This window comes from Chelon labrosus (genome assembly GCF_963514085.1).
Source record: "Chelon labrosus genome assembly, chromosome: 1".
NCBI lineage: Eukaryota > Metazoa > Chordata > Actinopteri > Mugiliformes > Mugilidae > Chelon > Chelon labrosus.
Window position 1 is genome coordinate 17,674,500 of NC_140337.1, and position 72,089 is coordinate 17,746,588.

The following is a 72,089-nucleotide window of genomic DNA, read 5'->3' on the forward strand; positions in this document are numbered from 1 at the left end:
TCTCATTTTGGATCCTGGAGGAGAGAAATCTAATAAACCTCTGTAGCAGGGAGGAGTCGGAACCTGTGCTTGTGCAATCAAATGGAAACTAGACTGGATTTATTTATTTGCTTGCTTGTTACAGCTGCACTCACCAGTCATCTTCTTTGACTAAAGAGAATGTATTTGCTCTGGTTCGTACATTTCACATGCGTATAAAAGCACAGGAAAACATCTTGTTTTGACAGATTTATAACACGGCTTTCCAGCGTGCTAAGGGACAATGACTAAACAGAATGGTTTATTGGGTTTTACATCCAGTATTCAGTATTTCCGTGTAGTTATTTATATTACATGCTGTGAGACTTGTTTTAATTTCCTTTTTTTGGGGGGGGATCTGCGTTGTTCCGTCTGTCAAGATGCAGCTCTTTGCTAACTGGGTGGTGGCTCTCTTTGTCTGCAGCACGTTGTCTCTTTGCTTTGTGTGTGTGTGTGTGAGTGTGTGTGAGCACATAGCAAGCAGCATTTCCATCGCCCTGCTTTCACCCTGGAAGCAGACGAAAAAGTAGGGATCGTGCAGAAACACGTCGACAGCACGATCGTATCTGTATTTTGAGAGCCGGTCAGGGCCAGAAGTTGTCTGTGCGCTTACTCCCCGTTGCCACGGCAACCATTAGCAAAGGCATGAGATCTCGTTAGGTGCGATCGCAGCCGACGAGGCGCCAACTTTTCTTGGGTGTGGACGTGGACGTGTTTGTGTGTGAGGGAGCTTCTCGGTGACACATCTCGCGCTGGTTGAGATGTGAGAACGCACCACATCACATCAGCAGGTCATGATCATTTAGTTGACAGGCCGTTGAGTCGCAGGCTCCAGCGATCACTGATGTGGCTGATTAGCTGGAAAGATATTCAGATTTATAAATATTTTGCCGGATGTCTGGAGCATTGTGTGTTACCGAATTTAGATGTATGCACCGGTGTACCCCATCCCACCTAGACTAGTCGCGGCAGGTGTCAGCCCGCCCTGATTCTGGTTCTGTCAGAGGATTATTCCTGATCAAAGGGAAATTTTCCTCCGTGCTGCAATAAAAAAAGCAATAATAATATGAGGTTGAGCTTACCATGCACCGTGGCACTGAGATGACATATATCTTAATTTAGCTATATATAAATTCACTATAAACAGCAAATACATCCAACTGAAACTTGTTTTCTCACACTTAGGTTTTGTTTAAATACAGCTCCTGTGCCATTAAAGGTGCAATATCAAGGTACCTGGAAAGATACCTACCATCTCATTTTGCATCACCTTTGTGCTTTATTTTCACCCCTATTTTGTCTCCCATCACCCTTAACCCTCTCTCCGTCTCTCCGCAGAAGTCCTCAGGCCGTGGTGAGTTACTTCTCTCCCTGTGTTACCAGTCCACCACCAACACTCTGACCGTGGTTGTTCTCAAAGCTCGACACCTGCCCAAGACTGAAAACAATGGACCTACAGGTATTACGACTTCTAACTGGGCCTTTTTAAAATGCAATCCATGCGACAGCTGCAGACACAGATGCAAGCATGCATGCACTTCCTCCACATAACCATAAACAGATGAGACAAAAATCACTTTGCGCTTCCTGCCACGCCGCCCAAACTACTTTAGATGCCGCGATAGTTCCCATAATGACACCGCCACCGCACCAGAGTAATCTGATCAGGATGTGATAGAGAGCACTTTAGTGACAAGCACACACACACACACATACACACTGAGTGTTTACACAGCCAGCCTCTTTTGTCCTCATCACTAACATCCATCATTTCCGCTCCATCGATCGCTGTATCGATCGGGCTGAGGAATAATATGCCACTCAGCAGCCGCTGCAGGGATGGATATTCACCATGACTTTTCTGGCTTACTTTTTTTCATCTTCTCTTTCCATTTCTCTTCTCTAGATCCGTACGTCAAGGTGAACATGTATCACGGAAAGAAGCGGGTGTGCAAGAAGAAGACCCACGTGAAGAAGTGCTCCCCAAACCCGGTCTTTAATGAGCTCTTTGTCTTTGATCTGCCCTCTGAAGAGGGTCTGAGGGACACCAGCGTGGAGCTGCTGCTGATGGACTCAGACACAGGCAACTCACGCTGCCCCAACCCCATTATTGGGCGCCTGGTGTTGGGCACGTCGTCGGCGGGCACGCCCGGCGAGCACTGGAGGGAGATCTGCGACCACCCGCGTCGCCAGATCGCCAAGTGGCACGTCATGTCGGAGGATTAGAAAGCTCGGTGGATTCTGTCATCCATGTCCGATCTGGTCCTACCACGAGAGGGGTGGAATGAGGATGGGCGGGATCTGATGATGTCCTGTTTGCCCATTGGACTTTTGGCGGGCGGGCGGGCGGGGGGTAAAACGGGAGGGGAGGGGACTTTGATGTTGTGGGAAGGATCATTTCAAGTGATGTCATCATTCAACCAATCATTCACTCACTTATCTTTGAAGTTGCTGGGGTTCAGCGGGAGGGCGGGTTCGAGACAAAGGGAACCCCACAGCTTTAAACGATCCCAAAGACTTTTCACCGAAAATCACCTGGTAACATGCAACGTCATCTCCATGGCAACAACAAAATTGTCACTGTAACCGTGTGCAGTGCAGAATGTCTTAAATGTCGCTATTACTCTTCTTCTTCTTCTTCTTTTCCTCCTCTGCTCCTCCTCCTCCTTCTCTTTCTTCAGCTCTTCCTCCTATAAATAGTAACTTATAGTCCATTGTACGAAAACCAGAATGAACCACATCTGACAATGCTGTAAAAAGAAAAAAAAAAAAAGTGGATTATTAAAGTTTATTTTATAATGACAACGTTTTCTTCATAAAGATGTAGATTGTTTAGTTTTATTTATTTTTCTTTTTTATTATTATTATTATTTCCGCTACGTTGATTTGTACTCTTCTGGTTGATTTGTTGAACATGTTTTGTAAGTATAAGTGGTATTTCATATAACATCGCTTAAGTACAAGAAAGCCTAAATTAGGTGGTTTGAGAATAGACTGGAACAGACGGAGTGCATCGGGGACAGTAACAGTGTGTGTGTGTGTGTGTGTGAGTGTGTGTGTTGGTGAGTGGGAGTGTGTGTTAGCTCTGAAGAGAAGTGAGCCACATAATGTTTACTGTAGGTGTTTTGTCCCTCTTACTGTGAGCACAAAGACAGCTGAAATGTAAATGTATGTACCTTACTATAAAATATGGCAAGTTCTGAGGAAAAAAAACACATCGAGTTCGAAGTCTTATTTCACGCGACTCCATGCTATGTTTGTTGTGTCTTAGTTGTGTGTGTGGGTGAGTGTGTATTTAAAAAAAAAAACAAAGAGGATTTTAGCTCTTTGGAGGTCGGAGGTTAATGCATAAAGTTGAGGCTTAAGCTTTTTCAACATTGTCACATCCGACAGCTCCCGTCCACAGAAAACCACATGAAGGACCGTCTGAGGCTATTTTAATGTAAAAGCACAGCACATAGTCTTTGCACAGATGTGTGCGTCTCCCCTCACCCCGGGGGATGACATCACTGGGCCCGTTTCCAAATCTGATGATGTAATAACTGCTGAGTGGCTAAGTGCCGCTGGAGGATGAAGTCATCGTTTCTGAATTTAATATCAGCTAAGTGGTACAGCAAGAGGACAGCTGCATCAGCATGCTGACTCCCCTTTCTTTCTTTCTTTCTTTCTTCTTTTCTTTCTTTCTTTCAGATACAGCTGAGCATATAGCTTCTTCTCTGTACTCTGCCTCTTCTCCTCCCTCCATCGGCCTCCAATCTTACACCGACTGACTGTACATCTGGTGTTTGACGTTGGCGACGAACGTCCTGCCCTAGAGAAGCAGGATGTTCTGTCACTGTGTACTTCCTCAGTGACTCTGACCCGTGAGGTCAGACTCTGAGGCAGGTTTCTATTTTAAACCTCACCCTATGAAGCAATAAACTTGACTGATGAGGGGTGTAGCATCCCTACACCACCCGATTCTCCCCTCTTACAATTGGACTGACTCTCCTCTTAAGGCTCTGCTGCTAAATGTTGTTAGGTCTTTACCTGAACTTGTACGTAAGTTATTTGCAGAGGAGCCGTTCAGATCCATATTTAAACCTTGTAGATAAGGTTGTGTACGGGTCCTTGAGGAACATGAAGTACTTCTATGTAATGCAGCACAATCTGTCATCATTATTAAATCTAATGCGACAAATAACACAAAAAAAGAAGAAATTTCAAGTATACACATCAAGAATTGACTTACTTTCACCTTGAGTAAATTCACAGAAATATATTCTGAGATGTGAAAATATAAATGGTATCATTTTGGCTGTTAGTGCATGTAGCACATTTTTTTTGTGACAAAGTCTGTCTCTACAAGCTTAATAACACAAGCACAAAAACTAATGAAATAACAAAAAAAATTTCCATTGGCCCTGTAATTGGGAAATGGCTGATTTTTTTAGTGTTGAACACTAAAAATGACAAATTTGACTATGAAACCCTAATATTGCAGAATGAGTGATTATATTGTGTCATGGCTGAGAGATTAAAAAATGTGTTTATAATGGGAGTCAATGGGACATTTTTCTCCGCTAAGGTCACAAGAACACAAAAACTAATAATGTAATCAAGTCAATGTGTTAGATAACCTTGGTCATATCCAAGACTGATTTGAAAAAAAAGCCCCAGCCTCCCAACATTAGTTTTACGGAAAATAACAAATTTTTGATCTTTTTTTTTTTTCTTAAAAAAACAACAGCGATTTGAAGTAATGAAACTGGCATTAAAGAGTTAAAATCCTCAAAATGATTGTATTTCTGGTAGTTTTGTAAAGTGCTGAAGTGGTTTAAGAGCTTTATGCAGAAAAAAGCAAAAGAAAATATTAATCAGTTATGTTTTTATGTGGACATTTTTGTCCTTAATGACTCAAGAGGGTAGTAAACATCTGAGGGTTAAGTTAAAACTACGAGTTTTCTAAAATTTTACGAACAATCACTGAGTTGAACCTCATATTCATCCCCCTCCCTCTCTTTTCTTTTCCATCTTTCCATTACAGGAACCAGGGGGATGTTCCCGAGCTGGAAAGATTCCCGATATGGGCCCCCCACCCTGAGCCTCACTCCCTTTGCTCCTCTACCATCATCTAGCCACACATTCGTCCTCCTTCATTCCTCCCTTTGGATCCTTCTTATCCATCCCCTCCGACCCCTTTCATCCCTCCATTCATGTCCCTCACGTCCTCTCTACCAACAAACATCTTTGCATCAATTAAGGCGTGGTCTTTTGTTTGTAACAGTTGTGGTGGCTTGTGTTTACGGATGAACAGCATAAACTAGCTGGCTTAGCCTTTCCCCACAGCATGGTCGTTAGCAGTTAGTCCCTCAGGATCTAATCAAAGAGCGCCTTCAGTGATGCACAACCAGACCCCTGCCCACCTCAATACAATCCTCAGTGACGGCGTAGACACTCATACACAGGCATGCTCTGACACACATGCCCTCTTGTACATCATTATGTAAGCTGTCTAGAGCTTAACATCAGTACCAGGAAGGTCAATCTGTTTCATAGAGACGGACCAGGAACACTGAGGAAGCAGTGAAATTATGTGTGAGAGTGTGCCCATACTGTGGGACTGTGTGTGCACGAAAGAGATTTGCCCTAATTGGGGATCTACTGAGAGAGCGTATGAACCAAATTAGATATATTTGTTCTTTTAAATGCACCTCATCACCAGGTTGAGCAACATTACTCTCATTATAAATCCTACCAGATTGTGATTAATTGTATTCCGCTGTGCTAAAAAGAGACCCTGCAATGGGCTAGACTTCTGGAGGAATTAGAGGCTGCAAGGGAATTCAAGAAGAGAGGAAATAATACAGCTGCATTTGGCTGCAGCAGGTAATTTCATTATCTTGTGAAGTCTTTCCTTTATTCTTTTTGCTCAACTAGCTAGAAGCAAACCAGTGGTTTATAACTGAGTTGAACTAATAAAGTATTTAGGTAGTAAAGGCTTCAAATGTGAGACAATTAGTTGCCGAGAAATAATTCTGACACGGTTCAATAATAATCTGTATAAACGGGATGTTGCGTGAATATAGTTCAGTTTCACAATTCCCATTTCTTTAAATTTGCCTCAAAAGGCTGAGCTGAAACAAATCATTTTAATATGTTTTCATGTTTTGTGGGACCAATTTTGACCATAACCAAGCCTGACGCCTGAGGTGTTAAGTATGCAAGGTACTTCTCTGAAGAAAATATTAATCTGCAGAGGAGAGAGACGGAGTAAGAGGAAAGTTTTTAAAGTGAGTCTGCAGAAGAGGAGGAGGAGGAGGAAGCAGATAGATGGCCAGAGGAGGTGAAACAGGCTGTCGGGAGGGGGCGGAGAGTGATGACCTAGCGCCATGTTGAGATATGAGGTGGAGAAGTGAGTGAAATGAGCATGTAGCAAACGTTACTTTGGGCCAGGGTGAGATGAGTCCGTGAATGGGTGATGAGCGTGGGACTGCAGACGGCGCCGGGGTATTTTTGAGGGTCGTTTGTGGATAATGAGAGGCGGAAAGTGGGATGAAAATGCAAAAGCAATGAGCTAAAGTTGATGACTACAGGTGAATACACAAGAGAAGTATTCAATGACTTGAACCTGCCAAGGACAAAAAGTGTGTGGGAAGAAGTCATTGTGTGATCAGGTGATGAAAGGAAGGAACACATGAGAAGACTAGCAGCGATAAGTTGTATTATTAAGTAATATATGTGATGTGCTTGACAACAACCAGAAACCTTTATATTTTCTATTTATTTTATCATTTAATCTTAAGAGTATAATCGTATAATAGCTGTTGCAGAAATCTCCGACAGACAAATACTGAAGTGCCAGTCTGAAAAGGTTCTGTCATTCTTGCTTTTTAACAAAGCATCATAGTTATGCAAGGTAAAATGAGAAAAAAAGCATTGTTTGTTTGTGTATGTGCGGCGTTTCCAGACATTCATTTCCTTTCAAGGTTCCTCTATTGAGATGACAGCACAGGAGACACGTCTGACTCTGCAGAGAGGAAACTTACTTATATAACTTGTCGTCGGTGAAGTATGTTTGCCTGATGCATTCTGTAGCAAAGGGGCAGCGTGAGAGGAAAGAGAAATGGGAACAGCAGAGAATGAAATCATAACCCCACACTGCCCCAGACTCAGGATCTAAAACCAAATGGGATTTGTCATATTTGGGCCCTTGGGCGGAAAAACAGTTTGCTTCTCATTCTCAGTTTAAGCATTTGAACCAAAGATAGGTTGGTTTGTCTCAGGTTTTGGTTCCCAGGAAGAACCAAATGTCATGTCATGATTTTTACAACCTGGACTTTATTTCTGGCATAAAATACGATTGTTTACTCACCCATATAACTTTGGTGTCATTTGGAGTTGTTCAGCAATATTTAGATCCAGTGGAGCGCTGCGTACATCCATATAGTGGGAGTGAATGGGGCACCGAAACACAGCCTCTCAATAACACATTATCAGCCGCGAAACTCGTTCATTTCACCAATATTTTGTTATGATACGCTAGTGCTATTCCCCGTTGAGTCCGGAGTTACCTCTTATCATCATCCGGGGTTTGTTAATTGACCTACTAACTTCTGACCTGGACCTTGTTTACCTGTAATTTGCTACTGCTAGTTTAGATAACAGATAACAGGTAACTCTGGACTTAACAAGGAATAGCACTAGAGTATCATAAGAAAATATTGGTGAAAGGAATGAGTTTTTCGGCAGATAATGCGTTATTTAGAGGCTGCGTTTTGGTGCCCCAGTCACTCCCACTATATGGATATACGCAACACTCCACTGGATCTAAATATCATCCAAACGACTCCAAATGACAAAAATTATATGGGTGAGTAAACAATCGTATTTTATGCCAGAAATAAGGTCCAGGTTGTAAAAAATGGTATTTCCTCTTTAAGACACTTGACCTTTAATGAATTTCATAGCAGATTCGGAAAAACAAATTGTATCAGAACTAACTGATCAGTTGGTGAAGACCGGTTTTACCCGAGGTTTAGCCCTCTAATGTACTGGATTGTGGATTTGGAGCTACATGAAAATGCATCGGTTGGGTACAAGGGCGACTGATTCTGTGGTTCTTATATATAAAATATAAAATCCACACCTGTAATTTCCATTGATCCATTCATTGTCTTACATGTATTATCCTTGTGGGTATCCTGGGATTGTGATTTCTATTCCCTCTTCATGCAGTTTAGTTCCTTATGCACCCATTGAAACCCACCAAAAATTGTCACACTCGTGCCAAATATAAATCCATAGTAAATCTGATATTTGACATAAGATGGTTCAGAGAATGAGCTGGGGAAATAAAGGAAACAGGTATCAAATATTTCTTATAAATATTAACAAGTTCTTTGTATGTCTTCTTTTGCATCTGCCAGTCTTTAAAATGTGATTGCCATAACGACACGTAAACATGAAGTAGCGTGCCATGATACCAATCCTGGTGTCACATTTGGCTTTCTGCCATAAAACCCTTTGATATCACTTTTCAAAATCTGGCATGGGTGTGAATTATTTTTGAGCTCAGCTACACTATTGAACATCCCACAGCTCTTGTTCACCGCCATTACTTCCTGATTGCTCCAGAGTTATCTGACAGTTTCCACCAGGGTATTCTGGTCTAATAGTCTGCTGTCACGGATCCTTTCTCATGTCTTCATATTGTTCTGTGAATCTGGCTTTGTCTTGCTAATCTCATTAATTGCCAATTCAACGCTGTCTATAAAAATGTCTACAGACACCTTTTGGCGGTGATAATAGCATATAAAAGATCTCCTCTGTTTAAGATAGCAATAAAGATTAACTCTCGGTCTTTATTACCATGCTTGGCTTGATCCAGATTCAATACAGTCTCACAGTCATGGCCGTTATTGTCTCGTCCTGCGGAGCCACAATAATATTTCAGTGTGCTCCTCTTTAAAAGCCACCTCCCAGTGTGTCTCTGTGCAGCAATCTGTCCCCAGTGCACTGTGGGATGAGTCATCGTGCAATTGACCTTCACTCATGCAGACAATTAAGCGATGGAGAACTTATTGCGTCTTCACTGTTTTAGCACATGTTCCAAACCGTCCTGATCGTCGACTGTAAAGTGACACTAAAAATTAGCCACCTGCCTCCATCCCAGTGTTTATACCGCAACGCGCATAAACACAAAGAAGCTAATTAACTCACTTTAATGGGAACTGAAGGCTGGCTATTTGTCAGGTTGTGAGAGCACAGAGAAAATGATTAGTCTGGGGTTGATGCTATTAGATGGAAAAAGGCTGAGGCTGGTTTATGAGCAAATAACTTTTGGGGAGTTACAGTAGCAGCTTGAAAGATGAGAGGAGACCACGAGGCAAACAGGCTACTACTCATTTTTGAAAGGTTACTTTTAGATTCTTTATTTTTTTTGTACCATTTAATTAGTGATAGTCAGCCTTTGTTTTGTGGAAGCATGAAAGTCTGCAGGCTTTCATTCCAAGCAGCGGGCAGTCTCACTCATTAACAGCCCGGCAAGGAGGAATTAATCAGCTGCTTTTGTGTTCTACTTCTGCATGAACGCTAAAATGAAAATCCACTGTTCCAAAAAACAATACAAAAAGGGAATAGGTTAATCCCTAATGGAGCATTACGGCGTGTAGTGAACCAAAAACATCTGGGGGCAGAGCTAAAATCGAACCGAATACTAACTGGTTCTATGGACGGACTAAATAAATGGGCGACACCATCTCTAAAACCAGCACAATTATTCTTTTCATATTCTCTCTGTTATTACTGACATGTCTGGATGCACCACGGCCGCTCGGCTCACCTCATTTTTGTGAGCTGGCCACATTTGATGAGCTTGAGTGCGAGCACAGAAGTGAGACAGCTTACATAAATGTGAAACGTAATGTTCTTGGTGAAGGTTTGGAGTTATAAGATTTATCTTTTTGCCTGTGAAAGTGGATTTATGGACACGAGCTTTGCGACCCTCTCCAGAATAAAGGGAAAAGCCTGAATCTTGCTCGGTATCCAAATTATGCCCAAAATGATCTGAAAATGTGGAGTATCACCTGGTCTTAAACTCCCCCAGAAAAGTTTCAGATTTAAAATCTGGCTTAGAAAAACAAGTCAAGGACAAGCAACAGCTAAAAACTGTTTTCCTAACTAGCATACTGCTGTAGACAGATATTAAAACTGTTAAAATATCAACCCTATGCTACCCTGTCTCCTCTACCATCACCACACTCCTTAACCGTCTGCTTTGTTTTCAAGTGTTGCACAGCGGTCTCCGTTTCGTCCACATCAGTTTTCCCCAAGAGATGATGTGAGATGGCGCGCTCCCAGATCTGGCGCGATAATCAAAATAATGTCCCGTAGTGAGACTGTGCTATTATTTTAAAGCCATGTTGTGAGTGCATATTTGAGAATATTTCTCTTCATGTCTGTGATGCAATCTGATTTTAAAAAAGAAAGAAAAAAGTAAATTCCAAAACTAGACTTTTAGTTGCGAATGAGGTTTTCCTTTTACTTCTGGATCAGAATCACATTTTGGTGTCTGTAAAAAAAAATCAAAGCAGTGAAATGTTGTCATGTATTAGATCTTTACAATAATTGCAGTTAACAATAACCCATTTACAGACTTAATAGGCAATATGGTGCGGCACAAACCTGGCCTTACGGCTCGTCTCCCTCCGTGGAAAACTCCAGCCCAGATAGAGAGCGACGGAGGGTACAGTTAATGAACTGTAGCCTCCAACCCACTCCAGCCAATCAAGACACGACCCGGGGCATTACAACCAAAGAATGATCAAGTAAGGGCTCCATCCGGGTTGCCATAGCAACAGCATGAAGGCCACAGGTGGCTATCCTTGAGAATGGCAGCAAGAGCAAGATAGACAAGACAGGGTCCTGTTGGGTTTATGAGACAGAGCCTGTAAAGCTACAACCACCTGGGGGCTGGAGGATACATGTGTGTGTGTGTGTGATTAAGACGCACAAACAGAAGGTTAAAAACAGGTTGGCTGATCTCTCGGCTCGACATTACCTTCGCTGTCATGGCAACTGAGCACTGTAGCGCTTCCGAGGCGGGAGGCCGGCGGAGAGCAGGGACGGGATAACAAATGGAGGGAGGCACTTTTGGAGAAAAGGAGGAGGAATGTCAGGCAAGAGGCAGGAGGTGGCTGGAGCTGTGAAACAGAGGCGGGGAGGAGGACCGAGGGGGGTGGTTAGCTCGGCCAGCGTGAGCGGCCTCGCTCTGTTGGCCTGGTGAGCATGGCAGGAAATGGAAAAGGAGGCAGCGTGAGATAATGGGCATGAAAAGGAACGGTTGGCGAGACTGCATTGATAAGTTTTTGCTTTCAGCTACAGTTCGCGGAAGGCCTCTACCCCTTGTTTTCACAAGATAATTTAGTGTTTGTGTTGAGTCTTGATTAGGAGTGCAGTCAGAGAAACTAAGAGATCTGTTTGAAGGAAAAAAAATAATGAGGAGGAACAGGAATGAAGGGATTAAAGAGGTTGTGGGTCATAACAGCAGGGAGTCCCCTGGGTTTAATTCATGTCCCTGTTGGTGGTTGCCTGCAGAGAGCACAGGAGACAGACTGAGAGACAGAACAGCACTCCCTCTTTCTCTGGTCACAAAGCTCAGGTGGAAAAAATGATCTTTACAGTGTGACAATAATGGATGGCTATGCCGTGTACCATCTTCAACATGGTGCAGTTAAACATGGACTTTATTCAGTTCCTTTCTGCTCTAAAGGGCAGTGTCACTCCTCTAAAGGAATGTTTAACATTCAAAAATGATCATAGGTCAAACCCTTTGAAACGTGGCGAATTTCTTATCTGCACGTTAACATCAGTCACTTAGCCACACCAAGGGATTTCTCAAGATCCAAGGAATCATAAACGCATGCATACAAGGCATTTAAATGTGCACATAACTAGAAAACAGTGAGTCTAGGTGCAGTCTTGGATATAGTCACAACATTTAATCAACTGATTTCTGTGCTTGTGAAGGAATCTGCTTTGAGCAGTCTCTCCAAACTCAACGTCATGGCAGCCTCCCATGACATTTGCTACCTTTTCTTATCCAGGTTGGGTTCCTTGCATTTTCTGTTTTATTTTATAATCAGTTGTTTCTTTGCAGGACGGCACAGTGGTGTGGTGGTTAGCGCTGATGCCTCACAGCAAGAAGGTTCTGGGTTTGAATCCACTGGTCGACTGGGGCTTTCTGTGTGGAGTTTGCATGTTCTCCCTGTGTCTGCGTTGGTTCTCTCCAGGTACTCTAGCTTCCTCCCACCGTCCAAAGACATGCTCGTTAGGTTCATTGGTGATTCTTAATTGATCGTAGGTGTGAGTGTGAATGGTTGTCTGTCTATCTGTGTTAGCCCTGTGATAGACTGGTGACCTGTCCAGGGTTTAACCCGCCTTTCACCCAGTGACAGCTGGGACAGGCTCCAGCTTGTTTGCGTGCTCCTCCCCAAATTAGTTTCAGCTGTGTCTTATTTCCCAGTTAGTTCTGTTAGTGTATATTGTGACCACCACCTGCTACTAGGGCCTGTTCTGTGTTTTCCCCTTGTCTTGTCGCTTGTCTGTTTCTGCAGGTACCTTAGTGGGTGGGTCTCAATTAGGGTAATTGGGAGCACCTGGGCAGTCTCCCTGAGCCTTTAAGATCTGGCAGTCACGGCCTTCACTCTTGCTCTGCTCCTCGACCTGGATTCCTCCGGCATGTGCTTTTGTTCTGTTGGCTTCGGCCCATTCACTTTATATTCATACCTTTCAACAACACACATACACTATCGTGCACCTATCGACAGACACACTGATACTCACACTCAAACCTCATTACTTCTTATGGGTTGATTTTTGGTTTTGATTGAGTAAATCTCTTAACCTTTATGTTTACACCGTGTCTCTCTGTTTTTTGTCATGACTTATGTGCCAGGTCATGACAATATATAGTCCTGCAGCTCCCTTTGTCTCTTGTCAGTTTGTCTGTGTTTCCTCGCTTCTACCTGACTTTTCCTCTGGTTGTGCCTCCTGGGTTTTATGTACCTTGGCCTTCTGTTCTTTTGGTTTCTAGTTTGCCTTCCATCTGGCTCCTCCTGTTCTCCCTGCTTTGTGTTACAACAGAATCCACTTCTTTTTGTATTTTTTAGAGACTTTACCATTGTCTCTTGTGCATGCACCAAATCACTGCTTGGATATGAATCTTGTGAAGGAGCATTTTTACACTTAAATGGGGGGATTTAGTCACTGCTTGCTTAGCTATGGGCTAACCCTGAACCTAACCCTTTTTAGATAACGGTTAAGGACAAGATCTGAATCAGGGTTGAGGCTGAAACACTTTTTAAACATGTGGTGCAGGCTTACATGATAAAGTTTAGAAATATTCTTAAATTCTTATCTTCATCTCAAGGCAGACTTACTGCATATGGTGTTGTTTCTGTATGACTGTTGATCTTTCTGTCAATAGCTTTCCTGCTACACAACATAATTTGAGTTTGCTAATGCTACTGTATATTATTGACTTGTTTTCCTTTCCTCAGTTAGCCAGTTTTCACATTTTCTGTCACAACAACTTTTATTATAGGAACATTTAGATTTAGAAATAAATCTAGGATTGTTATTTTACAGCTGTCCCATATAATACATAGACTGGCGCTTCCTTTGACTGGATGTCTGTGAATCAATACCATGACTGCTGATTTAAATATATTTCTGAAACGTGCGGACGTGCTCAGCAGGATCCATTGATTTATTCCCGACCAGTCGACTTAGACATTCATCATTTTCATCTTCTAGTATTGCTGAGGTGGAGGGAAGGTGGCTGGTGGTCTGCAGCGAGGGAGGCGAAGGAAGATCAAACGAGCGGCTCGGGGGACTGCGATAGAGTGTAGGACTGGTGTGAATTTCATGTCGCTAACACGCGTTTTGCTGCCTAAAGCGACATCACAAGGTGGAGGAAAAACCTCCTTTTTGATGTCTCTTATATCACCCCCCTCCCTCCCACGCCCTGCTTTTCATTTGTCTTCATTATTCTTTCTCAGTGTTTCTTTGTTTGTATTTATTGCTGTCATTCGGCCATTTTTCTGTGACATTCTCATTAAAATCCTCTCCTCCTGCTCACTATATCATCTTCAAGATGCTGTTCTGTCAGATGCTGCTTGTCTCACTGCACTAGTCGGTGGCAGCTAGCCATCAGTCACACACACACACACACACACACTTTTGACCTCTGACCCCTCTTTCTCACCGGCATCAGCTTCCTGCCATGTTGAGAAACCACAGAGAGCATACGGTATATCCCCATATCGATTGCCACTCACTTCTCTTACTGCCTTAGCTTGTCGGATTTTTGTTTTGCTCACGTTCTTTCATCTGACTGTGTTTGATACACACACACACATAAATAAACATATTAAAATTTCTCTTTTTTACCACAGAGAGAAAATGCATGAATAAAAAATAGTACAGCATTGACGTTATATGACATAGTATGACTCACTTACCCGAGGCACTGTAAAACATGGACACACACACACACAATTTCTGACGTCAAAAACGACCTTAAGAGGGATACAGAGTGCGTAACCGTTTGCAGCGATCACGTAGAGGCTCACACACACGTTCTGTTCCTGACTTATCTGTCTGTGTTTAAAGCAGCACTCTGTGAAATCACCTGCTCAACCTTTTACTGACTATCAATCATTTTGAGTGGATGTGTGTTTGTTTGTTTTTTATCTCCGTGGAAGGTAAAAGAGCAATAACCTGCTGTGGTTCAGTTTGCTACAGTTATTACACTTTAATCTGTTTTTTCACACAAGATCATAAAAGTCCTTCAAATACTGAACTGTGCCTCTTAGGTTGTACAAAGATACTGAGTCAATAACTGTGAAATTTGTTTGTTGCATGGATTTGCGTATTTTAGTTTTGATCAGAACTTCAGAACTTTGATCAGAAAGAACCTCCTTTTTATAGTTTATGGTGTCTGTCACCAATTTCAGACACCTGGATAACCTCGCATCCTGGTTTGAGAACCATAATTACGCCAACAGGAGTAGCCAGAAAAGAAACCAGTATACTGTTGCATGTCCACGTCAGACGACTGCAGGCTACCTTCACGAGTCCGGTCTTCATGAACATAAACACGAGTCATGAAGATGAAGACTTTTGCCAACTGCAATTGAAGAACTGAAAGTTTAGACAGGGGGAAACATATCACAATCCAGAGCTTTTACAGTCGCCTGTAGCAGTCAGGATGCTGGAGGATGCTAGTTTTCCTACAGTGGAGAAGGGGTCAGGTCATGGAAGAAAAGAAACATTTAACACCTGGCTGATCTTCAAAACAAAAGAAGTGGCTCTGGGCTGCTACAAAAGGTGTTGTTGACATCGGCTTCCCTCGCGCAACTGATGCCGAGCTACAGCCTCGGGGTGACTCATCATATACTGTATATGTTATCGGTATTTTTATTCATTCTTTGCAAAAACGAAAGAGCTGATTTCTCTGTTCTCTGTGTCAAAACCAGCATAAGCCTCATAACCGGGATACAGTTGTGTTAAATAAGAATGACTTTGGATCAGGACAATAATTAATTGCATTTTTTGAAACCAACAGTTTAACATTATTGTTATTTGTGCCATTATTTATCATTTATTGCATTAAATGAACCAGTCTTTGAAGAAAAATTTTAACTTTTTTTAAACATTTCAAATATATAGACGTGAAATACCGTCACTTTTTGCATAAATACAATTGACTTATGAGTGTGTTTGACGCTGCTATATAAATTCATAATGTTGATAATGTCCTGTGAATACTCTATTTTAAGTCTTATCAGAAATACAACAATACAAATACAGCAGTGTGTAATATTTTATGAAAATCCTCACTTTTGTGAAGACGAGCCAAGATTTTCTTCTTCGATTATTCCCCAAGGACTTAACTTCCGGCGTTTAACATGCACAGTCACCTCCGTCACACTGATGGCAGGAGGGCAGTTGTACATCACGTACGTCCGTTCACAGGTGCCAGGCTGCCATTGCAGTTGGTGTTGAAGAGGCCGTTTGCTTTCACGCCGTCGCTTGGGCCACAAATTACATTGCATAAAATTCAAAGTGAACAAGAGCATGGTGCGCTCTCAGACTTTTAGCTCACGTATTACCTTGGCAACGGATTCTCTGAGAAGTCAGGCAACTTAGAGGCCTATTTAGATTTTACAGTCAAATACTACCCGGAACTAACATTCTCAGCCTGAGTGGGTGGAAACTGAGCCTGCAAACTAATGCGAGTTCACTTCTTTTAGTTCCTCTGAGGTCCTAGCAACTCACCCCTGATCCGTCCTCCTCCACTTTGTGTTCGACAGATTTAAGAGAGTCAACCTGGATTTGAGGGGTGAGTCTGGGCCAAGAGCACCAGAGATAGGCAGCTGCCCCCGGGGGGTTCTGAGCTGAACTTATCAGCAGCACCGATGACACTGACGGTGTAGACGTGACCTCCCTGGCTGGTCAGGGAAAAACAGACAGACTGTGAATGTGCTGATGCTGCAGCCCAGACATGTCGACAAGATGGAAATTTGCATTTTCTGACAATAAAACGCAATAGGATGGGGTCTTGGGATACATTAAATAGGCATATAACATCTGTTTAACTTGTTTTTCTTCACTTCACAGTCTTAAAACAGATGTCAATATAGCAAGAAACTGAACTTTAAATTAAATTCCAGCTTAAATGTGCAACTCATCTCCAGCTTCTAGTTAGAAGGAGTGCAAGATGGAAAGCATGACCCAAGGATCAGAGACGTCAAAGCCCAGTCTAATGATTTTCTGTGTCAGTGGCAGCAGGGCCTACATGTTTACTGATATCCACAAACACGGACGGCAAGCAGACAAACACACCCATGCAGACTTGATCGTTAAGGCTTAGCCTCCGTAATGATCTCTTGTCTTCGTCTGCAGCTGCTGGTTAATTGCTGGGCGGCTGGAGGGAAGGAGGAAGGCTATCGACCAGTTTGACACCACAAGACGCACATCTCAATCAAACGACGCTCCGAGGAGGCAAAAGGTTGGATTAAAACAACTTGTCATGGCGCTCTCCAAAAGCATTGTGATAGATATCTCCTGCAAAGCTTTATTAGCACGTGGTCAAGACATGGGAAGTTTGCTCAGATCCCAGGTGCAAGAAAATTCAGTAGGTTTTCAGAGCACATTGCTTCTGTAATTTAAAATATTTGCAGATGAATGTGAAAGCTGGGGTTATTCTAACGGCAGTTACGGAAGACTGATTTAAAATTGAATATTTACATTGTGTTGCACTTATTGTTAAGCATATACCGTATGCACATATGTACACTGGAATATGCAAAGTCTTGAAATGTGATGGAAACTGTATTTTTTCCTGTTTAAAAGATTCAAAAGTTGGTGCAAACTCATCAGCTGCATGGGAAACCATCCGAGGATTTCCATTAAATTATTTCAGGGAAGAGGCAAGTGGGACACCGATACAGTGCGGTTCTCAAAAGCCATCCAGTAACAGTCGGGCTTTTCCTGCTCTCCAGCCTCAGGGGAAGCATTATGGTTTGATGCCCTACAATGAGGTCAAGAAGATGCAATAGAAACTTGCACATGTGCAAGCTACACAGACTTGATATTTATAATTGTGTATCTTTAAAACAATATTTTTCAGTTTTAAAACGAACAGATTTCAGTAACGTGGATAAACTAGTTGTGACTCCTACATTCATGGCTTTAGTTTTTAGTGAGCGTGGTAATTTATTTTTTTCCAACAATTTCATTTACTTCCCAGAAGCAGTAGAAATGAAAGAAACTGTTTGCTGAGGAGAGAACGTTGTACTCGTTTCACCTCCTAGGATTTGATTTGCCTGTAAAGTGAATAAACGAGTCAAATAATACGGGGCAATATAAAGTCACATCTAAAATCTTATGAGATGTTAGTTTTCTCTCGAGCCAGGCTTCAGAATATTTATATATTTTCATGGGCGGCTCAGAGGACGGGAGATAAAATGCTGATCTAACCGCTGGCCTTAAGGGGAAAGCATCCCAAACTGCCTGTCAAGCTTTCACTGAAAGCTGCTGTTTTTGCAGCATGGGATCACAACAATTCAAGAAAATCTATTTTAAGATCAAGGACTTCATATCAAAGCTTTGAGGTTTGATAGGACGCTGTCTGGGTATTTTAATACAGACACAGACAGTTTAGACTGAGCAAAGCCTGAATTGCTAACAGCTCATATTGCACTTGCTTTATTGAGTTTTGGAAACATAATCATTGGAGTCCAAGTCAAGCCAAAGTTTATTTCCAGAGTACATTTAAAAATAACCTCAGTTGAACCAAAGTGCTGTACAAGAAGAACAAATATAAGTAAATCAACAATCCCCGTTGATATAACACGGATAAATATGTTAATAAAAACTGTGTTTGCATACTAAAATCCAAGATGTCCTGCTCAACTTGGACTGAAGGCCAGAGAGAAGAAGTGGGTTTTCCAATCCTAAATCCTAAAATGGACTGGAAGCCAGTGTAGGGATGCCAGTACTGGTGTAATGTGTACCAGTTAAAAGGCAGGCTGCTGCATTGTGTACAGCCTGCAGGCTGGTGATTGGTGATTGGAGTTACGGTAGTCTAAATGAGAAGTAATAAAAGCGTGAATTATCCTCTCAAAATCATGTGGAGCGATGTAGGAGTTCACTTTACTCAGAGGTCTTAATTTCAAAAACCATGTCTTGACTAATGATGCAGATGTTTCTTCCAACAGGGTGACAGTAGGAGGCTGGAGGTTTGAGGGCTGAGGGCATTGTCACTGTCAAGTTAAAATCTGCAAGTTCATTTTTCCCACAAACCACTTTGAATAAACCTGCAGTATCCTCTATACTAGAATTAATACCAAGCTATGGGACACAAGCTATGTGTACAAGCTATGGGACACAAGCATCAAATGTAGGATTTCTAAAAAAATCCGCTAAAACTAAATAAATAAGAGAAGCTGAAGTAGAAACCTGGAGCAAAGGTTTTAAAGTCAGAGGTCTCTGCTGCAGCAACAAATTAAATGATGTGGTCAATACTACAGAGCATCAAACATTTATGGCTTCCACAGGGGAGGTCAGCGTACCATTTGATTGGTGTCATGTTCAAGGGCACGTTCTCAGATATGGAATCTGAAACCACCGTGGCATTCCCAAGTGAAAGAGTACAGCAACAACCACTGGGATACAGATCTTTGAATGGCATTACCTGGATCAGGACAATATAGCGTATAGTGTGAAGCTGGAATACAGCTCATTTTTTGGAAATTACTTCAGGAAGTTTTGCTACTGTGATTAAAATCTTGGGGAATGTAACAGGGCTTTTTTTTTTGTAGAAAGTCAATTTTAGCAAGACAAACATGGAGGATCATATCTCTCAGGGTCAACACTGTTTTCGTATTGGGCCGCGTTTCTGATCATTTATTTATTGTACATTTAAGGCAGTTTCTCCACTGTATAAACAATGATAGACGGGGTACAAGTTGATGATAGAAAATCCATTTCTTTGCTCAAAACTTAAACAACAAAAAAGTGTCAAATTAAAAGTTCGTTGAAGGCGAGATGATTGGATGCAATGCCCTTTTGAGGTGGAGTTAGCAGTTTGCAGTAGTTTGATATGTGAGAAATATACTTATTGTTGCTGGGAGATGAGTCCTGCACTGATGTCTGTATTCTAAACAGCTACAGACAATTAGCCCTTTTCTCCAATACATCAAACTAATACAAAACCTCTTTCTGGATACTGTTTTATCATATTGCTAATTCAGTGTGTTCTGCTGGTCGAGGATTCGCTCAGGTTTTATCCAGTATGGATGTTAAAGGAGAATTACCGTTTTTTACAACCTGGACCTTATTTCTGGCATAAAGTACGATCGTTTACTCTTACCATATAACTTTGGTGTTATTTGGAGTCGTTTGGACGATATTTAGATCTGCGTATATCCATATAGTGGGAGTGACTAAACGCATTATCTGCCGCGAAACTCATTCAATTCACCAATATTTTGTTATGATAAGCTAGTGCTATTCCCCGTTGAGTCCAGAGTTACCTGTTCTCTATTTGCGGACGTGCAGCGGTTTGTTGTTCTTTGGCCAGCTGTTCCTCTCTCTTACTCTGCATCCTCCTTTCAACGAGCTCCTCATCCGTATACTCTGGCTCAAAACGGTAAGGACGTCCATCATAAACAAAGTCATCGTCCACAACCTCAGAATCAGAAAAATATTCAGCCATGTTGCAAAAAACTAGCAGTAGCAAACTACAGGTAAATAAGAAGCATGGGGTGCGCACGGCACTCAGACATGATATCATCCAGGTCAGAGGTTAGTAGGTCAATCTACAGACCCCAGATGATGATAGATAGATAGATAGATAGATAGATAGATAGATAGATAGATAGATAGATAGATAGATAGATACTGAATTGATCCCGAAGGAAATTCAAGATGATGATAACAGGTAACTCCAGACTGAACAGGGAATAGCACTAGCGTATCATAACAAAATATTTATGAAATGAACGAGTTTCGCGGCAGATAATGCGTTATTTAGAGGCTGCATTTCGGTGCCCCATTCACTCCCACTATATGGATATACGTGGATCTAAATATTGTCCGAACGACTCCAAATGACACCACATTTATATGGGTGAGTAAACGATCATATTTTATACCAGAAATAAGGTCCAGGTTGTAAAAAACGGTAATTCCCCTTTAAGATTCATTTATTCATTCATTCATCTTCTATACCCGCTTATTCCTGTTAAGGGTCGTTGGGGTCTGCTGGAGCCTATCCCAGCTGTCATTGGGCAAGAGGCAGGGTACCCTTTAAGATATCGAATATAAACATTATCACAACAATTTAAGAAGTGTGGTTTTGGTGCTTGAGCCTTTTCTTCATTACCACAGCTCCAACATGTGCAATAAATAAACTGATATGAAAGCAGGCACAACTGAAATGACTTAAAATACGCTTTTACTTTCTACATAGATCTCAGTGTCCTGGTTCATTTTGTCATCCATGATGTCGCTTTTGGTTTGACAAGTTCGTGTCCATATAAAACATCCTGCTAATCCATGCAGTCACATGCACACAGCTGGTGTATCACAGTTGGTGAGTCACAAACACTCGGAGAGTCACTCACCGCCTCCATATCGTTTGTTCTCTTTCTCTAGTGTGTCATGTGTTAATTTGATTGGATTAGATTTGGATGTCCTCATCTCTGCAACAGCCAAACAAGGGAGCACTCATGCAGCGAGGAATATAGGGGAAGGGCTAAATTTAAAATCAATCCTTGCGGAGTCCAAACTGGAATAGACTTATAGCAAACTCACCAACCACAAGCACTGGGTTTTTGGCCTTTCGCCACAGAAAACCCTGCAATGAGACTGAACAATAAAACACTTACAGATTGCTATATGCATTTTGTGAATATAGAAGAAGAAGAAAAAATATATATCACTCTGGGAAGATATACAGCAGCTGCACAGTCTTTATTGGAAGGTTGAACTGCTTTAAAGTTTTGATAAGGAATAAATAACTGCTGCAACTCTACCGTCATAGTGTCTGCTGTTTTATTGTATTGTGCTTTTCCACAAAGGGTGCAAATGATTTCCTCTCTCCAGGAAGTAACATACTCAGTTCATCTTGAGTGATGCCATAAAATCTTAACAACATCCCGCCAGATATGAAGCAGGGTTCAAACGGTCACAGTTCATATTTAGTTCATATGCCTGAACAGGCATCTTTTGCAATGGAAAACTACTCTGACAAGAAAGGGAGGGGTGATGATAAATGACTACTATTATGTTCAGAATGCATAAATACGCAATGAATATGTGTACTGATGAACTACTGCAGCTCTAAAACCCATGGTACTCTTTTGCTCGGCACTAACTCCCAACCTCTGGCACTGAAAAGTAAAGCCAGCATGGCGTGCCAAAAAAGCTGCTGCTCCTTAAATGGCCACTTGAGGTTGGCACTAAAAACAAGTCAATCCCCGTTGGACTCTACATTTAAATGTCCAACTTTACGACAGAATTAAACATGTTTAAACAGTTTATTTCCCAGTTCTTGGCAGTTTGTACAAGGACAGATACGAAAGAAAGATATGGATAATTGAGGGCATGGTGCCTTTGAGTGACAGGCCTTGGTCGTTTTTGAATTAAATAGAAGTTAGCTGCAGTCAGGCCCTGGAAAGACAACCACTGATTTTGGAATCTGTAATGATCTCACCAGCGTGAGGACACAGTAGAGCATTTAAGGCTCATTTAAAGTACTGCGGGACATAGACGCCGTAGCTTATGCACGTGGCCAATGCCATTGTGAGTCAGTCTACCTCGTTCTGTAAAAACGCCACCCAAACGTTAGTGGGTGCTGTGTCTTTTTTGCCTGTCGGGTTAATTTGTGTTTCTACTTCCTGCTTCACTTTCCACTTCACAATGGGGACTGAAACTTTTGTTGAAATTTAATCCCAAATTTTGAAGACAAGTCATACGAATGTTTGTATCTCCGAACCTCCTCAGTTAACCATTCCTTGATGTGTTCCATCTTTATTGATTAAAAACAATAAATTCAAAAATTGCGGAGATGGAGAAGCAGCCGGAAATACCACTTGGTAGTAGCAGTAGTAGTAGTTACATTTCTGGAGAGGGTCTGCGTATGCTCTGCACTGTCATCGTTGCAAATTGACGCAGAAGCCTAAACCGCCTATTAGCTGAGAGTTCGTAAAGACGAAAAGCAGAGCATATACCGAACCAAACAACACGACTCCAAATAAATGCTGAGGGTCATCCACAACTGCCGGGTGAATAATTAAGTAGATGTTTACTAACACAGCTTCTTTCTAAAGACTGACTTCTTCTCTCACGTCAACTCTGGCTTCTTGTATAAGCTCAGACAGAAAGAAGAAGGGAACCTCAGGGTTACAGGAGGCTAAAAACTATGAACTGAGAAGAGTGATTTGCTGGGATGCTGAGAAGGCCATGAAGGCGAAAGGAGCTCCACTCATCACCCAGAGGGCTCTCCACTAGAGCAGCATGAGTGATGGTCCGTCAGTCATCCACCTCCTCCCCCCTTTCTCTGTCTTTTTATTCTCCACTGCTTTTCCTAATGGACTGTGAAGAAGATGAAGAGCCTATTGCAATGATACGTATGCGTGATAAGTCAAAGTTAATTAAAATGCTGCTCCGTGTATCAGTGTGTCTCTGTGAAAAAGCTATAAGGGCAAAATCTTCACAAAATTGATTTGCCCGGTTGATAAATGATAAATCTTGAGCATTCTCAGTGATCAAGATTCTTAGATTTGGTGCAAGTGCATCTTGGTTAGATTTTTAATCACAGTCTGTAAGGTCAGGAACTTGTACTTGGAGCTACAGTAAAGAAAGGCTGAGGCTCACTGCTGCTAGAACTGTACACCGGAGCCTAGGGCCTTTAACCCTTTAAGGGGCAAGGAGCCAATATTTGGTAACCTCAGCACAGATTTTAAACTGGGTCCCAGTGCCTCTCAGTAAGGTCTAAAAGCATGTGGTTTTCATCCAAACAATCAGAGAAGATCAAGGCAACATTCTCAGGTCCAGTCACGGTCAAATTAAGATTAAGATTAAGATTAAGTGTCTCTCGGCCAAGTATACTTGTGTATACAAGGAATTTGGTCTCTGCATTTATCCCATCCGTGAATTAGTGAACACACAAGCACACAGTGAGGTGAAGCACACACTAACCCGGAGCAGTGAGCTGCCATGCTACAGCGGCGCTCGGGGAGCAGTGAGGGGTTAGGTGCCTTGCTCAAGGGCACTTCAGCCGCTTTCTACCGGTCGGGGGTTCGAACCGGCAACCCTCCGGTCACAAGCCCAAAGCGCTAACCAGTAGGCCACGGCTGCCCCTTTTTTTTTTTTTTTTTTTTTTTTTTTTTTTTTTTTTTTTTTGATTTTTTCTTCGATTAAGATTAAGATGTGGTCTGCAAGGTCCACCTCTACATGAATGTTGAGTGTAACTGGTTTATTAGGTACCATGAAGAAGTGGCCTAATGTTGTCGAATGTGATAATGTGTATGTTGACAAATGTCTGAATCAGCACTTATGTTCCAATGGTCTAAATGCATGTTTACATATGTTTACCACTTTATTATGTAGCTTTATTTTCTACATTCATTCATTCACTCATTTTCTGTAACTGCGTGTCCTCTGGGGTCTCGGGAGCTAGAGCCTACGACACTTAGGAATAGATCATACTGAGCAATTATATTTATTATGGTCCTCATATTTTTTTGACTACACAGTACTCAAACAGATCCCTTGAACTGTTTCTGATCAACTCTGCCTTGCTTTACAGTACATAACCACATACTCCCGGGGCTCGGGGCTCGGGGCTAAGAGTCCAAACTTTAGCTTTTGTCGAGGCAGGATGTTTTTCAGACTCTCCATTGACTCTGAAGGGCTGTGGGGAAGTCTGATTAAATTGTCAAGTATCACGTTAGGCTAAAGGGGCCCAGTGAAATAAGGCCTGTGTGTGTGTGTTGTTGAGTATTTCACTGACGCACGCCTCGAAAAAGAGGTAGAAAAAGAGCAACGAGAAAATAGATCGCCATGGAAACAGGAAGAAATAACTGCTCATTTTTCCTCTTCTCTCCTCTTTTGTTTCGTCTCGTCTCTCTCCTCCAGATAACACGGGCCTCCTATGGTCCTTCCTTTTATCAGCGTGTTTCATGTGCACGCCTCTCTCTTATCCTGACTGCCTTCTGTGGAGATTTAGTAATTCAGTGTTTACGCAATTAATGTTGGGATATTTTTGTAAGGCGATTAGCTCTTATGCTTTTGGCTTCTGGGAAAACTTTGAGGCTAAGTGTGAACGTTGCATCTTGAAGTCCAGATGGACTGTAATTTCAGCTCCTCATTTGTGATGTTATCAGGACCTCATGCTTCATTTGCTTTGGAGATTGGATTCTTTCAGCCACTTCAGTGATTACATATTATAGTTGCTATTGGGAGTTTATGTAAACGCCAACGCTTGCATTGGTTTCGATTGTAATCGTGTTTTCATATTAAACTCCTGCCTGAGGTTAATAACGTAATACCTTCAAATATTATGATATTCAAAAGAACTGATGATCCTTTTATTTTACTCAGTTCTCTGTGGATTTTGAGGTGACACTAATGCTATTTGGTCTGTTGCCAGTTTCCAGGTAAAATGCATTGCAATCATGCAGTATATCACGATGCACAGACTTGGCTCATATAATCTGAATAAGAACCTTGTTGTGGATACCTGTGACTTTAAGACTTGGTGTGATGGATCAGCTTCAGGCCTCAGGTTGATTCTGTCAGTCATACATTCAAGTGTCAGGTTGTCACAACCTGCTTTGCCGTGCCTAAGGCCTTCCTCAACAATATTAACTAATATTAACTCCCTCACAATCTGAGCACGCAAGTCACATTAAAATAAGCCACAAGAGAAAGGCTGCAATCAACCATAGAAAACCTTGCTCGAATGTACCTAGTCTTCAATTAATCAACTGGTGCAGGGGAACAGAAAAAGACTGTCATCTGAAGATTACACCTAATCAGTCACAATGCACTGATTATATTCTAGCTGGAAGCCTTATTAGACTAAATAAATCATAAACAAATATGAAAAGCTAGTATGTGCATGATAACAACAGACTCAGAACTGACCAGTGCTGATTATGACCATTATGGCCACTGACAAGAGAATTAAATAACACTGACCATCTTGTGACAATGCAATGTTCTGCTGGGAAATATTTGGACCTCTACCCCAGGGGTGTCAAACATACGATCCGCCAGAGGGCACCATGCAAAGTGCGAAAATGACGAAGACTGCTAGTATTTGCGAAGGTTCATAAACGATCTGGAATGTCCAATGTTGCAACATGGTTCCTGAACGCACCGTTGTCTTGTGACGTAAACGGCATGGACAGGTGTCAGGTGTTAGCCAATTAGAGACGGAGCGAGAAAGATAGTTACCGCTAAAACTTTGTTCAGTGTTTTAAGTTATTGTGATTTAGTTACGTGCGTGCCTGAACGGTTTGATATATTAGTTTGCTGTAGAGACTGGATGCTCAGTGCAGCCTGTTTCCATCGGGGATTCTTAATTGATGCTAAACCGTCGGTGTCCACATGGTGACTATTGCTAGTTGGCTCCCTCTTGCTAGCAGTATGAGGGGCTGTGTGTGGAAGTGTTTACAAGCTGCTGAGAACATCCTGGATGTTTCTGAACGTGGACGGAGACTGCTGAAGGAGGGTTTACCAAACTATATCTAACAGCATCCTGCATCCCTGGAACTGTGAGTACATTTGTGATGATGATGGTCTCAACTGGACATGAGTAGGGAACTATGAGTCTACAGTGGTTTTATTAATGCATGGGAGGCTCATGAATCAGAATGCCTTTTTTATCATTGCATGTAGCATAGCATATTAGGCTGACCAGGTCTCTCTGCACCCTAGAAATAGTTATAGATTCTAACAGCTGGTATACACACATCCCAAGTGTAATATTTTGGTACACCCATCACCCGTTCACCTCCCATGCAAAGAGTTATCTCCCAGAAATGTTTTGATGCAGGTTTCCTTTCAGTATTAGTGTCTTTATTCATGTTTGAACGATAAACAAGACTCCAGTCACTAGGTGGCGGCAGCGCAGAGCTCAAACTAATCAACAGGCTCCCTCTTCACCCCACTAGAAGAAGTACACAGGAACACTGGGGTGCCGAGATGACGGAGGACAAAACAACACACACAATATCCCAGTGTCTGTTTTGAGAATCACACACACTGAGCAGTCTTGTTTAAATGTTACAAACTGAGTTTGTGGGGGGTGTTTTTGGTTACTGGTTTTAAGAAAACACAGGCGCACCAACTATTCCTTTGACCTGGTGTTAAAGTCTTGAGCCAAGTGCTCAGTAAACATTAAAAAGGTCAGTAATCTCCATTAGGGTTGGTGAGTACAAGTTATTAGTCTGTCCTTCACACCACTTAAATCAATTTAATATTTTATAATATTTCACAATATAATATAATGCTGGAAGACTATAGATGTCACATTTTTCGCCGCATGAAAGTGAGACCAGTAATCGTTAGACAAACAAGAATTTGGTCAGATGAGAGTATATCGGTCAACAAAATGGGCAGTCCACTGGGAGACTACAGCCCTGATCAATAATCAGATTTCCATTATCTGTGATGTTCATTTCCCACATATCGCCCTATGTTTAGTTCCCAACTGATTAAGGCTTAGAGTGATTGTTCTTAAGTTCGAGGATGTGAGCTTGATGGTTTGGTGTGTACTATCGGCTTCAGTGGATTAAATCTGAAAATCTTTTCAAGGAGAGCAACTAAAAACGACATATGATTCAAAGGTTGTTGTTTTTATTCTAGTTAAGATCACACGGCATATAAAGATACCAAATGGATTAGGTTAAGATGAATGTTAAAGTATTTTCCGTGTGTATTCGTAGAAAACGCTTTGCCAGGCAAATTTAGGCATAAAATGCTTAATTTTCTTAGCACTATGCATTCCATAATAAAAATAAACTTTAAAAAAACTACACAGTGTCTGAAAATGACCAACAAAGGGACTGAGCAGCTCATATTTCTAACCGTCTTGAACACTTGTGGAGAATGAGTACAGCTTTGGAGGAATAAAGACTCATCACAGCATGCACTACTGGTAGTGGATTATATTTTCAAAATTATGATCCAGCACCCCCGATGATTTAACACCAGCAGAATGGTCCTCATGTCACATCACTGGGGTCAGTATTTAGTTTAGAGTACCACATTCGTGCTGACAAGCCCGTACTGTATACTGTGTATGGCTCCACCCTCTGAGTGTGTTCTCTTTTATAGAGTGAGTCTGCAGTGGAACAGATTCACAAAATGAATATTGAATATGAATATTAGCATTGACTCTAGAAATCTGATGGTGACTTGCCCTAATATGGAATAAAGGTGCGACTGCATGTGTTTATTGTCTTATAACAACCAACACATTTGCAGGTCACAGTGTAATTTTCCAACGTTTTCATGCATCTCTTCCTCCTATTATGGCCCACACTCCGGTGTGTGTATCCATCTGAAGCGCTTTTTTCTTGGCTGCATAGTCTTTGATTGATGGAATGAGGCAAGCTAGCAGAGACAGGCAGAGGGAGGCGGATGTATTTATTGAAGCAAATAAAAGATGGATAGAGCGAGGAGGAGAGGGAGATGAAGCAAGAGAGAGAGAGATGAGCTGTCAGGGGTTCTGGAATGGCACAGCAGTCCCCACCTGCAAAAACAAGGCTTTTAAATCCCTGCTACTCCGGCTCAGATGGAGTGAAAAGACTGTATCTGACATGCTGTTATTGCATTCACTTGCTGCTAATGGGTGTGCACCAGCACTTGTACACACACTAGTACTTTTTATGCACGTACTTCTGGTTTCTGCTCTGAAATCATAGTATTTTTTTTATGTTATTCAAATTATTCAGGGAGTTGTGTGCCACTACAAATTTGGAAAAGAGTCAACAGAGGAGGAAGATTTACAGGTTTGCATGCATCGTTTTAAAACTCTTAGTTCTAAAAGTCTTCATGAAGCCAAAAGTAGAGTTAATGCCTCTTAGAAGTTACAGAAGGATCCGGTGTCAATGTTTCCTCCCCTACATCCGTTTTCTGAGAGATGGCTGAGCAGCAAAGATATCTGGATTATATATTACACCTTTTGGGAAAACTCAAGATAACACACGGCGCACTAATGGCTTCACCAATGAAGGAAGGGCAAACATTTATGCACACGGTGCAATAAAAAGTGGATGAGTAGCTTAAATGGACAAACAATAGGTAAAGAGATGTCACAACGGGGGAGACGGAGAAGAGAGGAAAGAGAGGACAGAGGAACATGGTGATTGTGAAATATGAAAACAGAGCAGGACCCAGGGACGGACCATCTCCTTCTCCAAGACATATGCTGATGGTGTTGGACTTTGCTCTTCTTTGGCACGACAGAGCTGAGTGAATACTTTACCCGCCGGTTTATAAGTCACCCCCTTAAACCTCCTCACTGTTGAGGGGAGAGGAGGGGGGGAAGAAGGGATGAACCAGAAAGAAGGGGACAAGGCAGCAACCGAAGAAAGAAAGAAGAAGAAGCAAAGTAAAGAAGAACTTTGAGGGTGTCCTGCTATATTACAACATATTTATCACATTAATAGTGGAGCAGCTGCAGAGATGTGGATGGAAACCAAAACAGAGGTGGAGGAGGCCAGCAGGAGTCGTGCCAGCTTCAGTCAGCGTGTGTTGAACGGTCTGCTGCTGCTCACTGGAGACATGGAGCACTTGGAAAAGTACATGCAGGGTAGGAAAACAAAGATCTGCTACATCCTGAAACCTACTAATCAAGAAGCCATGTGTAAAGTTTAAAATATTATGTGACTAAATATGTTGGGAGGGAGACGTATAATTCATTGAGTCTTCTCATAATGTCATTAATTACAAAACTTTTCCAAAAGACTTGGACAGTGCTACATTAACATAAGCATAACTAAATGACTCAGAAACGCTTACATCGCCATTAAAATATGCAGATGTAGTCATCACACAACTCCCACAGTGAATGCTGCTGCACTCTTCCTCCAATAGTAAATGTAATCATCATTAATATCCTATCTCGGTTACTTTACAAAACCCTGAACTGGCATCAAGAAATACAGCTGAGGATTGTTTTTGTGCTGCAGTTTGTTTCTTTAGTTCCACTTTTACAACATCTGCAAACGCTTTTCTTTAAAGTGTTGTTTTCAGGGACGGTGTTTTTCTTGTGTGTCCTCAGACAACGCTTTTGTGCTGCAGCTGGCGGTGTGGGTCCTCAGAGGGGTGACCAGAGTGATTCTAGCCAACAACCCACTGAGCGGTGTTTTAATCCTGGCTGCCTTGTTCTGGGCTTCCCCCTGGCAGGGGCTTCTGGGCACTGTGGGTGTACTGGCTTCGACGCTGACAGCTGTTATCATGGGACAAGACAGGTAAAAATGGCACGAATACACAAAAAACAAAAAAAACAACACACACCCACTATAAAACCTGAAACCTAAAAACCTGGAAACCTATAAAAAAAATATATATATAAATATACATATTTAAGGGTGACGAGAGACAAAACCTTTTATAAAAAAGACTAGGGGTGGGACTCGATTCAAAAATAAATAAATAAATAACTAGAGGCTTTGCAATTAATTATTCTCGATTAATCACATTTTAATCGCATAACAATATTCGCCCCAAAAAGACATTTTTTTTTATTTAAATGGATTTTTGTGGAAGACTGAATCAAATAATTGACACAGACATGCATATCGTAAACTCAAGCTCAGTAGGAAAAGAAAGAATATATCCCTGGCCAAAACTGAAGAGACATAAAGTTAAAGTGCCATTTTAAGTACTTTGTCCGTACTCGGACCAGGACTGCTAGCGCTAACAGCTCCAGCGGTTTCTGTGCTCACTGCAACATGCTTTGCATCTTAGGGTTGAAGTGCTTTGGTGGTGTGCAAACTCAAGCTGATGGAAGGCCTTCTATCAGTCCTAGCATCCGATTCCTCCATTTTGGTAGCCGTTAGCCGAGTTCTGACGTGTGCATCAGTGCAATCGGTGTACCAGGAAATCGCGCATTAACAAAAGTTTTGTGTTGTTTGGAATGCAAACTGCGATTAAATGCACAAATTTTTTAACGTGTTAATTTTTTTGTAATCGTAATTAACGCGCTAAAGTACCACCCCTTTAAAAAAAAAAAAAAATAATAAATAAATAATAATAATTCTGTTGTTAAGACAAGCTTATATTCTTCTCTATTCTACCTTTAAAGTTGATTAATGCTTCTACTCAAAATTCAAGAGAATAATTTCAATAGAATCAGCTTTATAAATAACAGCCCTGCGTGCACCCATCACCTAGTAGTTCTAATTTTAGCTCTTGTCCCAATATTTATGCCACACACAGCGAAATATGCTAATATTCAGCCTTGTTTTAAGGTTTTAAAAACAGTTCCAGCTGAACTGGGGCTCACAATGTTGATTTTTCTTCTTCTTCTTCCTCTTTTTTTTAAGTTTGAATAAATTTACTGCCACCCTGGGGCTCATTAAAATTGAACAGCTTGTTTCATGAGGACCCATAAAAAACTAATGTGTGTTTTGAACATGAAAGCAAAAAGCCTTTTTATGATTTCACTGTTCATCAGGGTATTACAAATATGTTGTCATTCTGTCTTCAAAATTGCAAATGCATGATGTAATAGTGAAACGTGACCCTTCCTGTTCTGTCTGTGTAGTGCTGAGGTGACAGGAGGCCTACACGGTTTTAATGGCATGTTGGTGTCTCTGCTGATGGGGGTCTTTAGCTCAGCTGGAGACTGGTATTGGTGGCTGCTGCTGCCCGTCTGCTTGGGGTCAGCTACATGGTAAGACACACACATACAAACTTGTGTTTCTATCTTTGAAAGGACTTTCCATTAACGTAATGCATTCTCTAGCCCCATAACCTAAGCATCTCAACTTGGTACCTAAGCCTAACCTAATTGCCTTTACCCTAAAACAAAGAGTTCACAGGTTTTAATCCTCAAAAAGTTGTGGGGCCCCACAACGTGAGTATTCCTCAAGGGTTTGGACCCCACAATTTACTAAAAACAAGGACAGACACACACACACACAGCTCCTAGGGCTGTAGTACGATGGCAATTGAAGGTCTAAAACTGTGTACACCTTTTAAAACAGCCACGACTGTTGTTAAAGTCATTCATGTGACTGTTTTCTGAACTGCCACTGCTAGAGTAAAGGTTCATGGTTCAGACAAGAGAATGATTGTTTAGTGACAGCCGGTGATGATTCTTTAGAGTGAAGTTTGTTTAAGCTTCTCGTTGAAAATTAACTAAGGTGACGTTTCTTATTAATGCATATTTTGACCAGACCACGCTGTTCCCTAAATAAACTTTCACCAGCCAGAGAACAGCTGCACAGATGTTGTCTCTCTTTACATCTTAGATGACTAATTAACAGCAGATGGACGGATTTGTTATTTTAATGAATAGTTATTGGTATTCCTCTTTCTTCTCCTTAGTGTCTTTCTGTTTAGCGGCCTGTCCTCATTGCTGGACCGCTGGGACTTGCCGGCTGCTGTGTTTCCCTTCAACATCATCATCATCCTCTACCTCCTTTGCACCGGCCCAGGCAACCCTTATTTTCCGCATCACCCAGTTACACCACCAGGGGCACTGGAGCCCAATGGCACAGAGCTCATTGCAATACAGGTATGCCCCACACCCAGTCGTGAGACCGTAGACGGTATGAAGAGGAACAGTGGAACAGCACCTCAAAAGTGAAACCAAAGCAAGTAGAGCTCCCCCTGGTGTCTTCCTGCAGTATAGGTCATAAGCTCAACCTCCTCCATGTTAGTGGATGGGACTTGCACCAAACTAAATACATGTCAAATAATTTTTTTCAGGGATGGTTTCTGTCATTGTAGGTAGTTAATATGATGTTGATGCATGTTCAAGTGTTAGTTATTTGATGCTGCAGAAACAGGATGTGTGACATAATGGCGTCTATCAGTTGCCATGCAAGGAAGTGGCAAGACGTCCGTATTTATACAGTCTATGGGTAAGACAAACTTTTCTAGACATCTCCCTGCAAACCCTGCCTTAGTGACTTCTTTCAGAATCTATTGAATTTGTCTGTTTCCAGTCTGAGGGAGAACTTCTCCTTCTCCTGTTTTTTACTTGCAACTCGCTTTCAAGTCTGAAGTTATAATACCTCAATTGTAAGAGGAACTGTCACTTTCAGCGCTCTCTGCATGCATTCCTTTAACCAGGGAGACAGCCCAAGAAGCCATGTAAATGATCTGCCTCATTTACTCCACATTTTCTCTGACATCCTGTGTTTTGATTTCTCGTTTGCTGGCGTTGTAATGTTGTTCCATTGATGTTGTTGTTTCCCGCTACTGCTCAGTAATCTCCTGACATTCGTTTCCTACGCGCAATATCAGCTTATTTCTCCCACTTCTCTTTAAAATGTACCATTTCCTTCTACGCAAGTCTCCTTGCGTTTCAAGTACTACTGATATTATTAACTATACTGGTGCTCAACAGTGCATTTACAGCAATGTAACTTTAAGATGTGGGAAATGTAATGATTCAAAACACAGGGGGGGCTGTGCTTCACATTTAAGGAATACATTCTCTCTGAGGCTGTTAGGGCGTTGTTAGACTCTAGTACAAATAAAGGACAACAATTATGTTTCTTTACACTGACTTTTTAATAGTGCTGTAAATCCAGGCCAGTGTCTTTTGATAAGAAATTAATATTCTCATTTGGATATGTCCATATGTGTAAATATTTAACAGCTGAAACAGGCTGGCAAGCGCAGATAATGTCTCCTTTTATGTATTCACAAGTCACTAAGTTTTCCCTGAGCCATGTCACACAATTGCCACAAAAATCTGCTCGGTTCAAAGACATATCCTGAACACATGACAGTTATTTGCATTAATGGTTTGTCTTGGTTCTCTTTTATCACAAAACGTATCTTAGAATCTGCTCAGAAAACAGTTCAGCACCCAGTTTTGCATTGTTCCTTCGTAAGGTCTTCAAATAGTGAGCTGCCGCTTTGAGGATTTCTGTCAGTGCAACATTGGCGGTGATATTTAAACGGAGGCAGCATCAGGTGACGTGACACAAGAGCAGGAGGAGCTCATTAATAGTAACAAAGGGAAAGATCGGAGGCGATGGGATGTGTGATGAATGACGAATACAAAAACCAAGCCGAGCTAAGGTCATTTTTATCCTCAGTGTGGCTGCTGTGTTGCGTGCTGGTCTCCAGAGTGAGCAAGTAACTGACAGAAACACAATAGTATGCATAAGATCAGCCGGCTATGACTCACCAGTTACTTAGCAACAGTGGCTATTGCAGCTCCTGTTTGGAAAGTATAATCAGCCCAAACTGTTTTAATTAGCAGTTTGGGCTGATTGGATCTCATAGTGAAGGTCCAAATTTGAATGCAAGTTAAGGTGTTTATGACATTAGAAAGAGTCTGTTCTTTTGCTGGGCAGGGTAACGTAGCTTACCATCAGTGTCTGTCAGGTTTTGGTGAGGGGGATTTAAGCGATTCTGCAGTCAGTTTGGTAAAACCAAGGACTAAAAACAGCAGTAAGGCCTTAATATCTTATTCATTGGAACACAAGCTGTTGCACATTGTGCATTTTAAAGAAATTTGTTTTCTTCAGCTGCTGAATTCAATTGAGATACTTTACCTTGAGCTGCTTCTCACAAGACAACAATCCAGACTCTTCCCAGCTGCTTCACTGGGCTTTTGATCTCCTCGAGCCAGCTGGCATTTCTGCGCTTGCATTTTAATTTCCATGCTTTTGTTTGGAGACGGACCAAACGGATTATGTGATCCAAATCTGATAATCTTTACCTCCTTTCAAGTGGAATCAATGTCTTGTCCGCGTATTTACGTATTACTTATAGTATGAGCTGATTATGTGGACGACAAAAGCTTACACGCAAAGACTAAAATCTACACAAATTCCTATTAACATGTGTGTGTGTATACTGTACACACATTGTCTAAACATTTAGCTCCACTGTACAAATTCATTATTATTGCAGCGTAGCAATTCGCAAAAATTAACCTGCAGATAATTATCTCAGTTTTTCAGTTACGCTCTGCTCTACAGGCCAATTCAGTATCATTCAGTTTATTGCTTTGGTTTTATAGACAACTTATCTACTGCCGGGTCCCCTCTCTCCACTCATTAAGCTTCTTTCCAGATGTTTCGTGAAGAAAACGATTTGGTAACCCACTGTGCACCAGCTGTCAAACACCAAACACACAAAGTTTGTGACTAGCTAATGAATATAGTGAGCAATTTAGCAGCATAGCACATAAAAATCTATCATGCCTGATCCAATAATATAGTTTAAAGCTGTACCACACTAGATCTAGACGTGTACGTGAAATAAATCACTCATTGATTTGAACCCACAGACAGTTATCACACAGCTCTGCAGGTACACTCAGCTCTACAGGGCCATTTAGTATCGTTCAGATCCTGTGACTAATTTGCTCTGGTTTAATGGACAACAACTGCACTCGCTGGTCTATTCTTGTTGCTCATTGAGCTTCTTTCCGAGTGTTTTGGGGGAGAACAATTAGATGAACGCTTTGTGCACCTGCTGTCTCGTACCAAATTGAGAAAGTTATGAATATAGGAAACTCCAAATAGATGCAACAAAACCTGCCTCCATGTGACTTAAAACCAGAAAAATTACCCTTTCCATGGAAACCACTGTGATTTTAGTCCCATCAGAATTTCAGTGTAGTTTGCAAAACTGAAAACACAACTACACATTAGCAAGATACAAGTGATGTGAGAGAAATGGACTAAGAGGAAATTGATTTTGAAAATCATTTGAAATAATCTTGCGTTCTGAGATGCATTTGACATTACCGCCATATCCCAACCGTTAAGCTTTGCTGCACGTAACCCTGTTATCTCTCTCTGCCCCAACTCTGTCAGCTATCGAAGAGAATTTCAGTTTGACCCATCCATTTTTAAACATGGAGATTAGTTTTAGGTGCTTGTTCAAGGCTCCCCAGCCATGGACATAGACGCATGGACACCTTTATTGTCCCAAAGCTGCTTCTCTGACCACTACTCCACAGCTCCCCCTCGCCTCCGCTGTTGTTTGGAGTTGCTGTTAAATTCAGGATAGTCATTCACCACATTCGTCTAAGCAGTATAGATGCAACATTTCAGCTTACATGCTCCCTGTAAGGTAGGAAAACACTCATTCTCCTTGACTCCATCATTACCTCGCTCCGTTCCCCTCTGGAAACACAATACTGAGGGCAGAGGCATGACCTAAGTGGAGAAGTAAATGGACTCCTCGTTCTGTAACTATCTGACAGAGAGCATGAACACGGCGTTACATATATTCAGCTCATTGGTTCCCAGTACACGATGATCTTCAAACTGACTGTGAATTTGTTTAAACTGGATTAGTTACGCCGAATAAACCCTCTCAGCACTGCTAGGTGTCCTGAATATAGAGTCAAGATTTGAACACGATTCTATTAACAAGCATCACAGCCCATGGCACAGTGTGTCCTTTACACCAAATGATTACTTTCTACAAGTTTCACCATCTGAGATTATTTCTCTCCCCTGGTTTTTCAGTCTATTTTTCCTGTTTCCCTCCCTCTTGTCTGTCTCGCGCCTTGTAAATGCTGCCCCTTTCATTTCATAAATTCCCTTTGGTCTGTTACTTGGGAGATCTGAAACCTCTAAATCCTTCTTTTCATCTCTCTGCCTCTCTTCTTGCCAGTCGCTATCTAGTCCTCTGCTCTGCTATGCAAATCTTCTTAGTCCTTCTCCCACTTTCTACTCTTAGTTCATCACTATTTCAGTACGCTGTCCCTTTTTTTTATCTCTTCATTTTACAGTAAACAACTGTATGGCCACATTCGAAGGACAGCGGATTTCTTTTATGGTTCTTGTGAAGCAATCTTATCCTCTCATTCGCTTTCCCTTCCCCTCATCCCATTTTTCTCTTCTATGGCTCTACTCCTTCCTATTCTTCCACCCGTCTCCATTTCCTCCTTCCGTCTCTCTTCCTCTCATATGGTTCACTCCAGAGATGGCGATGACGTCAGTCCTATTTATATTTAATGTCTTCATCTTCAGTCATTCTGCTGAGGATAGTGCTCTGGCTGCTCTACCATATATATGACGCCGTGTTTAATCTTACAACTAACGCGCACACATCCACACAAACACAGAAAGCACGCCCACGTACACAAAGTTGTGTGTCAGCTACAGAATTAAAGGCCATTTATGACTTGTAAATATCTCAGCGACGGGCAGGTGCACACATCACGTCACCATGGAAACTCTACCTCTTACTGACTGCTGGGAATGCAGCTTATATATGTGTGTGTGTGAGAGAGTCGGGTAACAAAAGAACAAGGGAAGATTTAGACTGTGGATGAAGTCTCCCAAATATATCCCACGCCTTTTGTCGTTATGTGTTTAGGAGCTCTTGAAATTTCATCCGCGCTATGACACGTGCAGATGGAGAAAACTCTTCCCAAATTCTCTACGATTCCTCTCATTGTCCAGGTGATACGTGGCATCCCTCTTGGCGTGGGTCAAATCTTCGCATGTGGAGACCTCGGGCCCTCCCTCCTCATCCTGGGAGCTGTTCTGCTCTACTCCCCCCTGCTGGCTGTCCACGCTCTGCTGGGATCAGCAGTGGGAACATTGGCTGGTGAGTCTCGGTCTATGTGTTCATGTGCAGGCGTGGGAGGAGTGAGAGGGATAGTAAAGTGTATCTTTCTGTTGATCTTACATGGTAATATAATGTGGGTCATGTTCCGTTAGGAATTGAAATTGTCTTTTCAGAGTTTGACACACGTTGAACCCTGTTCTCGTACCAGGCTCAATACCAGGGTCAATTTACTGACGTTTCCCTGCATTAAGCAGGTTTATGGTTGCCGTTACTTAAAAACACCTCAAATATTTGTACTATGGTAACATTTGTACACAAATACATTAAGTGGCACAAGTTAATTCAAAACCTTTTTCAACTAGGCTGTAGCAATGTTTAGTTTTCAACTTCCTTCCTTCCGACCCTGAATGTACCACAATGTCGTCAAGGTACGCCTCACAACCAGATGCCTGCTAGCACCGTATTAACCAGGCGCTGGAAAGTAGCAGGAGCATTTCGCACACCAAACGGCATTACCGTATATTGCAGGAAAGTGCTAGGTGTCACGAACGCTGAAATCTCCTTAGCACGGTGTGAAAGCGGTACTTGCCAGTATCCCTTTAACAGATCTAGTTTTGAGACATAGGTCGCATTGCCAACATGATCAACACAGTCATCAACACGGGGCAAAGGAAAACAATCCGGCTTAGTGACGCCATTAACTTTACGGAAATCCGTACAAAAACGATCCGACCCATCAGACTTCACCGAAAGGAGACATGGTGAGCTCCATGCGCTAGAGCTTGGTTCCGCACCCCCGTTTTCTAGCATGTAGTCAACTTGATGTTGTAAATGAGCACGTTTGTCGGGATTCACTCTGTACGCGTGTTGTTTAATAGGAGGCGAAGTCCCCACATCGATATCATGTTCAAGGACATGAGTTCTAGTCGGCACATCAGAAAACAACGCTAAGTTTGACATAATTAAACTGATCACATCTTCGCGCTGAGCCCCATTTAAGTAGGTAATACACTGATCAAGATCGGATAGCATTTTAGAATTTTTAAAGCGGCCTTGCACGACAGCAAGAGAGGGAGAGATGACATCATCGGGCCCGTCTTCTAGCGCGTCTGGCATGTCAGCACTGGACAGTTCCGTTGTTACCTGAACCCCTGCAGCGGTTTCAGCACCGGACAGCGCCAAAACGGTCTTACTTTCGCCACCTAAATGACACAGGGAATCAGTGTTTCTGTCAACATAAGGCTGTAACATGTTCACATGACACAGCCTGCTCCGCCGCCTACGATCTGGCGTAGCCACAGTGTAATCCCGATCACTGACTTTTTCTTTTATTTCGTACGGACCAGTGAACCGCGCTTGCAAAGCTGATCCGAGAGTAGGCAGTAAAACTAGAACCTTATCCCCTGGCGTGAAGCTGCGACTCTTGGCGTCTTTGTCAAACCACTTTTTCATTTTTGTTTGTGTCGCCTTCAGATTTTGTTTCGCCAGTTGGCAAGCACGGTGAAGTTTAAAACGGAAATTACCCACGTAATCACAGAGGTTTTGTTCCTTACATTCATTCAGCCACTTATCTTGTAGCAGAGACAGTGGACCTCGCACGGTATGCGCAAACACCAACTCGGCTGGACTGAAACCCAGGGATTACTGAACCACCTCACGGGCTGCAAAAAGAAGGAGATGGACACCCTCGTCCCAGTCATTATTAGTTTCGAAGCAGTATGCACGGAGCATCAATTTCAATGTGGCATGGAAACGTTCCAACGCCCCCTGACTCTCGGGATGGTATGGGCTGGAGTAGCAGTGGGAAACGTTAAGTTGTTTCATTACCAGTGCAAAAATCTGCGACATAAAATTTGTGCCTTGATCGGTTTGTATTACCTTAGGTAGGCCGAAGACGGAAAAAAATTTCACCAAGGCTTTCACAACCGTAGCTGTAGTGATTTTGCGTAAAGGAATAGCCTCGGGAAAACGAGTTGCCGCACACATTATGGTCAGGAGGAACTTGTTACCGGCTTTTGTGCGAGGTAAGGGACCAACACAGTCAACGATAACACGTTCGAACGGTTCGCCCACTACTTGGATACAGCGGGTACTGTGAAATTGTCTCGTTTGGTTTGCCACAAACCTGACAAACATGACACGATCTACAGCTTGTCTGGCGTCCCTTAATATGTTATGTGTCTGTTGAGCCTTAGAGACCGTAACATATTTGGACAGTTACGAAGTTGGCCATTTTAACGTCTCGCTTTCCGAGCTGCAGTTTTTAGCACTTTCACTTGGCTTCATTTGCAACCTCAGAAGTCACCGATTGGTGGCCTTTGTAAGGTTTTGTTTTTCAATCTATTGGCGAATGAAAATAAGAAGCAGCTGTGCCGTATGCAGAATGGATGAGCTGGAGGCAAAAGTCCTTGACCAGGTCCATCTCTGCAGCCATCTCTGTACCTGAATCAATGCAGGAAGCTCAGAGATTCCCAAATGGCATCCGGACTTATAGGGGAGATTGCTACAACAATTGGAAAAGATGAGATGTTTTTCCAGACATCTGTCAAAGTGCCTGTATAAAAGGCTTCGGTGCTGTTTTGGCATTACGCTCCATGCATGTAAGGCCAAATGTGCCGTGCATAACCGCAGCTTAACAAGTAATTTTTCAGGGCCTTTAGAGAATGTACAAGAAAATTCTTACCTCACACATAAATGTCAGTCTTCTTGTCCTAGGTGCTTTTGGAGGAAAGTTGATGAGTCTTAAACAACATTTATATCAGAAAGCCAGGTGCATTGTATTTCCCATGGAAGAAGGGTGTGACAAAATATGGTTTTGGATGAGTTATTGGAAGGTGGCAGATTTCTAGCTTTACCCTTGAAGCCACATTTTTTTTTAAATGGTAAATGACCTTGTTTTTATTTTACATTGTGCCTTTCTACCCACTGGGTAGGTGTTTTGATTTTGGCCACAGCAAGGGTACCCAGGCAGGCTTAAATCTGGGACTGTTCATGGTCGATGTCTCCCACCCTAAGCCACGCTGCTGTTCCCATTCTGTCTCTTGATCTGTCTCTCTCTATGATTTCCCAAACTTGTGAATCCATCCATTATCTACAGTTACTTACCTTGTGCAGTCACAGCTTGAGCATATCCCAGATGACTTTGGGTGACAGGCAGGTACACACTGTCTGACTTGGACTGCATCCCTTTGAGCTGTGGAAACGATCCAGGTACAGAAGAAGCTGCAGAGTCAGGAACGCAGTATTAAATGAGTCGAGTGGCCCTGAAAAATAAATGTTATCATTAGAACCATGAACTAAGATTAGATAGAAATGGCTTTCTGCTGAGCAAGGAATTCAAGTTCATAGCTCAACGTTTAAATAGAGTTGCTATGTTACCTGAAAGAAATACAATTTAAACCTTAAGGTATTACTTAACCATGCTTTACTGGTTACTGAAACAGTGTGCTGCAGTCATACAGACACTAGTCATCATGCCTGTACCAACGGCATATTGCAGTGTCATAAACGTTTGTCTTAGTTGACAGACTAAATCCTCCACCATCAGTCAGCAGCTCTCATAGAGTGCAGGCACAGCTCCCTGCATGTTAAATTGCAGTATGTTTTTACGAGGTTAAAGTCGGGTAAGGTTCATGATTCTCTCTGCCAGCTAGACAGCAGCAGACGCATAAATATGAAAATGTAGCAGCTGCTGCTTGGACATCGATACCGCTGGTCTGTATACAAACACACAGGTGTGTGGCTGTGTGAGCCGTTTACATCTGCTTGAGGGGAAAAAGAGAAATGCTGGAAGCTCGACCCATCGTCCATTGATCGCTGTAAGTGCAATACAGTGTCTGAAAATACTTTTTATGTGTACGTGTGTGTGTGTTTGTAACTATGAGTCATACCATAAAAAAAAGAAGAGTGGGAGTGAGCTTATACATAAACACTTGTACAAACCTGTGGATAAATGCTAACACACACACACAGAGTCATCAAAAAGACATGGTTGTAATGATGTCGTTAAGGCAACAGTGCCGAGAGGAAACAGCCTGCAGAAGCGTGGCAGCTAAATGCATACATGAGATATGCCAAGGTCTCTGTATCATTTCCCTTCTGCCATCATATCTTACTTGCACAGTCATGTTTTTACCTGTTTTCCACTGTGTCTCAAGTTTAGTCAAAAGTTAAATTATTAGTGATCTTTAGTAAGTCAAAAATACTTTGATTTATATTTTAAAATGGGGAAAAATAAATCTTAAATGTAGCAGATAGCCTGGAATACACACCTGGCCCTTTTTTCTGGTTGGTTCAAGGACATTGTTTTTCTTACTTAAAACAAATCCCTCAAAGATTTTTTTTTGCCAGAATGTGATAAGAAGGTTGAATTATTATTTTTATTGTGTTATTATACACTAGATGCAGCTTTGTCATAAGAGTTTGGTGAACTAGCCACCCTGAATAAATGTAAATGCCCACCCACGAGACCCAGAAACAAATAAAGCCGCGGCACACACTGAGCGAGTTAATAGTGTGAATATATGCTGCACGGTCAGACTGAAAACTCGATCATGCTTGACAGACCAGAGGGGAAAAGAAAGATCCATGTCAAGAGATAAAGAAGAAAATGTCAAATGGAGAAAAGTGAGTGAATGAGAAGAAGTAGTGCCAGAGAAAGAAGCAGCATGAGAGAAAAATACATGGTTATGCAGCACAGAAGAAAAGATGAGCCTCTAGAAGCCGGAGAGATCTGAAAGTGCCTGTCTTTGTGTACTGGATTGACACCATTTTCTTTAACACTTCAGTCCTGCCCCTGGCTGTGTCCTCTTTCCTCTGTCTCGCTTCCCTTCGATGACCTGCCTTTTTCTTCTTTTAAATCCTTTATCTGCTTTAATCCTCTCATCTTATCGTCTTCTTTGACCTGGACCATTCACTCGTCTTTTCTGCATTCATTATCCTTCACAAAATGCTGAGCGTAGAGATATTCTGTGTTGGTTTCAGGAAAGAGATGATGGTAGTTTCTGTGTGTGTACAAAGAAAGAAAAAGAAGGATTGTGTTAATCTGCTACCATATGAAGTCAGGACAAGACTAGATACTAACTATACAGTTGTTTGCAAAAGTATGTGAATGTCATTTGTTAACCACAGTATATTGTTATGTTGGGTTAAAGATTGTGTTACTGCGGAATTTATTAAGAACTAGATCAACGATTTAGGAGCCGACAGGTTAGTGTTCAGAAGTTTAAAATAGAGGCTCTGTGTGCTCAGTAGATTAACACTCTGAGATCTGTTAATAAATTCAAGACGGGTCTTGAAACATGAACATGAAGTCTGAAGACTGGTTAGTTTGTCGTGGATTGTGTGAATCATACACATTCAGATCATCCAATGGTTTTGATAAAGCAAACAAAAAACCCACAAAATAAAACTGAGAAAAAAAAAAAAATACATTATTATATAGTAATGGTGCTTCTTTGTTCCCTTGATATGTCTGCCAAAGGACTTTACTTTCTTTTATAATAAATCGGCAGCTGAAAAAAAAGTCCAACAGTTCAGAATTTTTGTGTTAGCATTAGCAGATACGTGCCAGCTCCAGTGGATCAAATCAGCTTTCGTCTTGTCAGCTGCCAACTACACATACAGCTGTGGCCGTGAAGTCAGATATATTGTCCATTAAAAAGTTGCACGTTGTGATCATTTAGCCTTGGAAGAGTGCTAGAGCACAAGAAATATTGTTGACCCAACCGCACTCCTGCCAGACTCAGTCGTGTTTTCGACTACCTGCTCTGCCTCCACCAGTTACAATCAAATGTTGTATTATACACTGTACTTGTTTTCAAAATTTGTTTTTACAACTCTCAGGGTCCCACAGAACCGCTTTGCGGAGTGGTTGGCATGGCAACTGGTAGTCGACATTATGTCACATCCTGTTCTGTACTAAAATGAAACTTATCCAAAAAAAACTGACACTTGAAAATGCATCAACATTATATTAACTACCTAAAATCATAGAAACCATCCTTGGTGCAAGTCCCACCCACTAACATGAAGCTTATGACCTATACTGCAGCCAGTCACCAGGGGGAGCTCTACTTGCTTTCGCTTTACTTTTGCAAAGCATCTTTATACAGTCTATGGCATTCACATATGCCTGTACATGTAATGTTATTCCCAAGTCTTTGTATTACTCAGTATCAGGGGAGTACCCAAATGTTCTTGTTCTTGTACTCGGTTGTACAAAAACAGTAGAGAGATGTGTGGATTCTTGACAACAGCTGAATTTCACATACCTCTCCATGAGTAATAGGTTCAGCTTAAAACACACTTTGAAGTCAGAACCCGGAAGAAGTAGCCTGGGTAAACATGAAAGCGGAGAGACCCGAGGCTCACCTGAAACACAGGCAGCGTGTGAAGCCATATTTAGAGCTGTCACTCAAAGCGTTGTGGTGTAATCCATTCCCGTGAGGGGTTTCTGGAGGAGGAGATCAGGGGCTGTATGTAGGCCAGGGCCTCTGCACCCTCTGCTGTGTTCAGGTTGTAGGATAATGAATGAGAAATGCTTCAAAGTGGGATCAAAAAACCAGCAAGTAAATGAAAGTGAGGCAGCTGGAGGAACCATCCGGGGTTCACTGCTTATTTCTGAGTTCTTTGTGTTCACGATGTGAAACTGCACAAAGGTATTTTTGAGTAAATATCTCATATTTGGGATTTTTGGCTTGACGTACTGGAATTTAGCAGGTGAACAGAGGAAAGGAGGACAAAGTTGTTTTTTTCGTAGACCGATGATTATTTACGACCTCCATTAAATAGCAGTGTTGTAAAATGTAGGAATACTTACAAAGCTAACTACAAAACTACCAAGGTTATGGTAAAGGCTAACACCCACTTTAGCTATTTTCTTTTAGCTACTGGCACTAATGGACTTGAGTCAGACCTTTGCATGTTACACAAACGGCCTTTAGAAGAAGAGTGATACGGTCTGGGGAATGAATGAAGTGTTCAGTGTAAATGAACTGAATCTTTTTATCTGTCGTATAAACTGAGTCATACCAGCCACCTTGGTTGTGTTTTGGTCCTCTGTTCACCGCGCGGGATGAATTTTAATAACGCCTCTTCATGATATTCCCCTTAGCCTCAGATGTACTTTGTCTTCAGAGCCAATTAGCAAAATGCTAAGCCTTTTTAACATCAGCATGCTGGTATAATAATTGCAAGCATGTTACCGTTCCAATTTTAGCAATTAGCTCGAAGCACCGCGGTGTCAAAAATTGGACTCGATGGCACCGCTGTAGTCTAGTCACACATGCAAAACACTTGAAACGCTGCGTGGACAATCAGCCCCCTGGAAATCTGGTCACTGCAATCCATTCAGCTGCATCCAAAAACAGTTTTCCCCCTCAAAGACATCAAAGGACACAATGATAGATTCACCGGCTGAATAAAGAGCAAAGGCTAAAATGCAAAGTTAGCCATTACCCACTCAGAGTGGAAAACAGGGCATTATGTGGAGATCATTTCAGTCGGTCATTATGAACTATAACACAGTCTTCTATTTAGTCTGCAGCTAGTTGCTGCAGGAGACATGCTGAGTTTGATGTGGTAAGAGCACTCTGACTCATTTTATTAGCACAGACAGCATCACATTGGAAGTGACACAGGGACACATTAGAAAAACAGTAAACATTTTATGTCCTCTAGGGGTTTCCTCCCACGCCGCCATTAGTCTTTACTGACATGCTTGCGGAAAAGGGGGGAGTAGAAATGAAGGAAATGAGGAAGAGAACGAGGGAAGTGCTGAGGGTAAAAAACAAAAGGAAACATTGAGAATGAACAGGACAATGGACAGGGAGATAATCTAATGTGCATCGAGGTAGAGACAAGAAGGGCAGGGGCATCTAAAGACTGCAGAAGAAGATGAGAGAGGAGAGACGGTGAGAGGAAATGGGGAGTGGATGGTAGACTGGTCCAGCAGACGAGCAGAGTGAGGAGGCAGTACAGGGGTGTGGTCAGTCTGCTTCAGGACCAGACAGCTAAACTGCAGCTCCCACTGCATGGTAATACGAAAATCAATCACAGTGCTGCCTCGGGGTTATTTCTCTACAGAAGAGCTTCCAAAATTTACAACTGAAAATTCTGTGTTAAAAAAATGGGAGATTTATAGTGGTACAGCTGCAGCACTGCCTAGCAAGCAGAATAGAAACTTGCATTTCCACTCATTTGTCTTGGTCAAAATGCATAGTCATTATGTCAACAGCCCATCCAGGAGCACATTTGCATTAGTTCACCTGTATGTAAAAGATATGTAAGACAAAAGAGAGTGTTGTGGGTTGTGTTTCTGCACAGTCAGGCAGTATTCAGGAAGGTAGAAATACATCATGTCTACTGGAGAGTCCAAGTGCTGTATCCAACAATGGGGCAGCCAGCAAGCAGGATGCCACCTCCAAAAATGTTGAAATTCTGCCTAAACCAGTAATGCTGTTAGCAACAAGTTACTAATTTATCTGACACACATGTACGATTGAATATAATCCAACAGCTGCAATTTACCGCATGTATGTTAAGCCTATAACGAGCCGTTTTGTGGATAGCGGTGTGGCTGTCGGAGTGGTTGAGACTGAACTATTTCTACAGCAATGTTGTTGTTGTTGCTGTGATGGATTGCATGAAAGTTGGTACTGACATTCACACCACCGAGTATCGATCACTCTGATTGTGCCCTGACTATTAATCTGCACCACACATCAGATTAAATTTTAATTGGTCCATTTCTTTCATTAAAGCTATGGTACAGGATTTTTTTTCTCTCTCTTTAACATAATTTGCTACACGATTATTATTTATTCACACAGTGCTGATGAAGCTTATCGGCGGCATATAAATCTGTCTGTTCTTTGCAGCAGGCCGGGGTGTTTAATGTGTCATAACCAATAATAATTTTGTTTTATAGCAAATGATTGTTTGTCGGAGCTGAAGAGGAGGAAAATTATTGAATATTGGAAGTGTACAAGAAGTGTTTATGATACTCATGGTAAAAAATAAACTGTGCTTGTTACAGCGTTAGACAGAAAGCCAGGTAAACTTCCTGCTCACAAACGTTCAACACTGTAACCTTAAAGGGAAACTACAGTTTTTTTACAACCTGGACCTTATTTCTGCCATAAAATATGATCGTTTACTCGCCAATATAACTCTGGTGTCATTTGTAGTCGTTCGGGAGATGTTTAGATCCGCGTATATCCATATAGTGGAAGTGACTGGGGCACCGAAATGCAGCCTCTAAATAACGCATTATCTGCAGCGGAACTCGTTCATTTCACCAATATCTTGTTACGATACACTAGTGCTATTCCCCGTTGAGTCCGGAGTTACCTGTTATCATCATCCGGGGTCTGTAGATTGACCTACTAACCTCTGACCTGGATGATGTCATCTCTGAGCGTCCCGCGCACCCGCACCGATTGGCTTGTTTACCTGTAATTTGCTACTGCTAGTTTTTTGCAACATGGCTGAAATTTTTCTGATTCTGAGGTTGTGGACAACGACGACTTTGTTTATGATGGACACCCTTACCGTTTTGAGCCAGAGTATATGGATGAGGAGCTCGTTGAAAGGTGGATGCGGAAGCAGAGAGAGGAACAGCTGGCCAAAGAACAACAAACCGTTTCACATCCTCATCATCCAGGTCAGAGGTTAGCAGGTCAATCTACAGACCCGGATGATGATAACAGGTAACTCCGGACTCAATGGGGAATAGCACTAGCGTATCGTAACAAGATATTGGTGAAATGAATGAGTTTCACGGCAGGTAATGCATTATTTAGAGGCTGCGTTTTGGTGCCTCACTCACTCCCACTATATGGATATATGTAGATCTAAATATCTGACGAATGACTATAAATGACACCAAAGTTATATGGGTGAGTAAACGATCGTATTTTATGCCAGAAATAAGGTCCAGGTTGTAAAAAGCAGTAGTTCCCCTTTAATAATAATACCTATTGACATGGTAGGCAGTATTGCTTTAACAGGTGTTTGTGTGCTGACCCTGATTTTCAAAATAGGCAATTATCAGTTTACAGCTCTGACACAGAAAGCCCTCAAGTTCTCCTAAAGTTAAACACAGCTGCTTGCATTCTTACCGTTTCTCCTGGTACACTGAGGAATAGATTACTTTTTTCTTTTTGTCTGTAACAGATTTAACATTTACAAATGTGAAAGTGAAGCACCGTGCCCTCTCATTTTAGCCTTTGCAGCTGATCTCGCTGGCCCAGCTTTCTCTGACCTCGGTGTGATTTTACTGTTGCTCTCCCTCACGTGTGGACTGAGAGATGCGGTGCAGCTGGTGCTCCGGGCCAGCAGAGAAAATGTCGATCCTCGGGGCCTTGCTGAGATTTATCTGGGTCAGATTGCCCCCCCCCCGCTACCCTTGTGTAGACTGCTTTTTGACTTCAGCGTCAGAGTGGGTTGTGAGTCATGAGGTATGGCACTGACCTGGTGGTGTTCATCCACACGCCTCATGAATACTCTGCATGCAGAGAAACCAAAATGCTACAACTGAGATATATTAACTGCACAGGATATACGTTTGACAGTTAAGTGTCTCTTCGTTACTCCTGCAGACTCACTGTAGTAAAATAGAGGTAGACAGGCAGCTTCATCAGCACTTGGCAAACGGTTTCCTCGGTGACGCATCACATCCTGTAAACACTGTTACACAGGACAGCAAATTATTATTATTTGCTATTGTTAGAGCTTTAATTTCATTATGTTTTGAGCACATATTAACAGAATCCTCCATTCTAGACTAGTTATTCTAATTTTGTCTGTGCTGATGTTGAGGAAAAAAACAGCAATTGCCTTATTAGGTTAGAGGCAAATTAAATGAAGGCAAACATTCGACAACGTGTGTCTAGCACCACCACATGGACAAGTCTGATACTGCAGGACATGCAGTAATTTAGCCTGTGTGTGTGTGTTGTTTTTGTCTTGCATATTATTCCCAGATCTGCTCACAGCTCTGACTCATTGGTTTTTATAAACAGACAGGGTTTTTTTTGTGTGTGTGTGTGTCTCACTTTGTTTGTTTGTGTGTGTGGCAGGTTTATCCATGGCAGTGCGTCATGAGTCTCTGTACTCGGGCCTGTCGGGGTTTAACGGAGCTCTGGGCTGCATGGCTGTTGGAGGACTCTTCTTCACCTTCAGCTGGAGGACACACCTCTTTGCCATTGCCAGCGGTGACACAAATACACTCAAAACAAAAAACACTCACAGAGAGAGTTGTTATCTTTAGCCCCAAGCCTCTAATGACAGGGCCTCTGCATGTGACGTGGCAGTTACATAAGTGGTGATGTAAAACGCAATGAAAGTGCAAACACATTGTGAGAATTTGCTTTTTAAACCATTTTTGGAAGGAAAAAAAAAGCGGATGTTCCTGTTTTTCAAAATCTGCCTTAGATGGCTTTGTTCCGTCAATTAAGTTGTGTTTATTGTAGCTTGTCACTAGAGGGAGACAAAAATAAGTAATTTAAGTAGTAGAAGTATTGCCTCTTTCTGTGATGCTGAATCAGTCATATACTGTGCATACTGGTTGTAGCATACTAGACCTTTCCCTTTTACTTTTACCCAAGCCTTATAGCAACCAAACCTCGAGTCCTGTTAGGGACTTTATGCATCTTCACATTCATTTTCAGACTTAATAATGTGCTTGGAGACTCCCGTGCTTCTCTTACGTTTAGCTGCAGCCTTGACCAAAAGACAGTTTTTGCAGAAATGACCTGGAGCCAAAGAAGCACAGCTATATTTCTAACTTTCTAAACTTTAGACCCAAGCAGTTTATTTGGGTCTCTGACTCTGCTTGTCGTGACTTTATGTAATTCTCCTGCATAATTTGAGTCATTAAGGTGCCACCAGCATCACATCATGACGCATGAGCTCATTCATCTTCTGGTTTGATCAGATGAAATGGCTGCATTAAATAAATTTGAAAGGCATGTGGGCAGTAATGACCACGGGCAGAAAATGTTTTAGCTTATTCAGCATTCTTCTTGTTTCTATATATATATTTCCCATTCACTCTAATGAGTCATTTTACCGTAAATCCTTTCTCTTTGCTTACCCAGTCTATTCTCCCACTCTCCTTATCCCTCTGTTTGCTTCACATCGTTTTACAATCATTTTCATTTACCTTTCTCTTGTGCCAAACAGCAAGTGCATAGCAACACTAAATCTCTCATTTTGACAGTTAACAGCTCAGTTTCATTGATCTAATTTGAAAGGCTTTCCATTCCACCTCTTTGCTTTCACTCATGAGTACAGAAGCCAATTGGAGCAGCAACGACATTACTGACCAGTTTGGCAGGAAGCTAATTTGCTGACATTAGACAAATTGCTCTTAATTGGAGTTTCCTTTGTGTCCACGACCAAAATAGACTGCAGCCACCATCCACTCTACTGTATGAACGTCACATACCTGGAGAGAAATGGAGGGTGAATGTGTGGAGAATATATTTAGCCTAATTATTTTTTTTCCCTCTTCTGCCTGCAGCTTTTCTCTCTGCATATGGTGACATCGCTCTGAGCAATATGATGGGAACTGTAAGTACGCGCAAAAGTCTTTAATCCGCTTTTCTCCATTTATTTATGCTAGAGTGATTCCATTTTAGCTCTTTCTCATCTTTATTGCATGCTCTGTAGAATAGCTATAGAAGTCAACAGTGGTGAAGCTGGCTTTTGAATGTAATAGATCATATGTTACATTCAAGTCTTTGCCAAACAAATTCACACAGCGCTGGTTAAGCTGATCAGAGCCAGGTAAATTTCTCTGCATGAAGCATATCAGAGTTTTCACTCTGTTTTTGAGGTGTTGCACCAATAACAAGTTGCACCGACTTTACGTCAGCCAGGAATGATTGTTTGGCAGAGCTCAAGAGGGGAGCAACCATAGTGATGGATGTGGAGTAGCATGCAGCAAAGAGGAGTATGGTGCAGCCAAAAAAGTTACGACTGTTCTACCATGTTCTATGAATTAAATGAAATTACCTGAGGTTGTATCAAAACATTTTTAATTAGTGATCTGTGTCGGTAGTAATTCACAGGACAAAAGGTTGTGGGTTTGATGGGATGCTTACCATCCACACGCTACTCCTTCATCACCTACTGTCAGCAGTTGTGTTCGCTTCACCTCCCCAGGTTTCTTTAGCATTAGAAATAATGGTGTGTAAAAAAAATACTTTAATCACTGCATGCTTTCCTTCATAAAATTAGGAATCTTTAAGGGGAACTACTGTTTTTTACAACCTGGACCTTATTTCTGGCATAAAATACGATCGTTTACTCACCCATATAACTTTGGTGTCATTTGGAGTCATTCAGGAGATAATCAGATCAGTGTATATCCATATAGGGGGAGTGACTGGGGCACCGAAACGCAGCCTCTAAATAACGCATTATCTGTCGCGAAACTCGTTCATTTCACCAATATTTTGTTATCGTACACTAGTGCTATTCCCCGTTGAGACCGGAGTTAGCTGTTATCATCATCCCGGATAATGTCTTCTGACCTGGATGATGTCATCTCTGAGCAGTGTGCGCACCTGCGTCGGTCGGCTTATTTACCTTTCACCGGTCTGTAGGTCAGTCTACAGACCCCGGTTGATGACAACAGGTAACTCCAGACTCAACGGGGAATAGCACTAGTGTATCATAACAAAATATTGGTGAAATGAACGAGTTTTGCGGCAGATAATGTGTTATTTAGAGGCTACGTTTTGGTGCCCCAGTCACTCCCACTATATGGATATATGCTGATGTGATTATCTCCCAACTGACTGCAAATTACACAAAAGTTATATGGGTTAGTAAACAATCATATTTTAAGCTAGAAATAAGGTCCAGGTTGTAAAAAAACAGTAGTTCCCCTTTAAGCTCTTTCATCACATGACCAGAATCACACCAATCAACTTAAGTTCTTGTCATGTTTTTTTTAAAACTTAATGTAAGTGCCTTGTGAATTTGTATCTAAAACATAATAGGAATTGATGGTTAGAGCTGCAGGCCTACATACAGTCAACAGAGAAAGTAGCATTTGCATGCAGAGTCATTTCAATTATTAATTATTAAAAGTCCCCTCTCTCTGCCTAGATTGGTCTCCCAGCTTGCAGTTGGGCGGCAACCTTGACAGCCACGCTGATGTTGCTGTTGAGCGGCAGTTTAGCGGCTCACCGCATCCCCATTGGTCAAGTGATGGCCCCCGAACGTAACCTGCGGTCCCGCAGCCGGTGGGAAGCAACGAACACCACAGAAAGAGAAAGCACAGATGTGTAGTGTTAGGACGCACCCATAAACTGAATCAGTGCTGTCAGCCGCTGAGCTGGGTGGACTGAACAGGTTAGGGAATTAGCAACAGCCACCAGAACAGGAAAGCGGCTGGCAGATTTCAAACACATAATAATGATTTAGTATTGAACGGCTGGTGAATTTGAACATGTATCTGTCAGTGACTGGTACATGGGGTTACAACATCCACTATAAACGTCCACTCTGGCTCCCTGCTTCTCAGGACAGCTCCACTGTGAGGACAGGAAGTAAAGATGTGGATTTTGCACGGTTTTGGAAGAAGCTTGAATAAAATAACAGATCCACGCTGTGAAAATACCACACTACAAGTCTGCATTCATAACCTGATAATGTTGCCTGTTTTTTGTTATTATAAATATATATATTAATTAATGCTGCATTGTGGTGTCATGGATGTTTAAAGCTGAGATAGCAAGCTGCACACAGTTAGTGAAACATGATCCATAAGCCAGCTCTTTGACAAAGACAGGCAGACCAAATGTTCAACAGACCATCAGTGTGACTCAGGAAATACTGTTTGAAATTAAAACAGACCTGCAATTACAACTTGTCGCCACAGGGGTCGCCAACGAGAACAAAACGGAGACCTTTGAAAGTGCCAGTTAAAGTGCAACTCTTTAGCAAAGGTGGAAGAAGACGTGGCTGGTCATGCTTCTTACCAAGTTAACATACACTGACAATAGATGATCTGTTTTATTTTGGTGGCATATCCGGTCCTCACGGTGGAGCAGGAAGTGTCCCCATAGAGGAGGGCTGCAGTCACTTTGACTTTATTTTTAGAAGTGTTAAAGGATCACAAAGTTGTTCCCATAGTTGCCTCTGTATTTAAACCAAACCCATTTCCCAATGTAGTTTTCCTTAACATGGCAAATAAAAAAAAAGTAATGCAATTTTAAAGGGAAAAGAAAACCTCTTTTAATAAGCATGAAAATCAACAAGTCAGTTTAATAAAATTTTTAAATGATGTTACAATGACAGTTTTATTTTCAATAAAAACAGACACTGAAATCAACTTTATTATTATTATTTTTTTTTTTTTAACTCCTTCCTTACCCTGCATAGACGTACCAGATATCACTCCACTGGAAGTCATCATAAACACAGGCTGTACATGTAGCTCAGTGCAGACAATGAGACGGGTAATGACAAATGAAAGTGGTCAGCTGCTTTGGAGTTTAAAGGCAACTGTTATATTATTATTATTATTATTATTATTACTATTCTTTTTTCACAGTGCTACTTCATGTCGCCTGTGTACAGTTTTTATGTATTTCCCCCATCACCATCTCTGTTCCTGAACACACACTTTTTTTAATTACACTTTTTTTTTTATTTAGTGCCAAAAATACAAAATAAATAAATAAAAATACCAATTGCCCTCACAAGTGACAACTTTCTGCAACAAACAATTACATCTTTTCAAGAGTTTTCTTTACAACATGCATCTCTACTTTGGTGCTCTATTATTGTCTGCACATTTTTTATTTTATTTTTTTTGTTTTCAAATCTGGGACTAAATTACTTTTTCACAAAGTCACATCAAAGACAATGGTGATGAGTTTGGTAACAAGAAGAAACATACAAAAGTGCCTTTCAGTCTGTGATTGATTGAGCTTAATAGTAAAAAACAAAAACAAAAAAATAATAAAAAGTAGAAATATAAATACCTGCACAAACTGTAGTTCTTGTTTTCTTAGGCTGCGTTACCAAAAAAATGGACATTCATGGTTCTACATACTTCCTGTTGATTTGATTGTGAGTGCTGTTGTGCTTCTTTTAGCATGACTGTGTATGTGTGTGTGTATCTGTGGGTGGTGAGTGGTTTTGTGTATGCTTGTGTTCATCATTATTCAGAATAAAGGCAGAATGACACAGCTGTCTTAGTTGGTATATTTGGCACACACTCACACATGCATACACACACACACAATAACCATTCACCAGTGCATGTTCACTATATCTGACAACTGTGATGTTAAATGAGGCAGAGGTATCTGTAAAATCCAATTGAATGACGTGTAAACTTCAGATAAATGTGTATGTGTTTTTTAATTTCTCATGAACTTCAGCATGCATTTGCATTTTATTTTTTATGTTCCTAAGTCGTTACAGCTAGAACGGCTGAGAAAAAAAGAAATCTTCACTTATGTTGCCATGTTAGAGCATGCTCCTAAAATGATATTTGTATGTGTCCGTGTCAGTACACGTGTAGTAACCCTGCTCTGTGAACGGCCACGTAACGGTTTCCTCTCCATGCATGTAAACATTCATCTAAACTAAGCAAGTGTAAACAGTGATGCCACGCCGCCTGGGTCTGGTCTGTCAGCAGCAGACTGTTCAACTGACAGGGCCGGCGCTAAAAAGCAATATCCTAACTTTTGAGAAAAAATAAAATAATTTATGAACAAAGCAGAGGGAGCAGAGTTCAAGATCAATCACAGGAGAATTGTGTGACACTAAAATGAGAGGGTCGACACTGTTCATTTGTCTGTACGGTAAATTTGAAGCTGTTGCTGGAAGCTGGTTCGCTGTTTTTTACAACCTGGACCTTATTTCTGGCATAAAATACGATCGTTTACTCACCCATATAACTTTTGTGTCATTTGGAGTCATTCGGACGATATTTAGATCCGCGTATATCCATATAGTGGGAGTGACTGGGGCACCGAAACGCAGCCTCTAAATAATACATTATCTGCCGCGAAACTCATTAATTTCACCAATATTTTGTTATGATACATTAGTGCTATTCCCCGTTGAGTCCGGAGTTAATTTATATGGGTGAGTAAACGATTGTATTTTATGCCAGAAATAAGGTCCAGGTTGTAAAAAACAGTAATTCCCCCTTTAACTTAGCACAAAGACTGGGAACAAGGGGAAACGGATCAGGCCTTGTTCTGTCCACAGCCAACAAAACTTGCCTACCAGTGTTAAGCTTAGAAATGATAAGAATGCATGTCATTTATGTTATGTCGGTGCACTGGTTATGACGAGACTCCAGGAAGCTACTACGCTTGACCATCAAACACAAAACTCCCCAAAAGTTTTTAACACAAATATTAGCATTTGCAAGATTTGATTTGATGGGTCAGGTTCAGGCAGTACAGCAAATGCAAAGGTTTCTTAATATTGAAGATTCCGCGGTGTCCTTTAAAATATTTATTTAGTGGATATTCAGCTAACTTGGTGTGCGGTCTGACTGTATTCCTCTATCGTCAAGTCCCATGTCACTTCCACTCTTCCACGCTGTCAAAGCCACTTCTCTTTTTCACTGCTCTTGTCCAATGATCTGTTGTCCCGTGTTCTCCAGTCCAGTCAGTACCAAGTCGCTGCTCCTTAAATTTATTGATATTCTGTAACTCTGACTTTCAGGCGGTCTGTCATGCAGCGCTATCTCATGTTCTCCAGGCCATCATCTGCTCCACCACCACCCCACCAGTGTCGCTCAACTTCAGTTTAACGCTGAGCTGACTTTAAATTACTGAATGAAGCAATTGGAAGTTGTTGGACATTAAATTAAAAACAAGCAATCAAACGAGAGTGATGGAAAAACTCCTTAGAGGTGAGAGGAACTGCAAGGTTGTACGTTAATTGTCCGTCTGAACCCCGTCATTTACAAGCAGTCATGTAATCTTTTGCAAATTATCAGTGAAGATTACGTTATCTCCTGAGATCTGGCACTCTGCTCCCATCTCAACCTATTCTGCAGGTAAACTTGGAGAACCGTGTAATCCTAAACCAAGGGTGGAATCGGACAAAGATCATCACGGCTCTGCTAAAGGCTTAAGCTTATTTGTATAATTTGCAAATCCCTCCGAAATCTCATGTTTATCCCTATTACTGCCACACAGACTTATAGGGACCCAGACTAGAACCTCAAAAAAAGGTTTCCTCTTTTGAAAAAAAAGAAAATAAGCTCTGCTTCGTTGCAAAGCTTAGCTGTCTCCATGCTGTACTGTACCTCCTTTAACATATTTCTCCATGTGTAAGTGCCTTTGTGTATGAACTGTATAAGTGCAAGTGTTTTTAAGTTTGTTGTTTTGTGACCAAGTGAATGCTCGTGTTTTGTTTTTTCTTGTTTCCTGCTCAGAGCAGCCTTCCCAGCACCACCCCCTCTCTGCTCCTGGCTTCTCCTCTGAGGATCTCCAGGAAGCCCAGTTTGGTCAAGAACTCCAGCCTCTGCCGGTCTGTGGGTTGCACCTCGCAGAACACACCCTGAGAACCTAGACACACAAAAACAGACCACCAAAATAACAAACCACAATCCATTTGAGCTTTTTTTTTTTTTTTTTATATATATATATATATATAAGGAACTAAATTCATCTACACAATCTGAAGAATACTTGATAGTGTCTTGGTCTTTAGCCTTGGGACGGGGAGAGTAGAGAGATTAAAGCTTCTCACCACAACAGCAGCGCACATTTTAGTGTAGGCGATGGTATGACCCACACAACAACCACACTGATCTTACCGTTGGCCTTGAGTGCAGTGAGCAGGGCAGTGAGCAGGGTGCGGCTGACACTGACGTCCACCAGCTCGGGCAGGGCGTCCAGTCGCAGCTGAGAGGGGAAGTGATAGAGGAGCGAGTCTGGGTACTCGCCCTGGTCCTCCTCCATCAGCTGGATCAAGTCCTGCAGGAAAACGGAGGCACAGATGTGTCACCGTTGATGGATGTCAGGGAATGTTAGAGGAAAAGGTTGTAGTTCCCTTCAGCTGCCACTAGATGGTACTAAAGTGCCATATTTGGTTGCAGTACCCCACAATCCATGCATCCTTTGCCCAAAGGAAAGTTTCTCCTAAGTTAATTTCAGCATATACTAATTTCTTTCTAACACCAGCAGAGTCTCTACTGTATCAGCAGCTCTTGTTTTGTAGATGTAAACCTCTCTCATTAGTCTAATGTACTTCTTGTCTAAGAAGCATTTTCTTCCTGGAGGGGAATCTGCTAGCAGGAAGGTTTTCTCCACCTACTTTTCAAGTCATAAATTATGTACAGCAACTTTTAACACAGCTACACACAAAAATTAATTAAGATTTATGTAAAATTCTAGTATTATACAGTTTGCCGGAACAAATGTCATCCAAGCGGTCGCTGCTGGAAAGCTTTTTCTGCCTTCACACCTGTGGCTGCAGCGTGACTGATAGTCATCCAAAGCATCGCTGTCAGCGTGCAGCATGACGCACGGAGCGGTCAGATGAATCCTCCACAGATGTCAGCGTCTGACTGTTTCTCACCAACAGTTCAGCTTGGAGCTTTGCCTGAGATCACTGACGTGCTGGTCATGCCATGATGGGCATCAGAGCTGTGTGTGTTACAGTAAACTAAGATACTTTAGTGTACCTGAGCTTGATTCCTACTTCTGCCTGACCACACTGCATGCACATGGCAACGCAACTGCTGAATCTGGGCGCATGTAAATCTGTGTGAGGCACTAATTATGCAGCATGTCAGAAAGACGAAGGTAGGAAAAAGAAATACTGCAGGTGGCTGTAAGGCACATCTCTGCGTGCCAGATTGTTCATAAGTGTATGTTTTTGTGAGTGTCATTTGCTTTGTTTACCGACTTCCCAGTGGGTTATTAATCCTTTACGTGATGGATGCAGATGGTGTGACAGCAGGTACAGACAATATATGTCTAAACATTTGTGTGAATACGTGTGTGTCTATCTGTAGCACGTGCTCTACACTTCTAATATGGTTCAACAACAGGATATAACCTTTGGTGCATAACACCAGCGTATTCACCTGTGTGTTGGGGTGCGTGTGGTGCACTTTGGGAGGGTATTTGTCCCTCATGGCAGGTATCCAGCTCGCCTGGCACCGCTTGGCGAAGGAGCGGACATCCAAGATGCCCAGCACACACCCACAGACACCTAGCTCGTCTTCCAGGATGAAGGTGTACTCGGGGCACAGCGCCAGGCATGGCCCAAGACATCTAGGGAAATAAAAATCAGGTATTTCATTACAAAATATGTATTTATACGCTGGTTTACGAGTCATTCTATTGTGGCAATCACCCATTAGATTTGGACAGACTTTATCGATCCACGAGGGAAATTGCTTGGTCACAGTAGCTCAGTTGCATATAAAAAATAAATAAATAAATACTCTCGAAAACCACTAGTGAAAAAGAAAAATATGGTTTAAGATGAAGGACAAAATATGTAAATGTAATGTAAAGGTGCTTTACAAAAGATTAAACAACTAAACAAAAAAACTAATAATAATAATAATAATAAAATTAAAATAGATCAAATAAAATAATTATTAATAATTCAAATAAATACAGAAAATAAATAAATACAATATAATAATAATAAATAAAATACAATCATATAAGCAAAAATGCATATATATACAAGATTTGTAGATGTACAGATCTACAATAAATAGAAATCAAAGTAAATATACACTCTATATGTAGGAAGGATAAATGATAATGTGCAATAATATGGATGGAAAGGCATTGGCATGAATAAGGTGGAGTTAACAGATAAAGTGCTATCTCCTTTTATATTTTCCCTCATCACACACACACACACAGACACATACACACTCTGACACACCTGTCTCCTATGATATCTGGATGAGTAATACTGGACTCCTGTCCACCCTGAGTCCTCAGGTGAAGTTGACGGACCATTCGATATAGCTCCACCTGCGCACACACAAAATATTAACTTTCTTTAAAAACGTATGTGACTTTTCAAAGTCTGAGCATCTGCATGACCTAAAAATGTTCCCATTTGGTTTGCTCCCACGTAAATAGTGTGCTTTCCGCAGCAGCTTTGCAAAAGAACACACTGTCTAGAACGCGCCTTTGTGACATTTGTGATGAATTATCCTGAACAGTGTGTGTGAGCTGGTGAGACTTCTACCAACCTTGTCTTTGCTGTGGTAGGGTCTGATGTTGTAGAGACGAGAGGTAGGGAAGAGGGGAGGAGGATGGGTGAAAAGTTCACTGCTGCTGCCTATTGGGAGAAGCATCTACACACCACGTGAACAAACACAAAAAGTTTAAAAGAAGGGCTGAAGACACGTATTGCACAAAATCCTTTGCAACGGACACATCGAACATGCACGCTACCTGCACCTCCCCGGACACGCCTCCTTTGAACACCCATGGCTCCGACTCCACGCCCAGTAGGTCCGCTCCTGTCGTCTTCCCACACCCTACCACAGACGAGAACCGCGTCATTTAGATGACATTGTAACATCGGGGACCAATGAGGCTGTCGGTGTAGCCAGAAATAGACCACACAGCTTTAACTATTTATGTCAGCAGAAAGGTTTACTGGTTTACAGCGTACCAGCTCCTCCAGAGATGATGGCTGAAATTAACTTTTCGTTTTTTTTTTTTTCTTTTTATTCGGGCGTCATAAATATTTAAAGAAGCATAACCGGTGGTTCAGTCGTCACTGCACCATTATCTGCTGAGCTCCGCTGAGCTGCTGCTGAGCAGTAATGAGCAAATGTTGGATTTTGTGCGGCTAGTTATTTCAGGCTTCGGGAAAGGGAGAAGGGAAAATTAAAGGCCATGACTACTCACAGTGGAAGCAGTTCCTCCAGGAGCCCAGGGTGGAGCTGTCACTCAGCACTCGTCCATCTGTGCGAGACAGATGAGACAACGGCGTGATAATCTACAGAATCATCACCTGTCCTCTGTCTTCTAACACAAGCAACACATTAGATGGATGGATGGATGGATGGATGGATAGATGAACATACTATTGCTATCTGCTAACGTATGCTATAGCACACTGTATAGTAGTATGATGCTGGACGACATTAAACTACGCCATACAATGTTTCTACACTGTATGGAGTAGTACTTCTTCGTTACAAGAATGGGCAGGGTATTGGGCAGGGGTATCGGGAGGACTTTGGCCTGTACACGCATTCGCCAGTGTGTTTATCATGTCTTCATTGTTTAATATCGCTGCAACGAGATTGCGAGCGGCCTGACTCATTGTCACTTTTTGCTGCAGCATCCACACGCTAAACAAGATGGCCACAGGCACTGCCGTGAAGTCTGACATCAGTCAAGTTTCATTCAATATATTCAAAGTTTCATTCAATATATTCGAAGGTTCATTCCATATATTCAAGTTTCATTCCATATATTCCAAGTTTCATTCAATATATTCAAAGATTAATTTCCTGAACGGCATGCCATAATATATATGTAAAATGTAGTTATTTGCATCCCCATATAAATATAAATATGTAGGATAAAGAGATTATTTCCCCTATGTGCTCTCTAAATAGACAGAATAGTCTGGAATAAAATTTAAAATTCAGAATTTATTAAAATAAAGGGATTAGATAAGCAGAGTGTTTTTCATAGCATCCTGAGCAGTGAGCCGGGGCAGCCAAGATTTTTAGTGCTGAGGAAAACTATGAGGAAATAATAATACCAATAAATATTTTTTACCGACGTCAAATCGTAATTTGTTAAGGGAAAATAGTACGAGCGTGGGTCGTACGGATCCACTGCGGTCTGCACTGAACTTTATGAAGTTAGCACTGAACTACAGTAGACAGAGCTGCACTCTTCCCACCAGTAGATTGTGATGCATCCCATAAACGCAAATCTAATGTTCATGTAACATTTGGAATTTGAAATTGAAATCCCTATGTAAACATCTCCCCGTGTGCACTATGATATCAAATATGGTGTGAAAAGTTTGAAGAAATATTAGTATCTATTAGTATGTGAGGGGGAATGTTGAAGTATATTACTGGTTAACTACACTATACTAAACTATACTTTATACCATGCTTTGTTTCATCATAGTATAGTGTCAAATAATAACATTGTACTATATAAACTACTGCAATGTATGGCATAGTTTATTCTAGTAAACTATGCCATTCACGTATAGTTTCTACTTTCTTTCTTACCCAGCCAGCATATGAAGGCCTTTGCCACCAGAGCAGTGTTCCTCAGGTCCCACACGTAAGGGTAGAGGTCATAAAGCACAGCCCTGTTGGCTCCTCCCACCACGCTGCAGTGGAGCTGTGCTATGTCTTCACACAGAGACAGGAACCTGGAGGCCCGCCCGCGCCACTCGTCGACCTGAGGACATAATCCAGTACACCGGGTCACACACACACTTCTTATTCACCAACAAAAACTCACCATCCACACAGGCTCCTCGCTGACCTTCTGAGGCGCCGCCTTCTTGCTGTTGGCGCCGACCATGTGGCAGTTCGTCTTCAGCCATGTCAGGTCCTGCAGCAGTTTCTGCGCCGACGGGCCGTGCTCGTGGGGGAGATAGTAAAGACCGACGAGGAGGCGCACCTGGGACTCGCTTAGCAGCCCCTTCCCGCCGCAGTGCCCCCGACCCTGGGCCTTCTGTCCCCGGCCTCCACCTGCAGGCGGTCCCGGCCTGGATCCCTGGGGTGGCTGATTAGGCTGGCTAGGCTGGTTTGACCTCTTTTTCTCCCCCTCCCGTGCTTCCCTCTCCCCCTTGGCTTTAGTGGGTGAGGAGGGAGGGGAGCTGGAGTTCAAGGGGAAGACTGGAAGTTTGGCCACGGCGGTGCTCCCTCGGAAGGTGGAAGAGCATTCAGATCTGTCAGGGGTTTTGCAGCGAGACATTGGCACAGAGGCTCGCTGGTCTGTCCTAGGGTTTTGCCGACCTTTAATGATTAAAGAAAATTGAAGTAGTACCAGGTTTAATCAAACCTCCATTCAAAAAGTAGTTTGTTATGTTTTTTACCTGCTTGTAGAGGCTGGTTGAGTTCTTCCATCCAGTCATGCAGTGCAGCGGACAGAGCTCTGTCAGGACAGTACTCACACTCCTCATCTAAAGCACACATAACATTGCATTATAGCAGCTGTGGAGTTACTCTAATAATTTCAACTCAGACAGAACCTCAGCCCCAAACACATTAGCATAACCAGCCTTTGATGCTCACTGGCTCATACTATAATATAAGGAAAATATCCCATATTAAAATTCATCTTCCATTTCCCTCCGAATTACAGACCTCAGCCTGCCCTTCATCTCCCACTTTAAAGCGCCTTTGTCCTCCAGCCCTGCCTTGTTTCTCCTCCACAGAGGGACCTTGATTTCTTCCTTCATCACACCACGCAATTATTCCTCCTCCTCCTCCTCCTCCACCTCCCCCCCAACCACCCAGTCTTCAGAGTATCACACGCTACAGTGCTTCTCTGCTCTTACAATTTTCCATCCAATTCCCTTGTTTCCTCTTGCTCTCTCTCTCTCGCTGTCACAGAAAATTAATATGAACAAATGTCACATCAAGGAGGTGTGACTCAAAGTCAAAGTGTACTTCAGGAATAATAAATGAGTGAATCTAATTTAAAGCCACAATTTTTCAACATCTTTTTTTTTTTTTAGAGTCTAGACCGAACAAGACTTCATCTACGGACCTGACCGAGACACACCCAATCTGTATTTGTCAGGACTTTACCCATTCCTGTTGCCTTTCAAGGACTTGTAATATTCAGTCTAGTCCCGTCATAGACCAAATACCCTGATGTCCATTGGTTCACCTGAGCCCATACTCATTCAGCTCATAGTCTGTAGCATAGACTGTATATAAATATGGATGACGTGTCCCCACTTCCTTGCATTGGCCAAACTGACAATATTTTCCCGGGTATATGCAGTGTTTGGAATAACGCCGTTTAAAAGAACGGCGTTAGGTAACGACGTCATTTTTTCAGTAACGGGGTAATCTAACTAATTACTTTTCCCGTCGTCACAACGCCGTTAACGTTACTGGACGTTAAATGCGGTGCGTTACTATGCATTGATTGAATAAACTGTGTAATCCGAACGCACCCCTGGCTCACCGCTAGTGAGGAGGTGGGTTAATAACGAGGTAAGCGATTATGATTGGCTAAGGCAGAGTCATGTTTCATGGTAGCCAATCAGAGCCAGTGGTTTTACACACATGACAGCACGCGCCACACACACACACACAACAGCTAAACAGAGATTCGATGAAGCAGCAGAGACGGCGAGTCAGGAGCAATCCGATGAAAAGTTGGCATTTTCAAGGTGGAGATATAAGCACTACTTCAATAAATAAAAAATTCATTGTGGTCAAAGGGAGGAACGTGCATGTAATGTGTACATTATGTCCAGGAGCGAAGACTTTCTCGACATCCATTGTAAGCAACTCTAATTTAATGAAGCATCTCACGACGACACACGCATCTACAAAGCTAGTGGCCAAAAACACCGATTCTTCCACCACAGATGACAGCTCGCCGTCTAAACCCTACCGAAATATAAATATTATAAAAATAAATTTAATATAAATATAATTATAAAATATATATATAAATATCGAAAGTTATGTACAAACACCTGTCTGTTCTAGTCATTTCAACTGACTTGTGAAAACTGCTCAAAAAAATCCAAATTCTTTGACATATAGCAACTTTTTTTTTTTAACAGTAACGCAAATAGTTACTTTCCCTGGTAACGAGTTACTTTTATTATAGAGTAATTCAGTTACTAACTCAGTTACTTTTTGGAACAAGTAGTGAGTAACTATAACTAATTACTTTTTTAAAGTAACGTTCCCAACACTGGGTATATGTGTGGCGCCATCTTGCGAGTTTGGAGCCAGCTTCCGCGCAAGTATGGTCCGAGAGTGGAGCCATGCGGAGCCGCGAGATCGATGACCTGACCACACGTCCTCCAGTCTCACTCGCGTTTTTGTTGAATTAATACTACGCTCTGCTCTACCTCCACCAGTTACAAGGAAATGTTGGACTATACAATGTACTTATTTTTAAAAACAATTTTTACAACTTTCACAGGACTGCTTTACGGAGCGGTTGGCATGGCAACTAATGGTCGCCTTTATGTCACATCCTGTTTCTATAGCGTCAATTGACACTTGAACATTCATCAACAATATATTAACTACCTAAAATGACTGAAACCATCCTTGGAAAAAATATATTTGACGTGTATTTTGGTGTTTTAGTTTGGCCCAAGTCCCACCCACTAACATGGAGGGGGTGGAGCTTATGACATATACTGCAGCCAACCACCAGGGGGAGCTCTACTTGCCTAGGCTTCACTTTTGAGGAGCTGTTCCTCCGTCCATCTTTACACTCTCTATGATGTGTACCATTAAGAACAATGAACAATGATCTTGTGACTGCACTCTTTATGGGTCAGGTGAAGGCATTTTTGGAACATTCGTGGCACCTAAGGGTGCGTTTGAAGAGTTACATCAAATGTCATTGGTGCTGGGGTCTGGACATAGGCTGTCTTCATCCATTACATCAAATCCCTTTGTACTTTTCAAAGACAACAGATTTTAATTCCTGTGTTTATGTGTTAAGTAATATCTGACAGAATTCCTGCCTGGTGGCCGAACTGGTGCCAGTTGCCAGGCAACACTGGCTTATTAACCATTTCCCCAGGAAGCCGTGGGACTAGCTGTGCATGGATGTGGTCTGGCGGAGCCATTATTAGTTTATTAGACATATCCTGTCTCATCACCGTTACTCCCCTCATCAGTCATCAGCCTTCCCCTCACCTTTCATCTCCTCTCCCCCAGCTCTGTGCCAGCTTCCCAGCGTGTGCAGGGGGATGTAGTTGGCTTCAAACTCGCAGTTGGGGTTGAGCAGCAGGCCCCTCAGCTGGCTCCTCAGCTGAGGCTCTCGACCCTTGAAGGGCCCCAGGAAGAGACGCCTGGAGTCATAGTCGTTGGCGTGCAGGTTGTCCCAAATGAGCGGGGGGCGCTGGAGCACAGACTCCACCTCTGCCAGGCAGTCGGCTGACAGTTTCCTGGAAATAACCTTGCTGCCTGTTGGACAGGTTTGAGAAACAAGCATGGTCGCATTCAGGTACAAGGTACTCGGGTAATAATGATTAAAGATTATGGAATAACTGAATAACCTGCTGCGGCAGACAAATGTTTTCTCTGAAGAGGCAGACATGCTTACACATATTCTCTCATATAGCTTTGTTGCACAGCTTGCGTGCAGATCTTTACAGCGGGGTGTTTTTGTTCAGAGACACCTCCGGGAAGACTTTGAGAATTTGTCCAAAGCAACTCCTGACAACTAGGCTAAATTAAAGTGCACTAGACACCATCCAGTTAAAACAACGCAGGCCGTTTTACTCTCAGTTGCTTCGTGAAAGCTGCAAATCATGCTGACCCATTTATTCAAAGGAAAAGCCGTAGTTTTATCGACAGTTTTATCTCTAAGTCAGGGCTGAATGAGGGTGCAGAATACAAGGAGTGCTTTGGCTATTCTGTAATATTGATATAACACTATAAACTTTTCAAAAATTAGTACAAGCATTGCACTGCACTGCGTGACATTAGAAAATGCAAAATTCAGGAACGAAAGCAGAGTAGGCGATAACGCCCCGTGTGTGTGTTTCGTTTCTACTGTACTTCCATATGCGAGTGGGTGGATGTGCACCTAAATCATTTTCTCGTTTGTGGAGGAGGTTGTGTGGATTTGTGCCTGGGCTTATTTGCATGCTGGGCTGTGCTGTGCCAGTCAGGCGTTATTCGCCAAGAAATTGCAGGTCAGCTAATGAGGCTGGAAATCAGAAAACAAGAAGCTAAGGATTCTGGTTAACGTCTAAAGAAGGTTATAATGTTTGTGTCTCACCTGTCCATATTACGTTTATATCAGGCAGTAGGTCCTCTCCGACAGTTTGCAGGTAGGGAGACTTTGATACACTGGGAGAACACAGAGAACCACAGTACTCTACAGACAGACAGAGAGAGGTAATGTTTTAGGAAGATGCTGCAAATATTTTATAAAGACCACAAGTTCTCCACCTCAAGTCCTACCTGTAGGGCAGAACAGGAAGACGGGTGGTTCCCCCAGGAACCGATACATCTCATTGGTTACTGTGACCTGAGCATGGGCGAACGAAGCGAAGGCCTCGCTGTCGGCCTGACACATGGAGTGATCGATGTCATCGAACAGAATGGCAAACGCCTGGCAACCCAGGTCTGACACCTGGAGAGAGAGAGACGGAGAAAAAAAAAAAGGGTCAACCCCAAAATTCCACAGTTCCTTTTCTGTGGTGTTTAACTGTGCCACATACCTGTCTCAGCTTGCGCTTGAGTAGCGTCATGTCGCAGGAAGAAGAGAAGACGATGTCCTGTCCGGGAGAGAGCGCGTAAACAAACTTGAGGCCTCTCGACTGGGCCTCTGCTATGAGAGTACGCAGCTGACCTGGGACACGAAAGACAAAACATATCAAACTGAGAAACACTGGAAAAAATTAAAAGATTATTTGAATGAATAGAGAAGGTAAGGTAAAATTTTAAACCTTGACTACAGATGTCTTAAAAGTATCCTATTCATTTACTTTCTATTCATAGCTCTGTGGAACAGAAAGGCGCCCCTACCCTCCTCTTCAGGAGAATACACTTCTCTCCACAACAGTCTGTGTTTCAGGTCGTCTTTCGGACCGTACAGGTAGGTGTTCAGCCCCCAGCACTGCATCCTGGTGGAGATGAGACAGGAACACGGCAGGCACAGGTGAGGGAAAGCGTTACCAAAGCCAGGGTCTGAGTGATTTATTTGCTAAAGCGGACACAATTGGACATAGGAATGGAAGAGGAAGAGGAGAGTAGAGAGTGGGAGAAAGGAGAGGATGTATATGCAATGGAAAGGATGCAATTTTCACTTTCTAATCAGCGCTGCGGTTCATTTTTCTGCAGCTACTTTTGACTTTCTGAGTGATTTAAATGTAAAATTGCCAGCTCCACCGGTTTACCTGTGCTCACGGAAAACTGCTAGATGGTTACTTTGTGACTTTAACTCGTAGCAAAATTCACAAATTTGAAAGTATATGGACAGGTATAACAATATAGAACTGTATATTTATCTGTTTTATACTTTATTCATCTTTTCTGTACTTTATACCAGAGAGATTAATTAAAAAATTAAAAAAAAACTGAATAACAACAAACTGCAAGAAAATAGATCCACTGAATTGATCACGGGGCGCCAAGGCCGCCTCGGTTACAGGAAATGACCTCCTCAATTATAAATAGAGCATAGTACTAGGAGTGAAACAATATCTGCATCAGCATGCATTCACACAGATGCAGTGCACACACACACACATCTGTATACAAACATGAATCTGTCTCTCTCTCTCTCTCTCTATCTGGACATGGACCAGCTCTTGTCTTTCTTGTCATCTGTGGGGTGGGCTGTGTTTCTCCCTCGCTCTCTCTGCTTTCATCATCTTCCTGGGCAGATGGTACGTACGTCGCCTCCACAAAAGCTGCAGCCTGCCTCCCACAAAATTACACACGCGCTTACGCACACACGCTGTAAGAGGCATCCACATCTTGTCACTGCAGATCTTATGCAACACGCGCCGTGTGAATTCATCCCGCACCCCACACTGTAGTCTAAAAATGAACGTCTATAAATAAACTTGGAGCCCACACGCCCAGCTGCTGCTAAAGTTTTGGAAATTAACAAATCGTTCACTTATAATTTTGCCCAGCCTGAACTGTAATTTTCATTCAACGTTCATATTGTTATTCCCACGTCAACGTACACAAAATAAAAAAACAAGTGTGCGTCAATGATTCGGGCGTGTATACTTTGAATATATTTAAGAGCAGTAGAAAGCAGAGAGAGCAGAGGGACCCACTCTCTTGGGACGTGCAGACAGCTGTTACTATTGGCTGCTGAACTACAAAACTGTGTCATGGCTCCCAGCTGGGATTTATGTTGTTCCACTTACATGTAAGATCAGTGTGCCGTCAGGAATTAATTTGTTTCCTATCAGCTATGAGGTACACACATCTGAATGCATATGAAAACATGATTAGTGCATCCATTCATATTCGACACAGTTTTTGCACTGGAAGACAATCAGTATTCTGCTATAACTCCCTGTCGTGGAAATCACTGCGAACTGAATCATGCTGAGAGAGCTTTTCTCTCTTTGTTAATGTTAAAGGAACTGTTGAGGAACTTCATAAGGAGCTGCCTTCGCTTTCTTTAGCTGAAAATCAAACAGACTTGAATCCTGGCCTTGCAGCCTTTAAATGGGATCACCGTCTGTTGAGCAGACAATACTGTATTTAACTTTTGATTATCTTCAGTGCTGTTGTGATGATTAGGTGTCAAGTCTAACAAGACAAGCACATTTTCATACATTTTCTATTTGCATTGTTAGTTTTTATTGCCATTTATTCTCCCTTCTTTACAGATCGCACACTCCCAGTATTCTTTGTTTAAGACGACTAAATAAGAGAAACTAAATACATAAAACTGAATATTTCTGTGCACAAAAGTTAAAGCCAGTCTAGTTGTTGAGATATTTCATATTTGACTGTGGTTGCCCTGCGAGCACGGCTATAAAAATATGCCTGGCACTGTGGACCACATCCCATCTTTCACCTCCTTTCACCATCCTTCCATTATGATAAAAGGCAGTGTCTCCATCCTGTCATCCATGGCTGAGCCTCAGGACTAAGGTGAGCCAGCTCTTTGCTATGGAGGCATTCTGCGCCAATGCTTTTTCTCTGATGTCTGCCTGGCACTGAAATAGAGGCGTGCAACTGGGCTTAGCCCCGAGGCATGAGGTCAGTAGCTCTTCAGCTCACACCATTCATGTGACGAAGAAAACATCCCCTCTGACCTGGTTCACGAGGCATATGCATGGACACCTGTACTCACAGACTTTGCATAAAGAAAAGCGCATGCAGGCAAGCAGACAAAACACTGAACCTTTTTGATATGTAGTAACAGAAGTCTTTTAAAGACTTACCATTGGAAGAGAACCTTCCTCTGATCCATAGACCAAGGCCTCCCATAGAAACCTGGAGAGGGGAAATTAAAATGAGGCATGCATGTCACATTACAGAAGCTATTAATCCATACATCATACTCATATCTAACAGTCTCGATTACCGATAACATCTAAAGGGTCATATAAGAGATCTGCTTCTATAATCGTTCTCTTAACTATAATATGTTTAACAATTAACAATTTGTGAAAATCGTTTTTTACTCAGTGTAAAAGTGTAACCTCTAAAACTGACTGTCACTATAAATACCTGCTGGCTAAAAATGCAGACTGGGAATTAGGTTAATTCTTTATATGAAACATATCATATACTCTATAATTCCCTGTGCTCTTCTTGATTCATCGCTTGAGCCACAAACTGGTCGGTTTTCTGCCAATGGACACAGTGAGGCCGGCATTACAGCTACAGTGCTGTATGTTCAGGCTCATAAAACTATCTTCTAGCGCTTACTTGGTTATATCCGCATCCCCGCTGTGTTTGGCATAATTCATCTCCAGCTACACTCTCCATCATATTTTCTATTCTTAGAAATGGGACCATCTCCAGTATCCCTCTCCTTCCTTTGTGTTTTTGAATAAGTATGCAGTGTGTGTGTGTGTGTGTGTGTGCATGGGAGTATCTGTGTGTAATAAGTGGGTCAGAGTGAGAATTAAATCAGATACCCGTGCAGTCCAGACTGCTTTCTCCTGCATTCCTGGGGGGGATTTATTTATTATAATTATTATTTTGGCATGTGTGTGTGTGAGACGTGTGGAGCACTCCCTACTAAGCCAAGCCCAATTACTAACTCTGCTGGATGCCACCACATGGGGCAGAGAAACACACTAGGTATAGGAATTAGCAATAAGGTGTGTGTGTGTCTATGTGACATCTGAGATTCACATAACTATAAAGTGCCAAAGCAATGAATCAACTGACAGAATAATAATTAGTCATGATTATTAAATCAGGTAACTTCATGAGAAAACTGAAAATTAACAACAAACACATCAATCTCTTCCTTATCATCTTCCAAATGATGGTAAGGAGTGATATGACTTTAACTCATATCACGCTCCATTTTTGGGGGGCATTATCCTCAACTTAGTTGTTTTTTGTTTGTTTTTTGGTGAGGGCTTAATTTGAACTGCGGAGAAAGGTTTTCAACACTGCGTAAGATTTCTTCACTGTGCTTTTTTAGCAGTTACAAAAACACAAAGAAAGTTGCCGCTCATTCATCTACAATGTTATTAAGTGACAATTCATCAGTGGGTATAGGGCCTACTTATTACGTAAGTAAGTATAACTGATGCCATCTGAACAACAACGTAAATTTACATCATGCTCATGAACAATTTATCCGAAAGGAAAAGTAGTGGATCAAGACTTGAACCCTGAGGAACACCGTAGAGAAATGTCATATATTCACCAAGGATTTAAAATAAACCTTATATATTATCTGATATACTGTGTGAAGACACTGGTACCAGAAATGAATGATAACTCCAAATTGGCTTGTAAAACACTGATGAGAACAGATCCATTTTATCACCTGTTCACAAATAATAACAACCATAATTTAGTTTGGAATTACAACCTATAATATCTTTAATATTTTAATCACTGATAATGTTGTGATTACCCATGTTTCATCATCATCATCATCATTATCATAATTATCATCATACTGTATAGTGTAAGTATAACTTAACTGATAACTGATAAGAAAAGTAGTGGATCAAGAATTGAACCCTGAGGAACACCATATAGAAATTATATAAATTAACCAAGGATAACAAAATAGCATAGCACAACAAAGTGTGCCTACACAGAAAAGTGACAAAACATTGCGTCACATATATTGTGTGAAGACATTGGTAAAAGAAATTAATGATAACACTGTGTTGACACTTGTTCACACGAAATAACAACCATCATTTATTTTGGAATTACAACATGTAATATCTTTAATATCATCATCACTGGCAATGTTGTGATTACCCATGTTTCAGCTTCATCATCATCATCATTATTATTGTCATACTGTATAGTGTAAGTATAACTGGTGCCATCTGAACAACAGCGTAAATTTACACCGTGGTCATGAACAATTTCTCCGAAAGAAAAAGTAGTGGATCAAGAATTGAACCCTGAGGAACACCATATAGAAATGATATATATTCACCAAGGATAATAAAATACTATTTTGATCATCTTATAATTATTATTATTATCCCTATCATTACATGCAAAATCTTTTGTTTCCTTCTTTTGTTTTTTCTACCTCCACTGTCTTTGTTGTTTTCAGCTTGTTCCTTACATCCTCCACAAACATTGTTATGGTCAAGTCACACTAGCAAACATTATCTTCACCACCATCATCATCACCACCACTATTATCTTCATTACCACTATTATCTTCATTACCACCGGCCATTATCCAGAGCATCTTTTTCCCTTAGGCTGCAGCCTTTCAAAGCAGACGTTATACTGGATGCCTTTCACCGCCTGATCTTTGATCTTCACTTCAAGCCTGACCGATCTCCACCACATCATCTCATAAAGACCTTTACATCCTGCCTACACCTGTGCGTCGTCGCACATCACCACTACACCCTTTACAGTAGATGACAAAACCTTCGTTTTCAAATATAGGTCAAACGGTGATCTATTCAAAATCATCCCCTCGGGGTAAGAAAAAAAAAAATATCACATGATCAAAGAGGAGGTCAGTTATGAAGGAGTCGGCCGCTCTTAGCTCTTACCTTCCACCACCCCACAAAGGAACTGCTTCTTCTCCTCCATCCTGTCCTCAGCACCGCTGCCTCCCTCCGCTTCCAGTCGATCCCCGACGAGCGAGGGGAGAAAGGATGCTCTTCCCGTTTGGCAGCTTAGATCCAGGGGATATTATTCTTCATGCCTCTCCTCCGTCTGCCTCCACCTCCTCCTCTCTACTCTACTCCCTCTCCCTTTTTCCTCTACATCGCTGAGGCTCCTGGTGATGCGTTCAGGTGCTCAGCGGAAGCTCGGACTTTCAAACATTAACGGTGTGATTGCGCATATAATCACGGGACTTGTAATAATTATAAACAATAAAAGACCATGAAAGATCATGTCAAACACATATGTGTTAAATTTCCTTTAACAATAATCACGATTATTAATGTTGTCGTCCAAATACTAGACAGAGCCACCGTTAGCCACCTACGAACCCGAGGGCAGCTATGTCTGATGCTGGCCACCAGGGGGCAGAAGAACGCGGAAGACAACGGTCTCAACCGCTAGCAACAGTTTAGGCAAATAAATCTAGCATACACAAAACAACTGAAGTCAACAAGTTGACGTTTTGTCCTAAGCTACTAAACAAATGCACAGGTTAAGTTAAGCCATGACTGCCTCTGTATTAATATAAAATGACTGCTAAAGTGTAAGTATACAAACGTCCAGCAACGAAAAGTAATAGTACCACGCTACAGGTTAAAATGTACATAAACCCAGGATTGTGGTCATTCACATTCAAAATCCACATTCAAGATAAGACATTTCGAGTATTAGCAATGTGTTAATAATATAAAAATCATGTACATTCATTTTATATCCACACAATATTCCAAGTAAATGGGTCGGTGTGAATTCAAATGTGCAACAG

At 41.9% G+C, this 72,089-nt stretch overlaps 3 protein-coding genes across 3 annotated transcripts in view; 2 read left to right on the forward strand and 1 right to left on the reverse strand.

Annotated features, from left to right (window-relative positions):
- syt4 (synaptotagmin IV) overlaps positions 1–2,244 on the forward strand; it is a gene marked incomplete at both ends in the record, with an annotated part of 6,410 nt that extends 4,166 nt beyond the window's left edge. The window contains 2 exons of the mRNA XM_084551714.1: positions 1,357–1,477; positions 1,925–2,244. Of these exons, the coding sequence (XP_084407840.1) occupies positions 1,357–1,477; positions 1,925–2,244 (441 nt within the window). The remainder of the gene's footprint in view (positions 1–1,356; positions 1,478–1,924) is intronic.
- Positions 2,245–29,139: 26,895 nt separating this feature from the next.
- LOC311491502 (urea transporter 1) lies at positions 29,140–51,962 on the forward strand (the record flags this gene model as incomplete). Its single annotated transcript, XM_084549437.1, has 8 exons — positions 29,140–29,197; positions 29,870–30,059; positions 31,358–31,486; positions 32,143–32,332; positions 37,206–37,353; positions 48,396–48,530; positions 49,841–49,890; positions 51,436–51,962. 8 exons carry the CDS (start codon positions 29,140–29,142, stop codon positions 51,616–51,618), a joined length of 1,083 nt encoding a protein of 360 aa, XP_084405563.1. The 3' UTR covers positions 51,619–51,962.
- A 3,775-nt stretch (positions 51,963–55,737) lies between these two features.
- Positions 55,738–71,515, reverse strand: LOC311493946 (protein O-GlcNAcase; the record flags this gene model as incomplete). Its single annotated transcript, XM_084552767.1, has 17 exons — positions 71,206–71,515; positions 68,422–68,473; positions 66,032–66,129; positions 65,725–65,855; positions 65,465–65,636; positions 65,280–65,378; positions 64,190–64,459; positions 61,378–61,464; positions 60,822–61,297; positions 60,560–60,734; positions 59,205–59,261; positions 58,743–58,828; positions 58,538–58,642; positions 58,222–58,313; positions 57,401–57,590; positions 56,126–56,285; positions 55,738–55,874 (listed from the first exon to the last, which is right to left on the reverse strand). The coding sequence occupies exons 1-17, from the start codon at positions 71,243–71,245 to the stop codon at positions 55,738–55,740; spliced, it is 2,427 nt and encodes an 808-aa protein (XP_084408893.1). The 5' UTR covers positions 71,246–71,515.
- Between the last annotated feature and the right edge of the window lie 574 nt (positions 71,516–72,089).